This window comes from Pipra filicauda, unplaced genomic scaffold (assembly GCF_003945595.2).
Source record: "Pipra filicauda isolate LSUMZ 115617 unplaced genomic scaffold, ASM394559v2 scaffold13_size5146498_pilon, whole genome shotgun sequence".
NCBI lineage: Eukaryota > Metazoa > Chordata > Aves > Passeriformes > Pipridae > Pipra > Pipra filicauda.
The window spans coordinates 802,866-874,281 of NW_024103874.1; the positions used below are offsets into that span (position 1 = coordinate 802,866).

General features: G+C 43.7%; 1 protein-coding gene across 2 annotated transcripts; it reads left to right on the top strand.

Annotated features, from left to right (window-relative positions):
- The first annotated feature begins 2,327 nt into the window (after window positions 1–2,327).
- Window positions 2,328–44,822, top strand: DOK5 (docking protein 5). 2 transcript variants are annotated; one of them, XM_027710667.2, is made up of 9 exons: window positions 2,328–2,473; window positions 21,745–21,852; window positions 32,515–32,629; window positions 32,730–32,849; window positions 33,560–33,749; window positions 35,068–35,203; window positions 40,975–41,037; window positions 41,290–41,410; window positions 44,174–44,822. In XM_027710667.2, exons 1-9 carry the CDS (start codon window positions 2,408–2,410, stop codon window positions 44,239–44,241), a joined length of 987 nt encoding a protein of 328 aa, XP_027566468.1. In that variant the 5' UTR covers window positions 2,328–2,407; the 3' UTR covers window positions 44,242–44,822. The 2 variants fall into 2 exon arrangements, with proteins under 2 accessions (XP_027566468.1, XP_027566470.1); XM_027710669.2 differs by lacking the exon at window positions 40,975–41,037.
- Window positions 44,823–71,416: the final 26,594 nt, after the last annotated feature.

The window sequence follows — 71,416 nt, forward strand, 5'->3', positions numbered from 1 at the left end:
CAGTCTAAACTTGTTGAAAAGACATCTAAAGTGGCTCTGTAATTTCTTTCCTGCTACAAATGTCTTTGAAACCAAAATAAGCCTCTCTGTTTTTTTTTTTTTTTAATAATCCTGAGTTTAGAACATACTTGATGCTTCCAGCATTAGTAGTTTTATGGTGCTTAAGACAGTGAAACACGTCTCTGCACTGAACACACGCTTCCATAAGAGATGAAGCAGGCTGGGGGGCTGAACTTTTCTAGCTTTGGACCAGCAATGAAAACTAACACGTGGCACCGTGGAATTGGCACTGCCACTGTTTTTGGGGCTCTACAATATATTCAACAAAGGTACATTTTTGTTATTGGGGGTTTTGTCCTATGCAACTTGTGTGTTGATTTCATAGAATCATGGAATGCTTGGGTTGGAAGAGACCTTAAAGATCATCTCATGCAGGGACACCTTCCACTAGCCAAGGTTGCTCCAAGCCCCGTCCAACCTGGCCTTGGACACTTCCAGGGATGGGGCAGCCACAGCTTCTCTGGGCACCCTGTGCCAGGGCCTCTCCACCCTCACAGGGAACAATTTCTTCCTAATATCCAATCTAACCCAATTCTCTGTCAGTTTGAAGCCATTCCCCCTTGTCCTATCCCTCTAGGCCCTTGGAAATAGGCCCTCTCCATCTTTGTTGTAGCTCCTTCAGGTCCTGGAAGGCCACGGTTAGGTCACTCTGAAACTTCTTTCTCCAGGCTGATCAATCCCAATTGTCTCAGCCTTTCCTCCCAGCAGAGCTGCTCCATCCCTCTCATCACCTTGGTGGCCTTAAGATCATATTACCCAACAGACAGATTTGCCTCAGAATATTCTAATTTCTGGTGTATTTTCGTTCATGGGTGTGGAAGGTTCCACATGGCTGAAGCTGTTCCATTTTATGCATTCTGTACAACAGCTCAGTGAAAAGCAACAGGAAGTGTAAAATACCAAAGTAAGGACTGCAGGCTTTTCTCCTTTATCCTGAGTGAATTAGCCCTTCAGCTGGAGAGTCCTACACTCCGTAATCCACTCCATCAATTAATATTTCGCAAAGCCTTGCAAAATAATCACCTCTTCAAGCAAGAACTGAGAGCACCACACTGTTACTGCAGCACAGCAACCACCACTATTTCTGGCTGCTCCTAAATCGGAGGAGCTACATATTTAAACCAGGAAGGGGCCAGTTTTATCAGAGGTGACTCTTGTGGTCACTGAACAACTAAATAAACATGGGCATCACTTCCCCGTGGCCCTGTGCTCCTTGTGTGCTCCATGGTGCTTTTCTGCTCTGCTTTCCTCCTCACTGCCCTGTTTATAATTTCCATGGCAGGATAATTCCCAAAGTCAAAGTCATCCATCTAGCTGACCTCCTCGGAGGGCCTATATTTGTGATGCTATTAAAAGATGTTATGAAGAGACGAGCAGTCCCTCTTTCCAGGACATAGTATTTATAGCATGCCACTAACAGGTAACCCATGTAGAGTCACCAGAGCCCCTCTCTGCTGGATTGCTGGTGTACTTGGCAATATTTGCACGTTCCTGGAAAAGGAGAACTTGGGAGCTGCAGAAGGCAACCCCAGGGCCCAGTGCCAGCCAAAGTCAGCCCTCACTGCAACTGCACATTGCCTAGAAAACAGGCTGGTGTGGCATTCCCATGACACGAGGCACGGCCACGGGGCAGCAGCTCAGGTTGCCTGTCTTCAGGAGTGGATTCTGGAGAGTCTTGGCAGAATTTCAAGCAGGGTTTCTGGGAAACCCGCTTTCCTGGGGAAAACCAGGGGTCTGAGTCACGGTGGGGCAGGTCGGGTTATTCTGTGCTGAGCCACCTGCAGCTGGAGGGGACATCCCTGGGCAGTGGGGTGTGGGTGCAGGAGGGCGGGCGGGCGCTGCCACAGCGCTTCCCACAGCCCGGGGCGCTCCCGGGCGGTGCGGGGTGGATGCGGGGTGGATGCGGGGTGGATGCGGGGTGTGCTCAGCGCTGGTGCGGTGCGGTGCGCTCCGAGGGGACGGGCGGGGCGGAGCGGAGCGCTCCGGGGTGGAGCAGTGCGGGGCACTCCAGAGGCGGTGCGGGGCGCTCCGCTGAGCGGTGTGAAGCGGTGCGGTCGCTCCGGGGGTGGAGCGGTGCGGAGCGCTCCGAGGGGCGTGCGGGGCGGGGCGGGTCGCTCCAGGGCTGGTGCGGGGCTCTCTAGGAAGGGGTGCGGGCCGGTGCGGGTCACTCCGGCGTTGGTGCGGGTTTGTCCGGGGGGCGGTGCGGGGCGGTGCGGGGCGGTGCGAAGCTCCCCGGGAGGCGGTGCGGTGCTCGGGGGGCGGTGCGGGGCGCGGCTCCGGCGGCTGCTCTCGCCATGCGGGCGAGCTGAGGGGCTGAGCGGCGCGGCCGCCGCTGTCCCGGGGAAGGATGGCCTCCAATTTCAACGACATCGTGAAGCAGGGCTATGTCCGCATCCGGAGCCGGCGGCTCGGGGTGAGTGCCGCCACCTGCCTCGGGGCTTTGCGTGTGGTTCTTTTATTTTATTTTATTTATTTATTTTTTTTTTATCCCCTGCCACTCCTTTGTCCTCCTTTTGCAAACTGAGCTCAGCGCGGAGAGAGGAAACAAAAAGATCGGGGTGGGTGGGTGGGTGGGGAGAATAAAGGCACCTAAATGTATCATAATATATAATGTAGATTATTTATATGTAGATATATATATTTTTCCCCCTCTCTCCCGTCGGGAGTCGGGGATGCTGCCTGCCCGCAAGGCTGGGCTGCGCTGCCTCCGCCTCCCGGCGCTCCCTTCGCTCCGAGCGCCCCGGGCTGCGGGGGCCGTGCGGGGCTGGGGGTGCCCGGGGGGCACACGGGGCTGGGGTGGCTGTGCCGCCGGGACTGAGGGTGCGAGGCAGCTCTGGGCAGGGGTGAGGGCTCAGAGCTGCTCAGGTGCTGCTGCTCCTGCTGCAAATTAGGGCTTTAAGGTCTTGCGTGAGGCAGGTGAAGACCTTGCGATGTCTTCAAGGCTTTTAAGTTCGTTCGAGTTGCGCAAAATGGAAATCCACAAAGCCCGCTTTAGCTCCGTATTTAATTTTAAACTTATTTTGAAGGTTGTTCTTTGATTTTCACGGCGTGTCCCTAGTTTGGGTTGTAGGTAGTGGATATGTCGGTAGTGGCAGGGCAGTTCCCCACTGTATCTGAGATGGGATGTGCTCTGAAATCCTGCTCTGTTCCTCCGGTCCATGAGCTGCTGCTCCCTGAGCGAGCTACCGGAGCCGCTCAGGTGATGGGACTGGCTCCACACCTCCTGTCTCCCTTCGGGAGCCAGAGGGGCTTAAGAGGATGCACCTGGAGGGAAGTTTTGTGTATGCAAAAATCTTTTAATTAGTATATCTGCCTCTGAGAACTGGAAAGGAATTAATTTCTTGTGTTTGCTGAGAAGTGATGGGTTGGCAGTTCTGAATTGTCAGTAGTGTGAGTTTTGCATCAGGGTTTGTTACGGAGAAGTGTGTCATCCTCTGAAAGCTTTTGCTGGCTCATTGCAATTACAGTTCCATTCTCTTGCTGTATCCACGGTCAGTGACTTCTCTGCAGTTTTGCTAACTTGTGTCTCCCTGGCTTTTTTTGAAACAGGAAGGCATTTAAAAGTATCCCATCAGGCTGGTTTTCTCATATGTGGACTTGCAGGCACAGTTCATTCTGTAGGAACTGTGTGATTCTGTGGCAGATGGAGGACAAGTCATTAGGAGAGGACTTGTAGTAAATTTGGCAGAATTAGTGTATCATGATTACCTTTTCATTACTGGATATATATCAGTGTTCAGTTTGCTCCAGCATAAACGATGAGTAAGATTAAACTATGATACATCTTTCCATACTGTAACAGAGAAACTCAATGGACATGTGAATAAGGTGCATCAAACTCAGAGACAGTTGTAAATTCTGTTAATGTCTGTGCCTTTCCTTTTCTAAGGCTTTTCAGACCACTCTGAGGGTGGAGGTGGTTCAATGCCCTCTCAGTAGATGTGCATGTGACAGCTGAACACAAAAATAGGGGAGAAATGGATAATGACAGAGAGTGCATGGAAATGGAACAAATGTTAAATGTTTTCTTTGAAAAGACAATTTCTTTATTTCATCTCTTTCCTTCTAATTCCAAAGGTCTGTGTCATTATCAGTGGCTGGAAAGTGCAAAAGGCGTGATGAAAAGTGGTTTTGTGAAGGAATCCAAGAGAAATCCCGGAGAGTTCCTTTGACTGTGGATGTGTTAAAATGAAGAGCCCTGAGCTGCTGCCCTTGGCTCTGGGTGTTGTGTCCTGACAGCTTTCCCGTGCTGTGGAGGGCCTTAGGAGGGCAGGTGGTTGGTGCTGTCACTGCTTTAGATCTGGTACGGGATGCCTGTGCTATGAGGGAGCGGTGACCTGTTCCAATCCTGCTCCATTTCTTTGGAAATACATTGTTGGATAATGCTTTTCTCTCCTGGTAGTTTCCAGCCTGGGGTGTTGGCCCATGACTCAAGAACAGACAGTTGAAATGTGGGTGCAGATTTCTTCCTATAACATTTTCTGTGAGCTGCTTAAAAGCCCAGTGCCCTGATTTACAATGCCCAGTTAGAAATGGGGAGTTGTGATTAACCCAAGAAAAATAGTTCAGACATTAAAATACTAACTTTCAAAAAACTTCCCCATGCTGTGAAAACATTAGGAAGAACAATCTGCTCCAGCCTCATGCAGGACTTGTGTTTAATTGAGAAGGATTTCAGTACACCATGTGTGGTGAGGTGTAAGTGGGAGTTGTTAAAATACATTCCCATTTTGTGGTGGCAGAGCTGTAATCAGTGCATTGTCTGTTCAGACTGAATCCAGCTCTGGGTTAGTCTCTGTAATACTGTGTAATTCCATCACCAAGGGAACTGGGAGCAGAGCTTGTGTCTGGAAATTATCTCAAGAAAATGACTTTTCTGAATAACTGGGGTGCAGGTGCTTCATTTGGAAAGGAAGGGGTGCCGAGAAGCAGCTTGTTCAAATCCAAAGCTCTTTTAAAAGAAACATGACAATTCTGGCAGGCCCTACTTTGTAATTTCAAGATTGAAATTAGGCTAATTAGTTTTGTACCTGAACTCTTTCTGCGCATTTTAAATATGTAAATTTAATTTAATATTATTTAATAGAATAGTTTCCATAGCAACATTTGTATCACATGTGTCTTCTGCAGAGCCAAATATATTCAGGAGAAAGCTCACTCTTTCTGATTCTTTCCATCCTTATAGGGAGAAAAATAATTCCCTCAGCCAATGGTCTCTGTGTGTTATGTCATTAGCAGTGACACAGAGGAGGTTGTGTGCTGGAAAACTGCTGACAGTGGAAAAGCACAACCTTCCAGAGTTCTTTAAAACAGAAAAAATCAGCTTTGCTTTGTGAGAAGTGCTTCTGTCAGTGACCAGCAGCCACTGGACCTGTGTTTTGGGAAAGAAGACACTTGTGCTTTTGCAGTCACATCTCAGCTGATTAAGTGCTTTATATCTATATATGAAGCAGGGGCTTTGTTTTGTGGCTTCTGGATCTAAAAAGGCTTTTTTTTTTAGCTTATGATTTTCAGATCATGTCTCTCTGTGGTACAGATGTGACCTTCCTGAGAGGGAGTAAGTTATGGAGATGTTTCCTTAATGAAAAAAGTAGTTCTTGTCTTTCCATTTTTAGGGTGGGTGGATGTGCACTGCTTGTTAACATGCTTGAGCTTTCATTTTAGGTTGGACTGGCTCAACAAAGTGTACAAATAACAATTAAAAATCGAAAGAGGAACAAATCTGTGAAACAGATGCTCTTTATAACACTGGTGAGCCTGAAGAGCTTTACAAGGAAAAATGCACTTGATAGTCTTCATTGAGATGCCACCAGCCCACCTCCCTCATGGGCTGGGAGGGTCCCACTGGTGTGTGCTGGTTCCAGTCTCACACTTTTACTGAACTCCCTGTTGTTAAGGCTTAGTTTTATTCCTGTGTCCACACCTAAACTCAGCTTTGCTGGAAGCCACCTGTCAACTGGAGCAAGACTGTGGAGCACAGAAACTGCTCTGCTCTGCTGCTGTTATTGAGGTGTGGGCAGGAGGAGGTGCTGGAGGCTCCAAGGGATGGCAGGTGACATTCCCAAAGCCCCTTCCTCGGGATGCAGGCAGCACTGCTGGGATGGTGGTGTGGCACCAGGAGGGTGCTGGCTGTTCTGTGTGCAGGGCATTTGAAGATGGTGCCATTCCCCTTGGAAGACCCTGTGGAGTTTGCAAGCATTTGTCCTGTCCCTGCCTCTTGATGTATGGGGCGCTGCTGGAGCAAGATGCCGTGGGCTTGGCTGTCAGCTCCGAGTTTCTGGAATGCCAGCAGCACACCCTGAGTGTCTCATTGCATTAAGTGATGAGGTTCTGTTGGTGTCAGAGGGAAACAATCTCCTGGAGGAGCAGCAACTGCCCTGAGCTGTGTCTGCAGCTGAGAGCAAAATAGTGCTGATCAAACAGAAGGGCCTCAGAACCAGCTGAGATGGGCTGGTGGCCAGCAGAGATGTCTCTGTTAAGGACTTGTTCATGTTCACAGCTATGCCAAGCCTTGTAGAGTCTGGTTTGGCTCTGCACAATTCTCAACTGACTAGAAAATATTGGCTTCCAGAAACATTCTCTCTGACTTGCTTGGAAAGTAGGTGTCTTTATAGAGTTTGGCTGTGGTGACGTACGTGTTGCTGCTTTCCAGGTGGGAGAGAGCACCTTTCTGAGCATTCCTTAAGACAAGACCAATGGGACAGTATTTTTTTCTCCCAAGCTTGCATGCAAGTATTTCCATTGTATCCCCATTTCTCAGAGACCATCACTTTTAAACCCATCAGTACAACCAGTTTATCAGAATGTGATCTCTGTTCTGTGTGCTGTGGTGTTTGAGCTGACGTGGTACAAGGTGGCTCAAAGCTCTGTGTGTGCACTGAGTTACTGAACAATCTGCCAGAAGAAATCCCACTGCAAGGATGGGCAGCATCTTTTAAATTTTTGAGGTTTAAAAATAGTTGTGGAGCCATCTACAGTAGTTTGTGCTCTTGTGCTCTTCCCTCTTGTCACAAACTTCTCAGTGCTGAAGCAATGTTTATCTATCTTGCTAATAACTCTTAAAATATCTTTATTCTGGAAGGCTTTTGATATATTCTGGAAGACTTTTCATATAAGAGGTCCCATATAAATCCAGGTTGAAATAAGGAATGAATTACGGTTAAAAATTTGAATGTGCAGTTGTTAGTATATATATTTCTTTATAAAACAAAACAAGTGCAACAGTTGTGATGCTTTCTGCCCTTCTCTTTAACACTGAAACTATTTCTGCTCCCTGGCTATTTTTAACACGTTTCTTCAGCTTGTCTTTCTCTTCGTTTCATGGTGGAATTGCAAGAATTGGGGCTGTAAAACAACTTTGGCTCTCACAGATGTAGCAGGAGCCTTCCCAAGCCTCACAGGTCTATAAAAGCAGAATAGGAAATGCTGAAATAATTGGAAAATTAAGGTGACCTGTATTCTGGAAGAGGACAAAAGTTTCTCCCTTTACAGAAAGCAGAGTTATTAAAATTAGACAAGTCCAGGACAACATGTGCTGCTGCATCAATATACATAGATTAGTGCTGCTGCCTGACAGAAGTGCTTAAAACAAACAGTCCTGGGAATTTGTTGTTGGTTAGAAAAGCCTTACAAAATATTTATCTGTCTAAAACATATACTGTCACTAACTAGACACACTGGATGTTTACAACCCAGAGAAACAATCTGAACACTAAGACTAATGTGCAGAACTCTCAAAATTGGACATTATTAACAGGCAGCCTGATTTATTACATTACTGCCAGGATTTTATGAAGGTATTTCCTGCACATGGAGTTCTGGGAATGTGCACCACAAGTTTGCATTACTATCAAGTTATTGCAGGCTATTAAAACGACTCATTTGGGAGGATCCATTGACTTTTATGGAGCTGTGCAAAGAGCTAAATGTCTGTTCGTAAAAACGCAGGTCTGCAGAGACTCCTTGATCTGTTTGTCAGAGAATAAGGAAGGACAGAGGGGTAAAGTGGGATTTTTTTTTTATACCTAGCAATCTGCTTCTTGTACCTCTGTCTGGAGAAGGAAGTGCTGTAATAGATTTTTGCAGAATCCTGTCCCATGGGGCACCTTCCACTTTGCACTTGGGAGATGAGGCACAGAGCTGTTCTCGCAGCCCTATCTGTTTAACAACACTTCTAATTAAATCCACAGCCTGTGCTGGGGTTGGCTGGAACCCCATCTGCTGGAGGCACCTCCTTGTTATGCAAGGAATGATCAGCCTCATCTGTCTGTTAGAGAGGGTCCTCCTCGGGAATTTGGGCTGGATCCAGGAAAAGGGATCTGAGCACCCCACGTGAGGGTTAGTGGGGCTTGAGCAGCTGAAGCCCAAAAGTGCAGTTCTGCCACGGCTGGTGTTTGTCCATGGGTGTTTCCTGAGGACATGGAGATCAGCCATTGTCCTCCAGGATGTCAGTCATGGCACACACCAGGTTGTCCAGCCCCTGGTGTGTCCCTGCAGTCCTGCCTGGGAGGGATTCTGTCATAATCCTCTGATGGGGCCAGATTTCCTGGGATCAAATATGTAGAAGAAAGTTTTAATTGATGGCTTTCACCACCTTTGCTAAAGGTTGACAAACTTCTGCCCGGACATCTGGCAACAGGGCAGTTTGGAGAGCTGAAGATAAGCTGAGCTCAGCCCAGACCCTCCTCCTTCCAACTGCTCCTGCAGGGCCCTTTCCTGCCTGTGCTGGGACCCTGTGGGACAGGGATACAGCCTGTCCTCAGTGCCCTCACTGATGGGGCAGCATCAGTTGGTTTTTTGCAGCTCTCCAATCAATCTCCAGGTGGAGGGAAGGAGAGAAATCAGCAGTTGTGCTTCTGGAAGCAACTGCATTGGTGTTGTTGATCTCAGTAGTACAAGGATCACTTTAACATACAGTAGATACAGTTTGTGTGGGTGCCTGTGTTCTGGACACAGTTTAACACTGATCTGAACCACCTGAACCAAATTCAGGTAAGTCCTGAGCCTAGTGAAGTTTGGGAAGTCAAAATTAATACTGATTGGGTCTCTGGTGAATGATGTGGCTGCTGGAAGTGCATCAGTGGAATTGTTCCCTCTTTAGGATGAACCTTCGTGAGGACAGAAACTGGATCTGTGCGTGTCCAGTTTCTTTGCTCGATGGGTCTGACTGGCCCAAAATGTCTTAATCGCATCAGAGGGAAGGAATGTGGTGTTAGAGGTGTCCTCCAACACAGAAATAGGGCACTCTGGCCAATCCCTGGTAGGAATTTGTAAGGGTTTAGACTTCAGCTTGTGACAGGAGGGAGCTGATACTGCCACAGCTTTGTAGCCCATTGCATATTCCTAGGAAATATTTAAGTGGAGTAACGTGAGCAGTGCTCAAATATTTCTGGATTAATTAAAAAACTCAGGGAAAAAAACATTTCTTGGTTTTCTAGACTGCCTGCTTCTTACTTTGATTAATACTTTACTGGCAATATTAAACTTCTACCTGAAATGAGGAGGATGTTAATCTTTATGTATTTGAGTATGGGGTGAGAAGTTACATGTTGGACAGTGGCCATATGAAAGATTGAAGTGGGAAAATCCAAGAGTTTTGTGCTATGGACTGTTCCTCAGGAAGCATATAATTTAATCTTATTGCATATATTTGTTTTAGTACTAGATGGGAAAAACCTCTGCTTCGTGCTTAGAAGTTTGGAAAAACTTCTGTGTAAAGTTTAGGACTTGTCCACTTCAGCAGAAGCTTTCGATTGTCAATAGCTGAAAAGAGATGAAGCTTTCATGGTTTTCTATTCCTGGTTTTAATTAAACTGACTTCTGTGGAAACTTCATTGAGAAGATTGGTGTGGAACGTTCCAAATGACATATACTTTTTACAAGTTCTGCATAGCACTGTTGCTGTGAAACCCTGTGGGAGGAGAGGTAAAGTGGGGGAGAGACAATCTGCAGGACTAGAACCATATGGTTGGAGAGATTGGTGCTTGAAAAAGCGTGCCAGGAAGTTAATATGAGGATTTTGGAGCATGAGCTGTGAAAACTGGAAAGAAGAATGATGTAAGGCTGGGGGAGGGGGTGAGGAGAAGGAAAACTTGTCTGCCTGTATCTCAGTTTGAAGCAGCTTTATTAATAAAACTCTGGTGTTTTATTAACACCTATGCAGCTCCTTTCAATCTGGAAGCCTCGAGACAGGGAAAAACTGAACAGATTTCTCGTGCACCAACTTGAACCTGCAAGATATTAAACCCACTGGAAATTCATAGTTTTAGCAAACTGTTAAATAAGGTGTTAGAACATATTCACAGATATTAAGATTTCTTACTGCTTGGAACTTGTCAGAGGCAGCAGGGAAAGGATCCAGAACATTGCTTAGAAAGTTTGAGCTTTATCCTTGAGCTGACAAGGGGAAGAATAAGCAGTAAATGTTATTCAAGACTAATGCAGCTCCATCTGGTTACTGCCACAGGGTCTGTGGGCAAGTCCCCTTTGGATCCCCTCTGTTAGTGGGATTTGAGTCCAAGGCAACAGGAATATTTATGGGGTTACCTCTGGAATTGAAGCAAAGAGGTTGGGTTGGAGAAAGGTGAGCAGGGCTTGTCATTTGGGCACGTTGCAGGACCAGGGTGCTCAGCACTGTTCTGGATGAGTTACAAGGAGATTTGGCAACTCACATGGTGCAATTACATTTTGTTTTTCTCCTAAGGTATCCTGATTTTTGCCTTGTGGAAACAGGATGGAGAAGCAAGGGTCCTAATTTGGTTCCAAAAAACCCCCTCCAAAATCTAAAAACCTAAGAACTATTCCTCTTTTTCTGCAAGAGATTATGCAGATCATGATTTGGAGTATGAAATTCCTGGTTTGATGGTGGCCCATTTAAGGAGCAGGAGCAGCTTTTCTGGTGCTTTCCAGCATGTGTTTTCTGATAAATTACCTTCCACATTCTTCTTTGGAAGATGGGCTTAGTTTGTGAAGCAAAACTAGTAAACAAGTGGTTCTTATCCACTTGCTATCTTGTTCTAAAGATGTTTTATTTTAAGAAGTTGAATGCAAACCTGATCAGAACACCCGTTTTTCTTCTGCTTTTATCTCAAACACTTCCCTGATCTGCCAGTTGTGGGTCCCAGTTCTCCTTTTCCCTCTTTGCTGTTCCTTTGGTAGATGAAAGCCTCTGGTTCCTGGGGGTGACTGCGTCAGCTCCACACAGAGAAGGGTATGTCAGGAATGATTGTAAAGGCAGTGAAAGAAAAAGAAAACCCAATTATAAACAGGTGAAATTTAGTCTTTGGTGATTTGGATGCCTTTTCATCATCAAATCATTTCACAGTGTGAAGGTAATTCTCCTGCTGGTGCATGTGGCCATTGCCCTGAAGTTGCATCAGTGATAAATTAACATTTTGCAGTGTTTGTGGAAACACTTGAAAGAAAGCAACAGATGCAAGGTCTGCTCCTGAGACTGACATCTTAATTTGAGACTGACATCTTAATTCGATGTTTGTGTAGTTTTAGGTATACCATGGAAAATGATGGACTGTTTCTATTATCTTTTTGTCTGACTTCATCAAGTGCTGTCAGAAATACCAGTGGAAGTTCAAGCTATTGCAATAAGTAGTGCTTTTCTTTCCTTTACTGAAAGTAATGTAACTTGTTTCAATTCAGAGGATCAATAGGGCAAAATCAGTGGTATTTTTCCCCAGTAAAGATAATGTAGGAGGTTAAATTGCCCCTTTACTTGCCAAGTAATGTTTGTCTGGGGAACTATCAATGCCCTGTGGTTGGCAAAGGAAAATGTCCTCTTAATGCTCTCACTAATGTCTCCACACGGTGAGGATGGATGTTAACTGATTGTTCTGAATTAATGCATCCCATTGAGTGGCAGACTCTTGGCACGGTGCTTATGGTCAAATATAAGTGGCTATTCTCTGTTAAATGAAGTAGTGCAAATTAAGGCAGTGCTTTTATAGGCACTTTTAATGTAGCTTTCTTGAGGATGGTGTCTGCCTAAATGTGAGTGAACTCTTGAACTCTTTCTTTAATTCGTGCTGCACAGCTGGGACATGAGAAATTAATTCGAGTTGGGTTTGTCCGTTTGAACTAATGTGGAGATTGGCCTGAGCAAATGTAAGAGGACTGCAAGAGCCAGTGGAAAGCTGAAGTCTACAGGGAAATATTGGCTCTGGAATCCCCGTTTTAATCTGTGGGTTTTTAAAGTCAATATTATTCTGTCCCTCCCAAACTCAAAACAAAATGAAAAAAACCCCAACAATAAACAACCAACCCCCTCCCCCCAGCCTCAGCTGCACCTTTCCTAGAGAACTGACTGAATTTTGGTTTTAAAATATTGGGCAAACTGGTGACGTTTCATCTGGTTGGTAGCTTTAAAACTTGTGGCAGATCCTGCAGGATTGTCAGTTCATGCCCAGGATGGACTCTAGCTGCTGATGCCAGGCCCTGTGGGATCTGCTCTCAGATCCCTCTGTGCACCTGCCAGCAGGAATTCAGGATACAGAATCCCAGGATGGGTCAGGCTGGAAGGTCCCACAGATGGTCACCCGGTCCCACCTCCTGCTCCAGCAGGGCCATCCCAGAGCACATGGCACAGGATTGTGTCCAGATGGTTCTGGAACATCCCCAGTGAGGAGACTCCACACCCTCTCTGGTCTCTGTTCAGTGCTCGGTCACTGCACAGGGAAGAAATTCTTTCTCATGTCCAGGTGGAACTTCCTGGGCATCAGTCCCTGCCCGTCCCTCGTGTCCCATTGCTGGGCCCCCCGAGCAGAGCCTGGTCCATGCTCTGCCCCCTCCCTGCAGACCCTGACACACATGGATGGGGTCCCCCCTCAGTGTCTCCCCTCGAGGCTGCACAGCCCCAGCTCCTCAGGCTTCCCTGGTCACAGAGATGCTCCAGTCCCTTCATCATCTTCGGTGAGGAATCCAGGAGCTCCACGTCTCTCACCCTGAGGAGCCCAGGGCTGGACACAGCACTCCAGATGTGGCTCACAGGGCTGAGCGGAGGGTCAGGATGCCCTCCCTGACCTGCTGGCAGCCGGAGCACTGAAGTGCTTCTAAAAGGAAATACATTTTGGCTGCCGGGAACTTGTCCCCGGAGCAGCTTTGGCCGCAGGATCAGCCCGGTGAGCAGTTTAGGCAAATGACTTCAATCATTCTCTGCAATCCTGTAAGACAGCGCTGAAGTGCTTGTTACCATGATTTAATGGGCTGTAAATCTGTCACTCTTAACAAAGCGCTGTGTTTTGGTGAAGTCCAGCTCGAAGTGACTCACACGGGAGCATTATTTGCTCTTTCATGCAGATTCACTTTGATTTTAAAGCTTATCCAGCTGGGGGAATGACCTGTGACTGCATGGCTTTGATGTCAGGATTGAAAGGAAAGTGTGGAAGGAATGAGATAAGTTTACCTTGTGCTGAGACAATACCTCGAGACTTGAGGTGTCTGTAGGGATTGCAGATACTCTGTTACAGAAAAACCTGTGCTGCTTTCTGAAGCTTGCAGGTGAATTAATTGGTGAGCAAAGAATGACAGCAGGCCAGAACTGGGCAGTTCTCCCCATCTGTCGATCGGGGGACTTGCAGGGCATTTGTCACCCTTGGCCCTCCAAGCAGCACATAACAGGCATCATTAACCCAATTTTGCAGGTGGGCAAATGGCAACAGGTACAGCTGAACTGTTCGAGGATGGAGAAACTAAAGCCCTTTTCCCACGTCTAGCTTTGGATGTTGGCAGCTTACTGCTGAAGGAATTACACTGCAGAGATAAAGGCTTGATTCATGTGCATTTTCTGCCTTTTTTTGGTCTGCTTATGTGTAAAGTTACAAGTCCCACTCTGAAATACAAGTCCAAGTCTGGAATACAGCTCCCACAAATGAGTGTGTGCTCTGGAGTGCAGTGGAAGCCTGTTGCTGGGAGTTTGTGAGCAAGTACAGTTCGTCTCCAAATCCCATCTGTGCCTTCTGAGGAGACATCCCACTGCCATGGCTTTAGCAGGTGAGCTGTGTCCTTGTCAGAGCTGTGAGCTGCTGTTACCCAGGGTTACCGTGTGTGCTCCGCAGCCTCTTCCATCTGATGAGCTAATTAGTGAGCTCTGGAAGTGTTAATGAGCTGCATCAATGCCATTTTCCCCCTATAGCCCGTGTAATTAAAGTAACCAAGTCAGATGTTAGTGACAAAAAAAAGAAGAATCCCAAACCATAATTCATCGTGGTCATTGTAAGTTATTCTGCAGTTCCCTAATTCGGACAGGATATTAATGGTGTTAATTCCCAGGATTTGTGCTGATGGCCTGACCCAGCAGGACACATCCAGCTGCACATCCAGCTGCTGCCAGCATGAACTGGCTGCACAGAGTCAGCCTTTAGCCTGCAGTGGAGCCTTTACTATTTTTTTCTTCCTAGTTACAGTCCTAGGCTGATTTTCTCCTATCCAGTTTCATGCCTAGAATTAACTGTGCCCATATAAAGCTTAGCAAATGTTCAAGGAACCAAATCGGATACTTAGCTCCAGCCTGGCTTTTTTTTTAAGTTGTCACTGGCAAGAGAAGGTTTCTGCTGTAAATGCTTCTTGGCTCTTTTTTTGGAATGGCTTTTCTCTAATGGCCTTACAGAGCTCAGAATTATAACCTTTTCTGTGTATGATTTAAAAAAAAAAACAACAAACTGGCAGTCCTATACTTTAAAGGCTATAGGTCCATAAAAGAGGTCCTGGAAGTGGAAGGATACTTCAGCTAGTGCTTTCTCTAATGATACTGCATCCAACTCATCATTTTTGCAGGGAGAGCAGATGGAGGTTGAAGTCTCACTTTTAATGTCTTTTAGGTCCTGAAATTCTAGACAGTCAGAAACTGAGAAATGGAGTCAGGTTCTGTATTGCCCACATCAAACAGCACAACTGCTTATCCTTTTCATCTTCTGTCTAGTTTATTACACAGTGTCATTATTTACACATTAGTTTATCAACAAGTGAGTTGCATGTGAGGAGCACCTGCCAGTGCAGATTCAAGGCACTGAGCAGAGAAGGGAAAGAAATACTCCTGTGCAGAACACTCATGATACTTGGGGGATAAGCCAGGTCTAAATCCAAGCCCTGTTGTCCTAAAGACATAGTTCTTTAGCAGCTCTCAGTGCCCAGTTCCAGGTACCAACCTCCCAGATGTCTCGTGTTCCTGGAGCCCGTTCCCTGCCCCTGGAAGTCCACGGGGCTGTTTGCAGTTGTCTCCCCTGCCCTGTCTGGACTGAACCATAGAGTCCTTCCAAAGCACTTGAAAAAAGATTGTGTATCAGAGAGATTTCACTGGTAAAGTGATTCATCACCTGGCCAGGATCTGTAATTAAGATGTGTCTGAACTCCAGCCCTCCAGCTGCTGAGTGCATCAGAAATTTGAAGGGGTGCATTGCTTCTAAACTGCAGTATTGACAGTTGCACTGATTCACTCTAAAGGGCTCTCTTAAGCTCCCTTTAAAATTATTTTTTATAGTGAATAATCCTCCAGCAGGCTGGAATATATCAGCAAATTCCTTCTTGTCTTTCTTTTCCATTCTCAGATCTGCCCAAGATGCCAGCAGCAGTTTTGTTGAGCGTTTTTTCCCCTTTTGTCTGAACCAGTGACTAATGTGTACCAGTTACAAGCAAAACCTGTACAATGCTGCTTGTGTTTCCCTGTCACTGTCCCTTGTCACAGGGCACAGCATGGACACGAAATAAAGCCCAGGCTCCATTACTGAGCTGTCAGATAATCCCGGGTGAGCTGTTCTGCTCGCTGTGCTGAGATGCTGCTCCTCAGCACCCTGCGTGGCTTGGACAATGTGCCTCAGATCACAGCACACAGACTTCCCTCTCTTGAGGATATTTTGGCAGTAAATCTTGTCTGTGGAGTGAATCTCATGTAATCATGAAGGATTAAAAAAAAAATAAATAAGTGAAGATTTAGAACAAAGTTGCCTTCTAAGCAGTGTGCCAAGTGGGAATGCATCTATAGGCTCCCATCCAGCTGTTTGGTGTTTTAAACCAAGGTTGGTGGAATGGCTTTGAGTTCTAAGCCTTAAGCTTTTAACAAAAATCCCACTTCTGGTTGATGCAATTCCAGGTGGGAGGGCAGAGTTTTTGAAGAAGAAAGGCTGATTAAAATGCCTCGTATTTGAGAGCAGCAGGCATCTGTTTTGACCTGCATTAGCAAGAGTGAAAGGTGTATAGATTCATAAAGATCTGCCAGGCATTTTTTTTTGTACTCTGGGCTTATAGCAAGTTCTGGCCAGTCCCAAAGCTGGATTTTATAACTTGATGAGAAAACTTTGCAATACTAAGCAATATTGTGCATTGTGAACATTCTGAATGTAATCAGAGAGACAAGATTACAGCCTCATTCCCTATTAGCAGCTGTGGATGACTTCCTAGTGGAAAATATTGTTTGTGAAGACTGAATGAGGGGAAGGAGTGAGCTTTATCTCTCCACAAATGTGTTTCTTGGGGGAAGGAGAAATCTAGATGATTTTCTTTAGTGCCCTGGAGAAGAGAACAGCTTGATGTAAACCAACCTTGATTTATGTAGTCATTATAAGCTGATCACAATGAATAATGCAATATTGCTTACTCATAACACACATTAAATGGGTATTCAGGGAAAGGGAAATTGTCTTGTTGCCAAGTGCAGAGATATCTTTACAGACAACACTTGGACAATTTTGCTGCTGATTTTACAAAGCAAGTGATCCAGTCTACATGCATTGTGTAAGTCCTGCTGAACACAGCTCAGTACAAGGTAGGGATGTGATTCTTTCTAGTGATCTGTCTACTTGTAATAGTTTCAGTTTTAGACTTACATTGTGGTTTTGTCAGAATGAAATACAGCTGAACTCTGCTGTCAGTATGGGGATGAAGTGGGTATGGAGCAAAACTGGGCTGGAAAAACAGAGAAAAGTCATAATCTTATGGAAGAAATAGGTTCAGATTAAGTAGCTCTAGTTTGTGAACTCGTGGAAAGATTATGGGGTCTTCCCTAGGGCCACACAGTCCCATTCAGCATCATACCTGTTGATGCCTAGACCTCTTTACTAGAAAGCAGTACTCCAGCTTTTTGTGAGGAAACAGCTCCCTGATGGAGATCTGCTGCTTCAGACGTGTCTGAGGGGGGAATATAATTAAATATATGAGCTGCAATCTGCCTTTGTTGGCACTCTTTCATTTTTCTAGAAGCAAAGTAAAATTCCAGATCCAGTCTCCTCACAGATTTCCTTTGAATTGAAAGTTCTATTTCAGGACTTTTGACTCAGAAGTGAGATGTTAAGGCATTTTTAAAATAGAAGAATTAAGACCCAAACCTTTGGCATATGTTGGCTGGTTACCTGTGTGAACAACTCCCTGTTGGAAGGACCTTGTACCTGGAGCTCCAGCCCACTGGAGACTCCCTGAAGGTCCAACAAAACACTCAAATAATTTTGCATGTGCAACCGAGGTCCTTCAGTGTGTGAGCTTCCTACCAACCTTGGGTAAAGTGCAGTATTCTTTTACTACAAAAAAACCCCAAGTTCGGAAGAGACTGAGAAATTTCTTAAGCTGTTGTGCTGTGCCTTTACTGGATTATCTGTTTCTAGAACTCATCAGAGTCACAAAAAGGTTCCTGGCAGTAGCCCAGTGTTTCTGGAAGGAATCCCAAGCTGCATGAGAGAACTTGCAGCGACTGCTTTTAAAAAAGCAAAGTTTGTTTTTATTTGACAGCAAGTTCAGTGTCCCTGTAAATGCAGCTCATTGGAATTCTTTGTTTTAGGGCAAAGTGCAGAAAAACACAACACAGGAATAAAGCAGGGCAGCTTTCCCTGAAGGTTCGCTTGTTCACAGAGGACAAATTTGCCAGATGAGACTTTGTGCTGCTGTTTCTGACCTCTAGATCCCTCTTAAAAAACAAATAAAAGGGATTGTTTGGTTCTGAAGTAAAATAGGTTTGCTTTGCCCTAATGTGGTGGAAGCCACGTATCTTAGTTTTTAAAAACAGCCAGTTTTAAACCCCCTGCCTCAAAATCTGAAAAGTAGCCTCCCCCCATCCAATTTCTAAATATTTGGCTATTTCCAGATTCTTTTTTAGATTGGTTCTTAACAAAAGTACTGAGGGGTGGGGTAAACTTGCTTTGGGCTGAAATGCAGATTTTAGTCTTTAAATTCAAATGTTTTGTTTCTTGGCCGGAATAATTTGTGCTTCATGTAAAAAGAAATCCAGCTCTTGATGATCTTGCTCAGATGGGAGGTGGTGAGGACTGACAGGTCTCCCTCCCCACCCCAGTTTCCAGGACACTCCAGGGTTTGGGTCATCATGTAGGACAGCAAGACTTTGGTTTCAGTTTCCCTCTTTGCATGAGAATATTCTCAAACCCCAACTGAACCATGAAGCCCAGAAAGCCAGAAGAAATTTTCCCACTTTACTCAGCCAGATGCCACCCCTGGAAGTGTCCAAGGCCAGGCTGGGCAGAGCTCTGATCAACCTGGTCTAGTGGAAGGTGTCCCTGCCCATGGTGGGGGTGGAACTGGATGGTCTTTAAGGCCCTTTCCAACCAAACCATTCCATGATTCCATGCTGACCAGTTCCAGCTGAGGTCAATAGCTCCTTTGCTGCACGGTGTCTTTCCAGCACCAGAAGGAACCTGGGAATGAGGGGCAGGAATCCAGATACTCAGGTTGCATCATTCCTTTGGAGTCACTCCTTTGACTTCAGTTGTGGTAATGATTTATAGCAGATGATCTTTAGAGCCAAAAATAGAACTGTCTTGGCCTGACCTCAGACATGGATATTGGATCACCTCCCTGGATTTGTGGTATTGCACTTCATAAACAGTCATATTATTTCCCTCAAGTTTTTCTTTGTAAGAATCTGGAATTTTCAGGAGAGGCCACAGGGAGTAGATGCTAATTTTTGATACCCAAATCCCAGAGTTAGACTTTTTCAGAAGATCTCAAGGGGAAAACTTGGTAAGTTTTAGGTGTTATGTAAATGACAGCTATTACTGTTCTCTCTCAGCACATCAGATCCTGAGTTGCTGTTTGAATTATCTAATCACTGTCAGCCCGAGTGGTTGCAGTGGAGGCAATTACAGCAGTACTTTCAACTAATTCCTATTCATGGAGTAGTAGTGAAAGTGTTGATTTGAGGGATAAGTGAGCTCCCTATTCATGATGGAAAAGGCACCTAAGAGCATTTGGGGCTGGTTCTTGTTGCTGCTGTCAAAACAGCATTAGCAACATAAACAGTTCACGTGCTGTCTTCAACTCAAGTCTCAGGCACGTGCTAGACCGTGGTGGCATCAAGGACCTAATTATTGGCTCTGTTTTGTAGCTCATAACGGGGTCATGATGAGCGCCCTGTCTTGGGCACAGCATCATCTCTCCTGTGCATTGACTGGAGGGCTTTCAGGGCTTCTGGGCAGATGCTGCCAAATTGGTTATTCACAGACTCATGGATTGGTTTGGATTGGAAGGGACCATTAAAGGCCACTCAGTCCAATCCCCTTTTTCGCTGTTTTATTTCTGGAGGTTTAAAGCATCATGTAGTTTATGCTCTGTTGAGATGGTGCTGGCTGTTCACCTGTGGGAGCACAGAAATGGGACTGTGCTAATAGCACCCATTCTTGAGGGCTCCACTGCTTCATTTTTGAGGGTGCTAAGTGGGTTTCCAGTGAGGGGGTTTCTATTCTTTTAAGTTTGTTTATAGAAGCTCAGGAGAGAGGAGTTAACATCACCTCACAAACATTAATGGGATTCCTAACTGTGTGTTCAGACAAAAAAATCGTTAATTATCTCAAATCAAAACACGTTGTTCTACTTTAAACTGCTGTTGTGGTAGGATCTCTCTGCCCAGAGATTCCCTAAGAGGAGAGAGCTGACCAGCTCCTAGAGAGGGAGGAGGAAGCTCAGGGGAGGGACCTCCCTGACCTGCCTTTCTTCCAGTTTGCTCATTGGCATCACAAATGCCATTTGTCCTTTATAGGTTTAGTTACTTGGGTTGTGATGATGTTTTCCTCAGGCTCTGACATAATATTTCAACCCTGGGACTCTTCTCTTAGAGAATTGTTGCAGTGTGGGATTGGAACCAAAACTCAAAGACTGCTGTTTCTGTTGTGGACTGATTTGACTTTTGCATCCTTGGAAGTACTTACATATGCCAGGTTTTTTTTTTTTTTTTTGGGGGGGGATGCTTTGTTTTGCTTTTTTTTTTTTTTCTCAGCTGTGGGGAACAAAATCCTCTGAAGGCAAGTGCAGAAAGACTCTTTCAGGAGAAGTAGGTGCATTTCTAAATTGTGCTTTTGGTGTAAGCTGTCATTGTGGTCAGTGTCTAGTCATTTTTGAACAATTCAGTTCAGACCCTTGCATGAAAAATAACAGGTTGAGTGGCCAATAAGCTGGAAAACTGGAAGAAAAGCTTGATAGGTTCAGCTGGTGCCTGGCATGGGAGCAGCCTGTCCATATGTTAAATGTTGGTGCAGCCAAGTGGGCCAGGAGTGTGAGTGCCCACGTGTGAGGCAGGATGGAAAAGCTGGGGGAGAATGATACAGCTGGGAAAAAACAGCTAAAAACTGGTGAGAGAAGCACAGCTAGTCAGCTTTTTGGGCGCAGAAATGAAATTATAGCTACTTTTTATGAACATAATTGTGCTGAATACGTTGATTAGAACCCATCAGGGGTTCAGAGGATGAGCTGCCTTGTCTGTGAGTTACCTGTCAGGTGCTGGCTTAGCTGGGGCAGTGAGATGTGTTGATGGGTCTTCATCACTTATCACTGCAGTGGATTTGTGCTGTGAACTACTTGATAATGGCTGGTCTGATTTTTTTCTTTGAAATCACACTGATTTTTGGTGGCAGTTTTGATTTATTTCTAACTTACCAGGTGTTACTTTGGAATTACTGATTAAGTGTGGGCTGTGAACAGTTGGCAAGGCTTATAATTCTTTCCTTCTATACAGGCAGCATGTTAGCAGAGCTGAGAGCCATGGTTTGAATGTAAGAGGATGGTAGAAAGTGCACCACAGTTAAAGAATGGGTGGGAAGATTGCAAGAAATGGTGACAGAAGTTGGAGAGATGAAGTGACTTAATGCTGTAGATGGAAAGGTGTTTTTTCAACCACTCTGCACAGAGTCTGCCCCAAATGACTTGAATATAAATTCGGCCAGACCCTGGAAGCAAAATTCCAGGTGTCAGAATGGTCCTTGGTTCTGCAGATAAACGATCTGCTTCTTCATTACCAGTAATTCAGTTCCTTCTCCCTTTTGTATCCTCAGTTTCCCTTATACACAGAAGACACACAGTGTCACCTCTCATGCCTGTGTGATGGAAGGTCCATTCCTACCTGTCTGCTCAAGCTTTCCTCACATCTCCCTTAGGCATGCAAGACAGGAAGCAGGAGCAAATCCACGTGGAAAAATGTGCCACTGTTTCCTAGAAAGCCCTGCATTCATTTGCAAGCACAATTACAGCTCTTCCTTCCAAGCACCTTCCTAAGAATTTCTGGTTGTATTATAATTCCAAAGAAATAGGATGTAACTCCCCATTAGCTTAGTTTTATGTTTGCTCTAAGCTACTGAGTTATTAATTGTAGCTCCAGAGCAACAGCTGATTTATGAGTTTAACTCCTGTATGAATATTGGTGATATTCAAGCCATTGCAGATGCCAAGTGTACTCTCTTGTGTTTCCAGATTTACCAGAGATGCTGGTTAGTATTCAAAAAAGCTTCAAGCAAAGGGCCAAAGAGGCTGGAGAAGTTCTCAGATGAACGAGCTGCTTACTTCAGATGCTACCACAAGGTAAGACACGAGGTTGTTTCTCAGTTTGTTATTTGATGTAATATCAAGAATAAAACCTCAAGTTTACATGCATTAATTGGGCTGAAAATTGGAACTGTTTTTACTCTCAAGGTCCTAAACCCGTTTGTATGTTCCTTCACTCAGTGAACTAGAGGCAGAGTAAGTATTCTATTTTCTGCTTTGTACAAACATCTCGCTAAGTGGAAAATACCTGTATTTTTAAAGCAGCTGTCCTTTCCTCAGGCCTTTAAACTCAGATCTGAAATATTTTGCAATGGCTGCTGCTCTTCATATTTACAGTAACAATCATCCAGAGGAACATGTGAATTCAAAAAGCTGGGCACTTTAAGGTTGCCATTTTACTAGGATTTTGCATCTGTTGGAAGACAGTACCAGCTACAGACATGAAAGACAACATGCACATTTTTCTTGTAATAATGGTGTGAAAGCCTTTCTTAAATTAATTGGTGTTAAAAGAATGAAGTTTTTCCCTCCAGTCACTTCTCTAGAATTTTGTGCACCTTTCATATTTCATATTCGCCTGAGAATTTACATGTGTAACTCTCCTGGGCATGGAGATGAAAATAAGAAAGCCTTTAATTTATAATCATTGCTGGCAAAAGTTTAATATATTGGAAGATTAGGAATTATGTGCAAGCTCAGCTTGAGGGTGATCTGTGCTTCACTTTGACATACATTTAAGAGGAAATCTTGAGGGAATACTGAATCTGAATTCAGACTTGTCTGTCTACATGGAATGTGTAATTGATTGGTCATAAAACCTGTGGCTATTTCTAATAAGTCAGGCCCAGAAATAGTTCATTCACATTTACATTAAGCAACTTGCAGAAGTAATGAGTGGTGATTTTCCACTTGATGTGTGTGAGGGCTGCACAGTGTGTGAGAGAATTTCCAGCATTGACTCTGTCAATTATTGCTGCAAATCTCTGTTTCTTCCATTGTATTAATGCAATATTTTAGCAGCACACACTGACTTGGAGTTCACACTGGGTAATGGATATGAAATCCAAGAGGAATCTAAAAGAGGCTGAACTTTCTTCTCTTCTTTCAAAGAATTCTATAGGTTAACACATATTTGCATGTATATAACCCACCAGCAGCCTGGACCTGCAGACTAAAGCACCATGGAAAGTCTCATTGGCTTAGAGGGATTTTCAGTTATAAGTCAAGCTTAGTCTATATTTAACAGTTATTTAATTTGAGACTATTGCTTCTTCTATGAATTTAGTTTCTGGGTTTCTCAAGTAGCTTATTTGACAGGAGTAAACGATGGTCAAACTCCACAGTCAGTCATTGGGAATCGACTCTTTGCCTTAGTGGCTGCACAGATCATGGTTTCTTCCTCTGAAAACTGTAACAGTGTGTAATCACAGCTGGGATATTAATAGTTATAGACATTAAAGCAACCCCTAGTCTTGGCTGAAGTCTTGAGAAACACTGTCAGAGCAGTAAGACATCTTATGCACATATTGTGTCTGTTTTTTGTAGGAATTGTGTCAGTCACAGAATCATAGAATGGTTTGGGTTGGAAGGGACTTTGCAGATTGTAGCGGGGAAGGATGGCAAACCTGAAAAACCAGTGCACTGATGAAAGCTTAACACAAACAATATTTATTACAAAGAAGTGGCCAAGTAAACAGGAACCCGAGAGAGAGAGAGAAAAGGAGGGAAATAAGCCCTAAATACAACACCCCAGTCACTCAGGTGCTGTACTTATGAGTGCCTAGAATTCCCCTCGGAGTGTCGGCAGGCTCACACGATAGCGGCCGTCCCCGCGAAAGGCAACGTTGTCCTTCGTGTGAAGCTTGAGTCCCACTCCCAGCACCAGCCATCTGCTTTTTATACAATTAATTGGGGATGTCTGTCTGGGCAGGTGTGGCCAGCACTGCCCAGCCAGAGGCCTTCGGTCCCTCCCCCTGTTATGCAGGTGGCATCTCTTCTGCACACACGTGGGTACCCTGGAATGTCCCTGTGCCCACATGCTGCACCTCAAGGGGTCTTTCCTGAATGAGTCTGGGGGCTTACTTCATCCTCCTCCTCTTCACTTTCTCCTTCAAATGCCCTTGAAGGGCCATCAACCAATAGTGAGGTACTAATTAATTATAATGCTTACAAAATGCTTCCTTCAAGGACTAAGTTCTCGTTTATCAGTGCTTGTTTCCTTATAACTTGGCAGGAAAAGAACAGATTCTCACAGGTGGCTGTGCCAAACACAGACCAAAAAACAGCAGCATGTAATTAAGCCCAAATACACAGATCATCCAGTGCCACCCCCTGCCATGGGCAGAAACATCTTCCACTATCCCAGGTTGCTCCAAGCCCCATCCAACCTGGCCTTGGACACTTCCAGGGATGGGGCTTCTCTGGGTAAACCTGTGGCAGTGACTCACCAAAATCTAGGGGTTATTTCAGGCAGGAAGAAGATCTGAACCCAAATGTCTCGAGGGGAAGTGGGCAGAGAAATGTTTACCTTTTGGAGGAGTAAAGCACAGCATGGAGCGAGTGTTCCCGACAGCGCTGGTTCCAGCAGGGGGAACTGGTAGATTTTATCCTAAATCTCCTTTGGGGGCTCATGTGAAGCAACTGGGGTCTGAGTCTAAAGCTGGATACACCCCAGATGATCAGTCTGAGCTTTGATGTTTTTTTGGTGTCTGGCTGAGCTGCCAACTCCAATCACTCCTTCCCCTGAACCTCTCTCTGCTTCAGGGCCCAGGTACATAGACCCAAATTACAGGGTAATTGCTGAGGTTTCTGCCAGGGGAGCCTGTAATCCTGCTGTGTAATCCAGAGGGATCTCTCTTCCTGGCATCCAGGCGACCTGGATGCTGTGGATGTGCTTGAGAGGCTGGACAGCGATCTCTGCCCTGGGAATGTTGCCACTGGCATTTGTTCTCCATGTTTATTGCCCCTCTTGGCCACACTGGAATGATGCCTCAGTGCTGTGGGGAGGTTGAGATGGGATTTCCCGGGGCAGTGGGGTGTCCCTTCTGCAGTGACTCTGGGGCTCTGCAGTGTCCCCATTTGTTCCCTGTGATGGAAAGGCTGCTTTCTAGTTGTAAAATCATCAGCTCTCCAAGCAGACAGGTCCCCGTTTATTTTTAACAAACCTCGCTGAAAGGCAGCTAATGAATATTAAACAGCATTTTCTGGGCAAAATATGTTCACTTACAAAGAGCACAGGTGGATAAAAATGAGTTTCTTTTTTAAATAAGCCTTGTAAACGTGTGAAATTCTAAGGTGGTGAATGATACAGCTTCTAACAGTGTTAAATATGAGCTGCTGAAAAAAGAGAACATGTCAGTGCTGCTCTGTACCCCTCTGTGGATGAACTGATCCTGATAAAAACCATAGTTAATTATTAATAAAACCTCCAACAAATAACTGAATATGGCAGAGCCTTCAACTATCACTACTTGTCACCTGCTTTTGATGGTATCAAGGCATCATCCACAGGTCTGGGATAGTCACTGCTCTTTTGATACACGTTTTGTCAGCAAGAGCAGCTGTTGTGATAACAGCTCCATGGTGTGGAGAGGCTTTGCTGTGACAACTCTCATTCTGTCACTCCTGGACAGAGACTGCTGTCAGTGTCTGTGACGATGAAGTTAATCCTGCAAATGAGAAGCCCAGCCAGTCCTGTTAACGTGTCAAGTGTCACTGTGCCATAAACTTGTGCTAATGAAACTGAGGGCGAATGTGGTTCAGTTCTGAAAGATGATGCTGTAGGAGGAAAACCTCACCTACAGATTACCAGTGTTTCAGAAATAATGGTCATTAACTTCCTACCTGGGTTCTGAAGTGATTCTCAAATGCTGTTGAAAGCAGCATCAAATCTGGAAGACTGAGGAGCCCCTGCTCACCCCATCGATCTCGGGAGAGGTTTAATCCATCATAAAACTGTAAAGGGTAGAAAAAGGAAAATGATGAATGGAGCTAATTTTTCAGTAGCACCTGCCTCCTTCACTGAAATGTTTCATTCTGTTACTATTTTTTTTTTTTCTTATGATGGATTAAAGTGCAAATGTTCCTTTGATTTATCAGTAGAAAGAGGCTGACTGGAGCACTGGGGCTGGTGGCACCCTGGTGGTACCAGTCACTGGGCTAAGATTATCCAGCAGCTCCTTGGCACCTTGGTCCATCAAGGTCTTGTCTTTATCCATCTGAATTCTGGATCCCCAGAAGTGTTTCTGAGGCATCTCAGTGGTATTTTGGAGAGTCCAGTTGGTTTGCATTTGATGGATGTATCCTTGTCTGCAGCCCTGCACCAGGACCTGAACTTGGACATCCTCACCACCAGAAGAGTTAAAACAGAAACAGAAAAAAAGTACCTTTTTTTTTTTTTTGTGTAATATTGACCTTTAAATACTTTCTAATTTTGTTCTGTTTTTTTTTAAAAGTGGGAAGATTGCCGTGTCCTAAAATACAGGCTGTCTGAGAACAGTCATCTGTAGCTTATGAGGAGAACTGGGAATTTGCATACACAAAGTAAATTGCCCACTTAATTCATTGGGTCCCACAAGGGAGAGAAAATAATTAGAACCCAGGCTACAAAATCTATGCAGAGAGTTGCCTTTCAGGTAACTCTCTAGTTTTCACTTGTTAAATGTAAATAAGCAACCATAAATTGCCACATGCTTTAACAATACTGGAGAAAGGAAGAAATTTTAATGTCTCCAGGTTACTTTTTTGACTTTGCAATGTACCAGAAGAATCCTTAATATTCCAATACAAACCCAACTAATTGCGTAGTGCTGACAGGAATACACCAGTTCCTTGAGGGGATCTAAGTTTTAATCCGATTGTATTAATCTTGCCTTGAAACAGCAGAAGTAATTTAACCAGTCTTTCTGTCTAGTTATGGAATAATCCATTTGGAAAATTGAATTCTGTAATTTGTAACTGTTTTCCAGGCAAAACTGTATCAGTAGCAAATGAAGTGTTTAAAGTATGACCACTCTGCTAATAACTGGCTGTTAAACATTTCTTTTAATGAATACCACAGCTTAGCTATGAATGAAGTGTCAAGTTCAAGGCTTTAAAAGAATTAAAGTAACTTGTCAGGATATTTTGGTGTCTTCACTCTAATGCCATGAGGTTCATGGCGAGGCTGTGGGGCAGGTTCATGTCCTTCCATATGGAAGGACAAATCTTGTGCCTGTGAGGGAAGGAGCAGCCTCTGAGGGTGGTGGAAAAACTGAATCTCTAAATCTGGTGGTTGTTCCTGGCATTGATTTCTTGGAGTTTTCTTTCATTTCCAAGCCAGTGTTGGGGTTCTGGGCAGTGTGTGCAGTTCTGTGTGTGAGCAAGGGAGAACTCACAGCTGATGGCTTTTCCCACTGAAAAAATGGAGATATAGGTATGGCTGTACATTTTATTTATATATATATACAAATACACACACATATATATGTTTTAATAAATATATTAAAGCCAACAGGTCAAGGGAGGTGACTGAGCCCCTCTGCCTCGCTCAGGTGAGACCCCTCCTGCAGAGCTGCCTCCAGCTCTGGGAAAGGATGTGGAGCTGTTGGAGCGAGTGCAGAGGAGGCACCAAGATGATCAGAGGGATGGAGCATCTCTGCTGGGAGGGAAGGCTGAGAGAATTGGGATTGTTCAGCCTGGAGAGGAGAAGCTTTGGGGTGACCTAATGGTGGCCTTCCAGTGCCTGAGGGAGCTCCAGGAAAGATGGAGAGGGACTATTTACAAGGGTCTGGAGTGACAGGACAAGAGGGAATGGCTTCACACTGCCAGAGAGTAGGGTTAGATGGGATATTGGGAAGGAATTCTTGGCTGTGAGGGTGGTGAGGCCCTGGCACAGGTTGCCCAGAGAAGCTGTGGCTGCCCCATCCCTGGAAGTGTCCAAGGCCAGGTTGGACGGGGCTTGGAGCAACCTGGGCTAGTGGAAGGTGTCCCTGCCCATGGGAGGGGGTGGAATGAGATGATCTTTAAGATCACTTCCACAAACCATTCTGTGATTCAATATAAAATTTTAGCATGGTATTTATATTAGTAAGTTAGATATGTGCAGGCAAATCTTATAAGCAGAACTGAGCAGTAGCATTTTGCATTAAATGTTCCCCTGGGGTGTCCAGGGAAATGTTAGATGTATACTCATCATGGGGGCAATTTTCAGTAAGCCAAGACAGAACCAGAGTCCTTAATTAAGATTAAAACCCAGGGTACGTGAGAACCAGTAGTATGACAGGTGTGTAGGCAATAAATATACTCCCTTGTGTTGTGTTCTGAAAGGCTCCCCATATTTGAGAATTATGCACTAATTCAAACAATAGCTTGAATGCTAAAGATCGTTTTTAGTAAACTGTGTGTTTGGCATGTTTTTGAAGGGAATGGGAGAGATGGAAGAATTTTGTCTGAGTGCATCTGTCAGGGTGAAGCTCTGTCTGCTTGTTCTGTCAGCTGGGAAGAGAATGATGAATCCCTGTTCCTGGTTCAGAACTCTCTTACCACACATCTCTGCAAGCATTTTAGTTTTTAATCTAATGAAATGTATTTCAATTATATGGATTGTCATCCTAATGTAAAGGAGGCTTGAGAGTAAAGAGGAGGGGGCAAGTATGCAAAGGGAGGTCTTTAACCCCTTATAAAACATTCTTCTTGTGATTTCTCTGTTAACACTGTCTTAGATCTGATATTTGTGGTTTAGAATTTTAGAATTATGTTGATAAATATACGTTATTTGCTAATCTCTTATAAACAAAACCTACGTGAATTGAACTAATCATGAAAACACTTCTTTTGCGAGAGCCTGACAGGAGGAGAGTTATTTAAAAATGCAAAAAAAAAAAAAAAAAAAAGAAAACTCGAGCCTGAGATATTTGCAGGTGTTTGATGCCTGCTCCTGACTCCTTTCCAAGAGCTGGTGAGGGGGTGTTTGCAGCCTGTCACTTCCTCGGTGTGAATTGGGTGCGAATGTGCCAGACAATTGGAACCATCTGTTGCTCAAGGGTGAGCAACAGGGAGGCTGTTTAGTCATCTGGGATAACAAGGGTGTTTTGGAGTCCCTTGTGGGTGACACAGCAGGTCAAATATTGTGATCTTTAGGTGACATCTCCCTCAGGGGTGCAGGTGTGATGTGGAGCCCTCCTGCAGGAATTACTTCTTGGCTAAAGCTGGATCTTGCCAGAAGAGCCATTAACAAAGTGGAGAGCATCTCTGGGCCTCTGAGAGGTGAAGGCAACTTCAGCCCCCAAAGGAAGAGAGGGCAGGTGCTTATTGAGTGTTGTTTTGCCAGACATAAAAATCAGGTGCCACAAGGTTGTGCCCAGGACAGAAGTTCTGGGCTTCTGGGTTCTGGGGACTCTTGTGCAGGGTACCGCTTGTGCCACCGGCCTCAGAGAGAGCCCCAGAGTGACAGGTTTTGTCCATCTATGCCTGGTAGTGAAGGAAACCTTAGTCTGGAACTCTCTGGGAGGAGCCCAGAGCATGTGCATTTTGCTGCAGACGTTTGGACCTGGGTCAGGGGTCAGAACAGGGGCTGTCTGGCTGTCACCCTCCAAAGGGAGATGCTTTGGTGGCATCTTGTGCAGCTCAACAGAAGCCACCAGGAAGCCTTGAGATGCATGTGAAGGCTTTGAGGCTGTGCCCTGTGAAATGCCATTATACAGAGCTCTCAGGCAGTCAGTGCAGCACAAAATAACTCAGGAGCTGCCAAATGGTGTAGCTAGATTTCTCCAAATATAAATACCCTTTCTTTTTCTCCCCCAGTTCACAGCTAAAACATGAATTGCAAAGGATTTGATGATCAGTGACATTAATGACATAATACTGTTGATTTCAGACGTCACTCAGGGGGTGAAATCATGTGCCCTTTCCTTTGACCAGGCTGTAAGCCAGGGCTTTTGCTCTCTTGGAGGGAGATCCTGGTATCTGAGGTATGGCAAGAGCAAATCTCATTCCCCATGGCTGGATTCAGAGCTGACACAGTCCTGGGAGAGCTGCAAGGTGGATGTGACACGTGCAGTGTGCAAGGCTGGGAGCCTCTGGGTGGGCAGGGATGAGCTGGAGGTTGGAGTGCAGAGACTGGAAAGTCCAGAATCTCTCCAGTGGTACAGAAATGAGAGAAAATGGGTGGTGGATGCTCTGTGCCAGGGCTCATGTAAGGAGATAGGGCAGGAATTGCAGCTCACAGCCCTAGGGAGAATAAAACACACGTCAACTTGGGGGTTGTGATCTTAGGGATGCTGGGAGTGGTGAAGGGAAAAGGTATGAGGCTGGAGTCACAGTAAGAGAAACAGTGATCAGGAGTGTCTGTAGTACAGGGCAGACAAAGCAAATGCTTTAATCTTGTCCTTCTCTCACTCCCAGCGGGATGAATGTGCTCCCATGTGGGCTGGAGGTGCCTGACTCAGGCTGCACACAGGGGCAACAGTGATTCTGTTTGGGTGGGTTATTTTCCTTTCCCACCCCTGTGCAGGAGCCTCTTTGTGAATTATTTTATTTAATGTGTTTTTAAAGCTCTGTCCTAAGTCCCTTCATTATCCCACCTCCCTCACCGGGGATGTGGGATATCTCCCAGCCCAGGGCTGATGGGGTTCACTTGGTGCCTCTGACACTGCTGAAAGTGCTTTTGGCTCCTGAGCCAGCACAGAGAGGCAATTCCCTATTTTCTGACCAGTGCAAACCTTTCCTGATCACACCGAGCCCTGTCAGCATCCTCAGGATTCATCGTGCTGGAGACAGTGGGATATCCAGCAGTAGGAGTGTGATGTGCCTAATTTTCAGAATGGAGCTTTCCATTAGCTCAAATCCAAGGTAGGTAAATGATTCATTTCCAAAATGTAAGACTACATTCTGCTGACTTTGATAGTCGAAGGTACAAAGCTTCATTAGCACATTCCCTTGCAGGAAATGTAAATGTGCTCAGTCTAAATGTCAAGGTAGTTGCTGTCCTGAATGAAAAAGTCTGGTTCTTTATTTCCTCTTGCATTTGAATCCTTTCTTGACATCTGAGAAAAATATATTGGAGCTTGGCAGCTGGCAATTTGTGCTTGACCTGTCATGTACTGAGCACGGTGGGAATAGGTTATGACAGATTTATCATATTTAGCAAGGAGTTTGTTGGTGTCTGGTTAGCACTGGGGGATGTGCTCCCATCACAGGATTTTCTGGAAGAGCAAAAAATCCTCTTGCAAAATTAAGCACAATTAGGAAGCCTCCGTTTTGACACTTCTCAAAATCTTCAACCTGGAGGCTATAAAAACCTGAGTTCTAAATTTGGCAGCTCTGCAGAAGGTTTGGTGTGTTCCCATGGGCTGTTCCTTCCATTATGTCCTTCTACTTCTGCCCATAAAATGAGTTTCCTGCCATTGGATCTGTCATTTATTTTTATTTTGGAGAAATGTTCCCCATGAGCTGCTCTTTGTTCCTTCCATTCCCAGTAAGAACCCCTTTTTCAGGGGTCTTGCTTGGAAGTGTGATTTTTGGCTGTCAGTTCTCTGCTGCTCGAAGGGGCTGGGCATATAAATTGACTCCAAGAAGAAAGTGCCTTAGGATGAAATGCTGATTGACCCCAGCATGCTCTAGAGGAGGGGTTTTTGTTGCCGAAACCTTCAGCACTGATAACTCTTTATAATTCCTGTGTCTTATTTATAAGACAATTGCTGTGGTTTCTTTGTTTAGAGTTACAGCTGGATATGAAACTAGTCCACAGAACCAACAAACCAAAGGAGTGAAGTTGTTGGGTTGCACAGCTCTGCTAAATTATCCCCCTTTCTCTCTCTCCCCCCAACCCTTACTGTGTAAAAGAATCAGTGAAATATTTTCTGATAATGACTATTTAAATGAAACTTCCTGATTCCCTTGTTGAGAGTTAGCCTTTACATTAAAATTATTTTAAATAATGAGGAATTCCTCCTCAGTCAAATTTAAGAGCATTGTTTGTGGGTTGGGAGGGTGAAAAGTGCATGTTACAAATATAAAGGCACCTGGTGTGTATTTACCAAAGCTGTATATAAGGTAACAGATCCATGTTTGTTTATTTGAGGTATGAAAGCTGTTTTTCCAAACAGTATTTGGCAACAGAAATCTTTGTTTACAAGTCCGAAACTTTAAATCTGAACCACTTTCTAATAACTAAAACTGTTTTTTTTTTTTGTTTTAAATGGACCATTCTAACAAATCCTCAACTTTCCATCAAACAATAATTTAGTGAGCAGCTTTCACCATTCTACAGCTTTGTCCTCCACGATGAAAGCTGTACTAGAACTTGCTCCTCCAAATGGGTGAATCCTTTAGACTTTCATCTTCACCTCTCTTTGCTTCTGCTGCATCAGGCTGGTCTTTCTCATGCCCTTCATGTCAATATTTCTCAGACTGGAGGGAGCTTTGATTCCACCTCTTGGCTAAAATTCTGCTGGGATGGTGTCACACTGAAGCTCATGTGCAGACAGGAGAGGCTGCAGGATGTGGCTGCTTCATATTCCAGTGTCTTCAGGGGGAATGTCTGAGGTGATTCCTGCCAAGGCTGCCTTTCTTTGAGAGCAATCACAGGCCTCTTCGTGCTGTCTCACCTTTTCTCTCTCCTTTCCATCATGATATAATTCTCTCCTCTCCTTGCCCAGTCAATAATGGATATATCTCTTTTCAAGCTCCTAATTAAAATTCCGAATTGTGCTTTTTCAGGTCACGGAGCTCAACAATGTGAAGAATATATTAAGGATGCCAAAAAGCACTAAGAAACACGCTGTGGGGATTTATTTCAGTGATGACACCTCCAAAACCTTTGCTTGTGAGTCAGGTGGGTGAAATGGTAACACACATTAGAAAACATAAGAGCATTAATCGTGGAATTATAAATTATTATATACCTACACGCAGATTTTTGGGCATTTATACAGAACTTGAGGCAGATGAGTGGTGCAAGGTGCTGCAGATGGAGTGTCTTGGAACACGGATTAATGACATTAGCCTTGGAGAGCCTGACTTGTTGGCATCTGGAGTAGAGAGGGAGCAGAGTGGTAGGTACATAAATGTTGACCTTTTCACCTTTTAATGGCATTGTTTTAAAGTTTTGAACTGTACATATGGATATTAGAAATAAATAGGAGCAAATTGCTTTTCCAAGCCCTCCTTCCGGTTTTGTGGGGGTTGGTTTTGTTTGTTTGAGGGGTTATTTTTTGACTACTGTTTTTAATTGCTGCCAGAGATAATAAGTAAGGTAACTAGAATTATTTTGGAGCAGCACTTTTCTTTCTCAGACAAGTTAGTTGCTCTTGGAGATGGGAACTGTCTTTTGTTGTGTGTTTTCTTGTATGATGTCAGTGATGGAGGCACTTTGGCAGCATTGTAAAGAAAATAATAAATAATAGTAATTGCATGCAAAACTTGAGCCCATGGCTACTTCACTTTCCTATGCAAATTAACTAATTACCTGCACAAGCAATGTATTTATTATTGCACACAATTTTAGTAGTTGTTTGCAAATATCAGGATTGTGCTGGTGCAGATCTCTTCAGGCTCTGAAAGCACAAATGTTTGAGTGCAGCATTCTGACTGCCCCAAGCCTGGAGTTCATTGAGTACTGGAAGGAACTGAGTCTTTGTTTCTGAATTAGTTGTTCTAAGTGGAAATAATATCATGTATTAGAGCTGGAAAATAGGAAATTCCTTGAATGACTTGCACATGTAACGGGCAGGGATTTTAGACTAACCTTTTGTTTTTCTCCCAGAGAGATTCAATGTGTATTTGATGCCATCCCCTAATTTAGATGTGCATGGGGAATGTACCTTGCAGATAACATTTGAGAATATCTGTCTTTGGGACATCCAGAATCCCAGAGTTAAACTCGTCTCTTGGCCATTAAGTGCCCTCCGACGCTACGGGCGGGACCCCTCGTGGTTCACCTTTGAAGCAGGGAGGTAGGTCTGGGTTTATTTTATTATTATATATTGCTTTTATTTCCTGGTGCTGCTGGGTGGTGCTCTGGGCCACTTCTGAAAGGTGTTGACCTTCAGCCAGACGCCAGTCTGGACCCGATCCTAAAAAAGTAAAAATATATTGAAACAAATATAAAACCAAACAAAAACCATCTTAATCCCGGTTGGATGGAAGCAGCTGCCAAATAAATGTGCCTGAGGGTGGGTGTGGGAGAGCTGAGGTATCCCAGGGGATGGCAGGCTGGAGGGGGACAGTGTTGGATGTTACTGTATAGAGTTATACTTAAATAAAGCAGTATATGAGCCAGAGAACTGGAGGGACAGATCTGGGAAGAAGAGGTGAACATCATTCCAGAATTTGTACAATGTGGACCTTTGGGCAGAGAGTTATGGGGTCTGTATCAGGAGAAGTGGAGTTTGGTCTTGAGGGCAGTGAGTGCCAAGTTGTTTACCAAAAGCAAACTAAAGGAGAAGGGACTCCTGTCTTCCACTGATTTTTTGTTTGTTTGTTTGTTTTTCAACAAATGGATTTATATGAAATGTGAAATGCAATTCCTTGGTTTAGAGATGTTCTGTATTGCTCCTGCAGCTCTGTTGTAATGAACTGAAGACTTTGGCTGGAGCTGAAGCACTGGAGTTGTTGAACTCAACTATCAAATAATTCTCAGGGGATATGGATGCTTTATTTTAGATCAGCACATTAAAGAATTACAATAGTAAAAGAGAAACAGATCATACAATTAACTTATCTGGGCAGAGAAAAGGCATTTGGATTTCCATCCTCCATATTATGCAGGATTTAGCCCTCTTGGGGAGGGGAAGGAATACATTTTCATTTAGCTGATAACGCATCAAGACAATGCAATTGGGACGCAGAGGATTTGTATTTATTGTTTCAAGTGGAAGATAAAGCTGTGCAAAACTCATTACTGGCAGTGTTAAAAGTCTGAAGGGGAAAGACAAATTAATCTTACCTGGCACAGATTCTAGATGGAGTCTAAATATAAAAAATCTGGGTCTGGTGTGTGAACTCTCCAGAGCCTGTGATAGATCAGCAGTGCTGAGCTGAGTCCCTGGCTGGGACAACACAAATATGGCCTGAAACAGTGAGGTTGGACCAGGGCTGCTAAGAACCAGGGGCAAAGACTTTCAAATAACTTTGTTCCCTATTTCAACCACCGTTGTTTCTCACTGCCTGTGCAGTGACACTTCTAGAGCAGCACGGGAAAGTTTTGCTTGTTCGTGGCGACCTGTGAACTTCCATCTCACACCTGGATCCCTTCTGCTCTTGCTTTGGCAGGATGTGTGACACAGGAGAAGGACTGTTCATCTTTCAGACCAGGGATGGGGAAGCAATCTATCAGAAGGTTCACTCAGCTGCTTTGGCCATAGCAGAACAACACGAGCGTTTGCTGCAGAGTGTGAAAAATTCCATGGTATGGCTGCTTGTTAGGCCTGGTGTTCCAGGCTGGAATATCCAACCACCAATATGTGTCTTTGGTGGAATTTTAAGTTTTGATTTAAGGATTCTGGTTATTGCTCTTATTAAATTCTGTTTGATTATAAACTGTAGGGTAATATGTATAACTGCAATTCCTTTTCAAGGATCAAAACAAGAGGGAAACTTTCAGTCCTCGATCGTCGTGTTTGCAAAGCTGTCAATAAGTGTGAATTGATACAGAGATAAATGCACATTCTCATTAGTTTCCTTTGATGAATCAGCATCATGAGTTTGGTTGGAAGCATTTCTTATCAGTCCATTTGCAAAAAGTTGTGGCTCGTGCTCAATTTTCCATTTCCTACTGAAGATTTGGGAAGAGTCATATGGTTCACATTAAACCATGGAGAGGACTAGGTGTTTGCCTGATCTCTCAGTGAATATCTGTTTTCCACAAGTGCTTTTTGTATCTAAAACTTGGTTTATGACACACATGACTGGTAGGAAATATAGAAGTGGAAGATGCAAAACTAACAAAAAAAATAGTGAAGGATCTCCAAAAGCTTTATGTCTAAGGAAGGCAGTTTTGTGGCACTTGCACCTAATGTGTTTCAGGGTCTTATTAACTTCTAATTTAATTTTGTGTTTGCTTATGAAGCCTGTAGAGTGAGAAGGAGTGTTTTGTTTATCTCATTTCTCAATTGGTCTCTGCACTGCAGGACTCACAGGGTGACTCTGGCAGCAAAATTAGTATCCTGAAGATAAGAGGTTTTCTGGAATATATAGAATGCACAGAAAGGACAACTGTGGAAGAACTTGGCTATAAACAACATCTCTATTCCAAGCAGTAGTAATCTGCAACAAGTCTTTCTTCTTTCCTTTGCTGTAAACATAAGCACTGCTGTTATCCATGTCTAATCCTTTCAGTAATTCTACTGTCTTAGTTTCAGGGATAAGTTGTAGTAATGAATTATCCCAGTATTAACTGGATGAACCAGCTGGGATGAAACAGAAAATGCCATTATTACTGTGAAAATTTTAGTAAAGATGAGTGTGGATGTGGAGGGGATGGAGAAGGGAACAAACTGTTTTAAGTACTTGGTGTCCTTTTGTTCTTCCACAATCTTTGCTGGGTTTGGCTTTTGTTTAAAACCAAGAACCTTTTAGTTCTAATTAACTAAAGGAGTTCTAGTCGAAAAATATCCAAAACTGAGATAGATTGTTAGATAAGTGCTCAACAGTGACTAAATTAAGCAGATTAAAATTAACCTAGGCTAGGTCAGTGTAACTAACATTTGTATCCACCAGGATCAGAAGTGATCAAGTAACCTGTTGAGAGCACAACTTCATTTTCAAGCAGCAGGGATCAGTTCTGAAGCAACAGTGAATAGTTTTAAAGGCAATTTCATATTTGTTGGCTTTGCATTTATGAAATAGCATCTTTAATAGATGATGTCTGATGCTGCACTGTAAAGTTCCCATCTTACAAATGCCAACAGACTGCACAGATGCAGAGCTGCTGTAGATTTCAATAGGCAGCAGCTGCACAACCTCTCAAAGCTTTTTCAATGAATGACCACAATCCCTAAATCTAATTTTATAGATCCTAGATTCCTAAGTAGGGAATAACAACATATTCCTGATGAGCTGAAAGTCTTGTAATTTAGTAGCAGAATACAATTGTTTCAGAGGAGTCCATGTGCCCCTGAATATGAGTTTCCCAAGCCTGCCATAGGAATGTTGCCTGGTTCCAAAATACTCACTAAGGCTCAGTGGCTTCTCTCGGGTTCAAGATTCTAAATCTGGGATTCAGATTTAAAAATTTAGGCAGAGGGCTGTTATATCAGTGTAGAACTCCTGTGGCTTATTTTGCTGATTACAAAATATTTGTAAAGTACCTCTTTGTTCAAATTGATTGATTTCCCCTGTATTTTTCTTCTGCTTTTGAACACCTCGACGAGGAGTTTATTTCAGGGGCTTGCACCTCATCCTCAGCTTTCTATATTGTTTCTGTCTCCAAGACTTACTTACTCTGTGTGGATTCTTTGTATTAGTGAAGCTTGAGTTGTTATTTACAGAAAGGGTAAGTAAAAGAAGAAAGTAGGAGATGTGGTGGTGAGAAATGAAGTCTATGCTGAGTGTGTTCCGTTTGCTCCTGGAATCCTGACCACTGCCATATCACTGGAGTGATTATCCAAGGCTGAGGGGAAGGCTTTATTAATCTACCTGAGGGTTCCTGCAGCCTGTGCAAGGAAAAGGAAAAAAGAGAGTTGAATATCCCATGCTGACAGAGTGAAATAGAGCTGCCAAGTTCTGCTGAGAACGTGGGCTCTGATGTGTCTGTCACCTCCCTGGCAGTCACTCCTGCACACCCAGTACGTGGTTCAGAGCGTGACTGGAGCTGGCTCTGGCTCCTGAGATGGGAAGTGGGTGCAAAGCAGTTCCTGGGGTAGAACCTCACCCTCACACATGCTGCTGCTGCTGCTTCATGCCCGGGTCTGAGCACGTGCTCACCAGCCTGGGACACTTCCACAACTGGAGGTCGCTTGTTTTCCTTCTGGGTGTATCCACAGCTCTCTCCCTTTTCTCTCTTAAAGGCAAGAATGAGCTGGCTTTGCTTAGTGATGCATGAAACCATTCTGGTCATTTGGTAACCCATCCCATCCAAATGTTTCTTTCCTTTCACTTTGGCCTTGCCAGGCAATGGAAAGAAAATACCTCTTCAGGTTATATTTTCGTGAGGATTTGGTTACCATGAAAACTGATGGGAGCAAGTGCTGTGACTTCACTGCTCTCTCTTCAGGTTGCTTTAAAAAAGACATTAGAACCTGACACCTCACTAAGAAATAATAACTGTGAAGTTCCCAGTCTTGGCAGCTAAAGCTCAGTGCTTCATGGAAACGGATTATCAGCCAGTTTCCTGCAGCCTTCCCTGACTCTTCTTCCCTCTTGAAGTGGGCACTTTGCACTTGTTCCATCTGATGTGTCCCTGTCCAGGCTGGAGCTTCTGTTAGCTCTGGCCACTTCCACAGAAATTCAGAATTAACTCAGAATTAACTCAGAGTTAACTTCTAGAATATTTACCATTAGTGCAAGACAGAGAGTAGCCAAAACAGCAGCAATATGTTGATGCCCCTTAATGCCTGAAGTTGTTGCTATTACTTGACCAGTCTGTAGTTTTCCTATAATGAAGTTGCAAATGTTTCTTAAACAATTATTGTTCAAATTGATTTTGATCGATTTGCTGGGAAGAAAATCCCCCCCAAAACCACAGCAAGTGCAGTCTTCTCCAGGGGGAGGTTTCAAGAGGAAGGTTTGCCTCAAGTGCTAGTTGTCCTGCAAAACCTTTGAAAATTAGGTTGTCCAGCCTGAGGAAACCAACCAAACCTAACAAACTTTAAATCATCTTTATTTTCTTTCCCTTTGGAGCCATGTTTACGGCTAACCTGAGAGAACACTGGTGTGCAGAGGCTTTTTATTAGTTTTTTTTTTTTCTTTGTTTGCTTTTGGGGTTTTTTTGTTTGTTTGGGTTTTTTTCCTGATTTTGTGGTTTGTTTGTTTTTTTTTTCAGTACTTTTTCTAAATTTTTGTAATTTTTAATGCAATTTTGCTGATTTGTTAAGGTGGGATCTAAGAAAGAAAATACTTAATCTTTCCTCTGCGAGCCCCAGGACTTCTGAGACCCAGCACCCTGTGTTTGGCCCAGAGCTGGTGTCACCATCCAGGTGACAAGAAGTCAAGAGGTGGGGCAGCAGCTCCCCAGCTGCTCCTGACAGTGGCTGGGAGCTGCTCCATCCCCTTCCTCCATGGGTCTCTTGCAGCATCCAGAGCTGTGGGGTGGCTTTGGGTTGTCCCTCGCAGCTCCTCCCGTCTTTGCTGTGTGGGTTTAAGCGTGACCGAGCATCACTTGCTGCCTGCTTTATGTGCAGGGTGCTGTGTTTGAGTCTCTCTGGGGATCCTGATCCCTGCTCAGCTTCGTTCTCCTCCTCCTCTGAGCAGAAATGGGTGAGGGTGGAGATTTGGTGCCCTCTGGTTATCAGTTTATTAACTGTGTTAATGATGTGTGGAACCGCACGTCCCGCCTGGCTCCAGCCTGTGCCCTGACGTGCTCCAGCATGTCAATGCTGGCTGTGGGACCTGCTCCCAGCTCTGGGTGCTCCTGTGGCACAGAGCCAGGGCGTTAGCAACTTATCCCTCCTCGTTGTGTTGCCACAGAGATGCAGTAGGTTAATTGTGGGAATGGAATCGATCACCATTAAAGCCGCCAGTGCTCGCAGGCCGAGGTGGTTTGATGAGACGCTGTGTATTCAGCACAGAACACAGTAATTCTTATCTTCAGCTCTGGACTTTTTAACTTCTTCCCCTGCTGATTGAGTTCAGGCCCTTTTCTGTGTCATTATTTAGTCTTTCTCTGGCTGTGTCTCTGGTTTTTTGTCTCCCAAGCCAGCCTGTTGGTTTTTGTACTCCTGCTGACAGCTGAACTATTGCTTGAACTGCCTTAGCTTGCTGTCCAACTCACCAGTAAATAAAACCTCCACAAGAGATACCTACAGCTGAGAAATGCCATCATCCCTGATTGGTATTCCCTGTACAAGATCCCTGGTTGGTTGTTTCCATGGTGCCAAGGTGTGTGTGTGGTGACACTGCAAGGGAACTGTGATGAACATGGTGTAGGTGGGTCCTGGTGCAGTGACTCACATCCAGCTGATGTGGAGGTGGGTGTTTTCAGAGCTGGGCTTGATTTGGTTTAGTTTTACCTTCACATCACAGGTGTCCACTGCACAGAGAGGAGGTTGAAGGTAGAAAGCACTTCGGAATAACTTGGAAATTGGTCTCTTTGGATACACTCAGCCCTCACCCCTTTTCTGTGCTTGCTTTACCTGTTTGCTTTTGCTCCAAAATATACTAATTTTCTTGTAAAAAGTGCTGTCACCTCTGGTTTTGTGAAACTAAAATGTAAAACTTACTCTTTTGTAAAAAACTGTCTTCATAAATTAGAAAAGTCTAGTTGAGCCTTGGTATGTTTGAATGGTGTTTCCCTGAGCTTTGGGAGGAGAATTTTACCTGTATTTTCAGAGAGTTCACATATTTTCTGAGTTGGAAGGGGCCCACAAGGATCATCAAGTCCAACTCTTAAGTGAATGGCTCACACAGGGATTGAACCCACAACCTTGGCTTTATTTGCACCAGGCTTTAACTGAGCTTCTCTTAGGGTTATTCTGAAGCTTATGATAAAATCCAAATATTTTTATCAGCTTGCACATATATCTTATTGAATTCATATAAGAATGCCTTGAAGTAGTCAGTTCTCATGTATTTTTGTGTTAGATCCAGTATAAATAACAGGGGGCTGTGATTATGTAAGACAATGTAGCTGAAGGCCCTGTATGCAGGGGAAGTGTGGGATGGGGCTCCCAGCAGTGCACTGCAGCCCACGTGCCCTCCTGAGCACACTTGGATGTGCTGTTCATTTGAGGAATCTTGGTGAAGGATGCAGTTATCCATCTCCTGTTGGACTCCTGTGCCATCCAGCTGGCAAGGTCCTCAGCTGTAGGAGAGGGGAGATGAATAGAAAATGCCTCAAAACAAACGAGAACAACTTGTCCTCACACATGGGACATATCCAGTCAGGTTCTCAGTGTGCTGGGGCTGTATTTAGCTTTGGGAAGTTGCTTGTGTAGCTGGGAAGACCCTCTGCTGGCTGTGCTGCCAAAGGGGGAGCACACCAGCACTGCCCTGCCTTCTGCTGATCCCCAGTTTCTCTTTCAGCTGCTTGGGTTAGGACTCCCCTCGGGGGAAGCAGGGCTTGCCCAGGACCAGGGGAGCACCAAGGTGAGCTGTGGTGTGAAACAGCAGCGTGGCCTCCTAACCCATGGTGTGTTAGAGACTAACCAGTTAGTCCTTGCTGCCGTGGAGACTAACCAGTTAGTCATCGCTGCTGTGGAGACTAACCAGTTAGTCATTGCTGCTGTGCAGGGGGCAGAGGGAGGGAGGGAGTGAGAGGCTGTGCTGGTTGTTTTGTTAGAACTTCTTGCAGGCAGAGGTGGTGCTGTTTCAGACCGTGTCCTTCGTGTCCCTTTGCAGCTGCAGCTGAAGCTGAGCGAGCGCGCCGTGTCCCTCAGTGCCATGGTGCCCCTGCCTCGCAGCGCCTACTGGCACCACATCACCCGGCAGCACAGCACGGGGCAGCTCTACGGCCTGCAAGGTAAGGGGGGGTCAGGGCACAGCTCCTGGCACTGCTGGGGCACTGCCCTGTCTGTCCATCCCACTGCAGGGTGATGTCCAGGCTGAGCCGCTGCCGTCGGGCTGAGGGAGAGAAGGCACGTTCCCTCAGCTCGAGGTCAGAAAGGCTCTGCTGAAACCTGGGCAGGACAGGACAGGGCAGACAGGGGGTGTAAACTCAAGGGATTGTGCTCAGAGGCTCTGTGATGCTGCTCTGAGCTGGGGCACGAGGCTCAGTGCTGTGGGAAGTCACACTGTACCCCCCACCCTGTCCCCCTGCAAGTGCTTCCATTTTCCCCTCAAAGAGAGAAATACCAACAACTAGGCTGATGTGAGAGTTTTACATATATAGAGAACTCAGAGGACCTTGTTGGGATGGACAGTTTGGCACAGGGGTTGTCATCAGTATGTTCTCCTCTTCTTACTTCCTGTTGGAGTGGGATCCTTCATTTGGCAGGTTTTCTGACCATTTCTACAGGATGGCCAGTTACCAAATGTGCCTAATCCTTTCTGCTACCAAACCCTTAGCTGCACCTGATTTTTTGCCAGACTTAAACCCATTTGGCTCCCCTCCCGTTTGGGTGGCTGCCTCATGCTAAGAGTGATGCAGCCATATCCTCAAAAATAGCTGGAATAGGGAAAGTAAAAGGAAATGGCCATGATAAGTAATTCTAGAAAACTTTTTTGAGCAGCTGCAGTGCTGCCACTGTGCAGTGCAGTGTGGCCCAGAAGTGGGCAGGTGTCTTCTCCAAATCCCCTCCTTGCTGCCAGTCCAAGGGGCAGCACAGTTCAGTCCCCTCATGCCTGAGCACCTCCTGGGTCTGCAGAGAGGGAGAGATGCTCCCAGTGGTCCCTCTGCTGTCACCAAGGGACATCTAGTGGTTCCTGAGTGCCTGGATCGGGTGGGAGGGACCCCACTGCTCCTGCAGGCAGGAAGGCTGTCAGGGAAGCATCTCTGCCCTCCAAGTGTTTCAGAGAGTGTTTAGAATCTGAACTTCAGTCTCCTGAGAGAGTGGAAACCACAGCATCTCACGTGTGTAACTGATACTTTGTGCTGGTTTCCCCAGAGGCACCTGGAGTAGGAGCTGCTGGTGCTCAGACCAAAGTCAGCATTGTGTAGTTCTGTGTGTTTTCAGAATTAAAAACTCCAACCAAAACCCCATTTGTATTTCAAGCATGCTCTTCCACTGTCAGCTCCATGGATTGGCTGAGTTTGTGTTGGTGCAGCAAGTTGGTATCAGTGAGTTGTGGGTCAGGATCAGGGTGTTGGAAAAGCCAGCAGAAAACAGGCTAAACACTTAATTGAATGCAGCAGCCTGGAGTATTGAGTGGAGGGAGCAAGAACCTGCCAGAACTTTCTTTTTTCCCCTCCTCTCATATTCCAGGAATTTCTCAAGGAATAATGGGTGATAAATACTTATTTTATTTTTTTAAATAAATCCTGTGGAGTTTAACACCTCCACGACATGGAATGTCACCATCTGTGATTAAAAATTACAGCCCTGACACATGTAGCCATATTCTAGTCTGGTCCTCTGGCTTTCAGGAAAAAAAAACTAAAAAAAACCCCCCAAAAACAAAACAACAAACAAAAAACCCCTAAAAGGCAATATTTTTCCTTGTTCCTTTTTTCCAACACTAGAGGGGGCAGGCAGCACGTGGAAAGGCTCGGTTAACCAGAGGGATGAATAAAAACGCAGCATTTAACGTGGCTGTTCAATAAATCAGGGTATGGGAAGATGAGCTGCTGGTGGCAGCCTGTGGCACACAGGCAGTGCACTGGGCTTGCCATGCCTTACTGTGGAGACCTTTATTAAAACATTAATTCAGAGTTGACACAAGACAAATAGACTGTATGGGCACAAACTACTTGGTTTATATTTAGAAAAATAGCTTCCTTGCTAAACTGGGAAAAAAGGATCCTTAGGAGAGTGTGTTGTCATGAGAAGGGGGTCAAAGTCTTTGTGGAATAAGTCAGTCAGGCAGCTAATGTTGGAATTAAGAGAGACACTAAAGGCCTCATGTTACTCAGCAGTCAGGGCTCCTTCTTCAGTGGTATGTAATTAGATCAGGTTCCCAAATTCTGGGCCACCAAGTTGATCAGAGGGATGGAGCACCTCTGCTATGGGGAAAGGCTGAGGGAATTGGGATTGTTCAGTCTACAGAAGAGAAGGCTCTGGGGTGACCTGATTGTGGCCTTCCAGTGCCTGAAGGAGCTACAAGAAAGATGGAGACCTGGAGTGACAGGACAAGGGGGAATGGCTTCACACTGACAGAGGGCAGGGTTAGATGGGATATGGGGAAGCAATTCTTCCCTGTGAGGATGGAGAGGCCCTGGCACAGGTTGCCCAGAGAAGCTGTGGCTGCCCCATCCCTGGAAGTGTCCAAGGCCAGGTTGGATGGGGCTCTGAACAACCTGGGCTAGTGATTTCTGAATTGGTTCTTGTCCTCTTTTCTAATGTATGGGAAAGATCTGCTGCTCATATTGGGAGCTAAAGTGCATTTTTCATTTAAAATGCAAATTCAGAGCTTTAAAAAACTTAATTTGCTTTGTACAAATTTCTGTTCTGAAGGAAATGGTAAAGAAAATCCGGGTGCAGATGTTTCTGAGATGGAGCAGCAGATGAAGCAGGGATAGGTTTAATTAAAATTCTGTGAAGTTCACATAGTCCTGTGTAAAACACTGACTGAGGTGCCTGTGTCTTACTGAGGGTTCTTCTGTTTTTTCACATCTGACTTGGCGAAGATGTTTCCAGCCCAGTGAAGCTTCATCGCACGGACACTTTTCCAACCTACAGGTCAGACCATCGATAAAAGACTGTAAAGAACTTCACAAACTCTTGTCTCCTGACCAACTGCCCCAGTGGATGACAGTGATGATGATGATGATAAGGATGGAAATGTGGAGAAGTCCAGGCTGGATGAGAGATTTGCAATACCAAGGATTTTCTAAACTTTGACAAAAGCGGAAACTATTACTGGGGAGAGGAACAAACCCAACAAACCCTCTGGTGTATCTTTTATATCTTACAGTTGGACAGAGAAGAAACCACTCCCTAAATACTTCCAAATGATTTTGTATGATAGGTATGTTGTAAATATATGAGACTCTCCTGTGGTAGTGTGGTCCCATTTTTGTCTCTTACAGCTGTGTGTTCACTGCTGTGTCACCCTTGTTTGTGGCAATGCTTATCTTTAGTTATTTACATTATTGTTAACCTAATCCCTGCCCTTTGGAATGGTGGCCAGTTTTAAGCAGCTCTCGGATACAATTTTTCCTGTTTGAAGCCTGATGAAGGCTTGATTGATTTCTTTTAAAAGCACCCTCTCTATCTTCTCTTTCCTGTATTTATTTCCATCTCTGTAAACGTTTAAAATAAAAAAGTCCCACTGAATTTGCAGTGCAGTGCTTTTTGTCATCACTGGCAGTATCACAAACAGCTCTTGTGGAGGCATTAGGGCACTAGAAGGAAGGACAGTGGTTTCCTTGACATCCAGAGCCACACAACCACTTGTTGGGATTTCTGGGGAAGCAGAGCAGGAGATTCAACAGGAATCTCACAATGCCACAAATGTTTTGTGGCAGAAAGATGATTTTTTCTGTTTTGTGACAGCATCCATGTTAGACACTGCTTTCATAGCTTCATTTCAGTTTAACAGCAAACAGACTTTCAGAAATAGCACATTTGATTGCTGTTGCTGTGCCAAATGGTCAGAATTGGAAAACAGCTGTGGACAGAAAATTGTGATTATCTTAAATGCTACTGAATGAGTGAGGTGTAGGTAAATCAGCTCGTTAACAAGCTCTGGGTAAGAAGGCCTGATCAGGTTAGATCAGACTGATCATCTCTAACCCCCTCATTCTTGCTCACCTAACAAGCTTAAGGACTAAGGGGGAGTATGGGCTCTGCATATTTTTAATTGTTAAAATATGGGATACCAAAAAACCTAATGGTAATTGCATTTATCCAGGCATGTGTAATGTCAGCAGCTCATTTTTCAGCAGATATCCCAGAAGAGAAGTAAAAGAACGCAGTGGCCAGAGTAGGTTTGTAGAGAATGAGCCTCATTTGTTCACGTTTATGGAGAATGAGTTGGCACAGGCTAATTTTCTCAGAGGACAGAGGTAATGGTCTTGGAGTGAAAATAACAAATATCTTGGCTTTTAATAGGAATATGAAGTTTTAGAGCAGACTGGGAGGATGTGGTGTTGATCGTGACCCACATGATGACTAAAAGTAGACTTCCAAACTCTGCTTCCACAGTGGGCTGTGCTCAGAGGTGATGTCAGTGTTCCTACTGGATTAGGGTAACCAGTGTCTGCTCCCAGCTGTGGTTACTGTGGGAGGGAGCAGTGGGCAGTGTGCTTATTAAAACTGCAGATCTATAACATGGGAAGGAAAGACATGGGACCACAAGATTAGAATACCAAATTAACTGCGTAAATTCAAAGAAATTCAATAGGGACAAGTGGTTCTAAGCAAGGCTTAACTGACTACCCAAATACCTGATGGGAAGGGGAACAAGAGAGCAGCTCTTTGGAAGGGATGTAGGGGCTGTAGCAGTTTGCAAGTGGAACATGAGGCAACAAGGCTGTGTTGCTGCTAAACAACTAAGTGTCATAAGGGAAGGTAAAAGGGTTTGGCTTTCAAGGCAGCTGATACAATTCTGCTCTGCTTTAGGCTGGCAAGGTCTCGGCTGGAGTCAGGATGTGCTTGGAGCTGTGCCTGGTCACAGCTGACACCGTGGGATATTCCAGCTCCTGAAGTGCCCTGTGTGCTCTCTCATGTCTTTACCTTCCTCTACTAAACAGAATTCCTCTCCAGGAATAGGGAAGAAGCAGATGTTTCCAAGCCAATCCAGCCTTTCTGTTTGTTACAGCGTCCTGAAGTAACCAGTCACTCCAGGAAGATCTGGTTTTAGGCTTAGGATCTACCAGTTTAATAAACATATTATCAATTGTGGAGTAAAACACTGGAAAAAAGGTAAGATGTTGGGTTTCTACATCCAGGAGGGTTGTAGTAACAAAACTAGAGGTGAGGGAGGCTCTCAGGAAAGCAAACCCTGAGTGTGGTGAAGGTAAATGTGTTTCTGAAGGAAAAAAATCAGTGTGCCATTATTGTTTAAGGAACACCATAGTGGAAAGTTAAACTTAATTTATTGTAAGTAAGCACTATGTTCACTTTATTTCCAAGCTGAACTGCTAACATAAATAAGTGATTGAAAGACATGTTATGACTAATAGGCCTTTATCTTTCAGGCTTACTTCTGCTAGTGTGTTCCCTTTGGAGCTGGCAGCATCTGCTGTTTTATCATGGATATGACAGTTCAGTAAATGCTTTTATTCACCTTTCACTCATGCAGTGATTGATATAACAGGACTATCTGTGCTTGAACAGTTCAATTACAAAGAGGACAAAAAAAGCCACCCCAACCTTGTCCTTTAAATGAAGGGTCATTAAATCAGCTAGCTCTGATATTATTTTTTCTAGTGAAACTGTCGGTGAAAGATGGAAAAACGGCCTAAAAGTAACTTTGCTTTGAATTACTTTGTGTATGACACGATATCAAGAAGCTGCTTTGTTTTAATTTTTGATACTAATAGATTTAATTTCTCTTTGTGTCACTACTGGCTCAGTTATCAAGGTCACTGGCTGAAGGAAGTGAGAGAGTTTGGAGAGTTTGCTACTCCTGTAGTTAATGGATTTAGGGCAAAGGAAAGGGCTTCCCCAGTTTGGAGCCAGAGTGTTCAGACTGCACAGCAGACTGTGGATAAGTGATGATGATGCTGTTTGTGCCAGTTGATTTATTGTGGTACCTGATACACTGGTGAAGAGAGATGCTGGACTGAGTGGAAATCCCTCAGGTACCTGAGCTGTGCTCTGTCTGAAGAGATACACTTCAGAAAGTGTGAGGAAAAACCCATTTGTAGGGCTGGGGGGTTCAGGGTTACTGGGGATTCAAGGATCAGTGTGTGACAAATCCTTGAGAGCTAATTTTCCTCAGTGTCTGCCCTGCAGCCCCTCCACATTTACAGACCTTCACAAAGGTTTTTTTGAGCTTGTGCTGTGTGTGAAAAGGACAATAACAGTTTTGCAGCCTGGTTTCATTTGCTCCACGTAATTCCAGCACAGCCTTTTATGTCCTTCAACCTTGTTCTTCCTTGAACATCCACAGAGCTTCCCAGATAACTTCTTCAAAGGCACAGAAGTGTTGTGCAGAGCCATCCCAGCGAGCGGGCCCTTGGCTCTGGGTAACCTCTCCCATTCACACGGCTCTTGGTAGCACTGTGCTGTTCCTCAGGCACAAGATCCAACAGAAATGCCAGACCCCTGCTCCCTTTCATCCCACAAAAGACCATTGGCCAACCTGCAGCTCATAATAGTGGAGATGGAAGGATATGTTTTAGGGTTAAAGAGAAGAAAGGATCAGATAGAAAGCGTGGAGCTGCTTACCCCGCTTTCAAATACAGGCTAAGAAAAGTTATTCTGTCTTTTGAGCAGGAATGAACCAGCAAACTGGTAACAGCACAGTGGGGAGAGGGTCCAGCAGAACTCTGGATAACAATCCCAAAAGGCTAATCTTGCAATCAAGTGCTTTATGGGGAAAAAAAAAATCTAATATTAAGACTTCAAATTACATTTCTTTTTCGTAGTTGTTTTTATTACAGGTAACAGAATGTAAATGTCATTATCTAAAATAGCACTGAGGGGAATGGAACTGCTGTAAATTATGGTGCTGCTGCGAGGAATAGCACGGGGCACATCCTCTCTGTTTCCATTTTATATTCCCATGGAATCGTACAAGGACTTGCCAAAAGTCACTCAAGACCTCAAGGTATTTTCATCACAGTTCAAAACTTTTTTTAATCTTTTTTTCTTTAATAAAGGAGATCTTCCATTTTTCGCTGGACCAAGATCTAACAGCACAGGTTTTTGCCTCTTTGAGGGAGGGCAGTGATTTAGGTGGGTTGTTTCAGCATTTGTCTGAGTGAAACAGTTTTTATTTTTCATACTTGTAGTGCTGTTCATGCTTATTCCTGAAATTGTTAGTGTTTAGTTTTCCTTTCCCTTCTCACACCTTACAGCAGAAAAGCATCATTAATATTTAAGCAGATGAACATCTCTTGAAGTTTGTGACTTGCAGCCAGAATGCCATTAATTTAAGTAATCACACAGATAGAATTAATTCAATCAGAGTTGTATCTGAGTCCTGTTGCTGAGCAATTCCAGTGAGTGCATAATAATCCTGCTGCCTCAGGCATTGGGATCAGGGGTCAGGATGTGATATTTCTGTGTATTCATTAACTTTCACAAGGGCAGATTGATCTTCTCTTTCCATGAAGGCTAATGAACCATTTTCTTATTTTTAGGGAATATTCCATCACTACCAGTGGTCCCGTAGTGTTTAAAGAAAGGCTGTTTTCAAACAGAAGGCTCTAATTAGAACCCAGGCTCTATTCATTGCTTGACGCTTCCTCCATGGATTTACAAATGCCAGCAAATAAACTTGCCAGGAAAAAGTTTATTTAGGGGCTTTCTCTGTAGTATTTAGCCTGTGGATTGTTCTACCTCCTGACAAGCCAAACCCACGGAATTAGGTGCTGAGACGATCAGCCTGGTTGCGTTTGTTTAGGAGTGTTTTCCCAGCCATCCCTTTTTTAAACACTCTGAGAGATAAAAGCAGTGAGGTGTTGATTTGCTCCAAGCCATCAAAAAAAAAAAAAAAAAAGTTGTAGTCTCTATGATGAAATGAATTCCTGGCTTTCTAGCCACAGAAGGTGGGAAAATATAGAAAGGATTAACACAAGTAGCTGGGACTGTGTTTGGCTCCCGGAGCCGCTGGAGCGGCGCGATGCCGGTCCCTGCCACGGGATGCCAGCCTTGGCCTGGGAATGGGAATGCCAGCCTTGGCCTGGGGATGGGAACAGCAGCTGCTCCTTTACCTGTATCTGCTCGGTGCTCCCGACCCTCTGAAACTGGGGTTAGACCTGATAACCTCAAAATATCTCACACTGGTTTTTGTCTGCGTTGTGGTGCCTTCCCTCGCTTTTGTATCACTGGGAACAAGGAAAACGTGTGGGTTATTCCAAAAGGGATCTCTGGCAAAAAGAAGGGGTTTATATGCTCAGGTGAGGGAACTGGCAATGTCTACATGAGCCCATTGTTTGGCCCAGGCTCTATTCCCAGTCCAAGCTGGGTTTCCTAAGCACTGTTTGCCCAGAGAAGCCGTGGCTGCCCCATCCCTGCAAGTGTCCAGGGCCAGGTTGGGTGGGGCAGCCTGGGCTAGTGGAAGGTGTCCCTGCCCATGGCAGGGGTTGGAATAAGATGATCTTTAAGGTCCTTTCCAACCCAAACCGTTCTGGGATCCTGTGACACTTGATTTTCCGCATCCTAACAATGAGAATGGCACATCTGCAGCCAGGAGTTCCCAGGATAATCGTGTAGTAACAGTGCTGCCATTTTCAGAAACAATGGGATAAAGACCACATAAAACAGTGTGGAGAAGACCTCTGGTCCTACTGGACAAATTATCTTTTAAAGGACACATAAAACGAGACTCTAATTACCTGTGCTCGTTAAGATGCTCTTGGTTTGGTTTTTTTTTTGTGTGTGTGGAATTACACCCCAGCCACAGTTAAACCCTGGCAACTACCTGAATTTTGTCTCTCAGATTTCCAGGGTGACTTTTCCTAACCTTCTGTCCTATACTTTTCTATTCTGCTGTGAACTTCCCAAGTGTGGCATCTCCACCACAGAGGTGGACACACTCTTTGTGTAGTATATGAAATCATGCCTTTATCAAATTATAGCTTCTAATCAGATATTGTCTGTACTTTGAGACCACTGGGTAAAAGCTGTTTAAAAAATGACTAAGAGAAATTCACTTGCTAATATAATTTATTGTATCTTTTTGACTGAATCAAGATTATTTTACATAATGAAAGGACAAATTATATAGAAAACCTGTAGTGCTGAAGGCAGTGCACCCTTTTGGGATATATTGTCCATAAAACTGAAGTAAATAGTTGCATAAATATTTATTTCTCCATAAGGTGGAATGACTCAGCTGAAAGCCAGACAGCATTAATGAGGTGTGATCTCTGTTTTTGGCACATCCAGTAAAATGAAAGTGTACCTACAATCATAAATGAAACACAAAAATGCTGTTCTGCAGTGTAGGAAGGAAAAAGGTGGCAAAATTAGATTTATAGCTCCTCTGCCAGCTGTGAAAGGTAAGGTGTTGGAGGGACCTGTCACAGCTGAAGCTGTTCAGGAGCTCTGCTCTGAAGTCCCCAGGGTTACTCATGAGTAACCCGCCCTTTTCTTCATGTATTTGTCACAAAATGAAGACCAGGCCAGACTTTCATGGGCCTTTTAATTGTAGTGGGTGTAGACTTAGAGGAATTCCATGTATTGGGACCCTGGAATGCCCCTGGATACAGGCAGCAAGGAGGAGCAAGAGTGGCTCTGATGGAGGGATGTCCATGGAAAGCCCTGGAAAAATGATGTCCTTCCTTAAGCCAAATGAAGAAATGGATTGAAAAAACAAATCTGTGGTCTCTCCAGGTGGCACCACACCTTGGAGCCGTGGCAGCCCCCAAAAAGGAGGATGTGACCCAGCCCTGCCCTGTGAGAGGAGCTGCAGTGACTGTCCAGGCTCCCCCATCACTGCTCACAGCCCCCACTTGTCCGCTCTCCTGTCCAGACCCTGCAGCTCCCACCACAAGTGGAAGGGATTCCAGCAGAGCCTGATCCTTCCCAAGAGAGAACCAGATCACTCATGTGGGGTTGGAAAGCCACTGGGGTACCTGATTCCTCTTTGGATACAGGCTGCCCGTGGAAATTCTCGAGACAAAACCTCTGTTTTATCCAAAGTCACCCATCAGAGGGTGGTTCACACTCACAGGTGTGACATTCCCGGGTTTGGGAAGGAAGGCTGGTTTGGTGCAGGACCCAGGCACAGATGCTCTATGAGAAATATATGAGGTGACCTGTCTCGACCCAGGCTAACTGCACATTCTTAATGTTTTCTTCCCTTTCTTCTCGAGGCATTTGGAGTTTTACCAAAGGCATTTCCAGTATCAAACCAAACCTTGAGAGGCCTTGAGTAATTTTCCTTCCTGGAATCCATGGTGGGTCTCTAGCACAGTCTATCCTTTTCTCTACTCCAGAAAAGTAGCAAATATTTGCAAGAAAAATGCGTGGCAGACCTTTGCTGACCTTTTGCAGTGAGCCAGAAAGGATCAATCCAAGACCAGGGTCTACCTGGAGTAGCACATATAAAATAAGAATTCCATTTATCTTTGTTTGGGAAGGATCTGTTATTTCTAGCATTTGTTTATCACATGTATTATTCAATTTACGTACTTACAGAGTGAAACAAAATCGATTAGAAATTGCTTTTTCTTTGCCACACATGACTGTCAAATCCTGCAGGAAAATCGCTTAAATTGTGTGATCTATGGTTCAAAGTGAGAACAGAATGCTTAATTAGAGTTTAATTATCTGGGAAGGTTTGATACACTCTGATTGCCTTTGTTTTATTTCTTTGCTTGCTCAGTGGTCTCTTTTGAAGTGTGTCCTCATTTGCAGCAGAACCAGGTGCACAGGCTGAACCAGCCTGTGAGAACAGATTTTCTCTTCAGTCTCATGTTTATCTATCCCACTGACCTGTTAGTAAGTACAATACACCTGTCAACATGGGCCTGTTCCTTAGAACTGGTACCTAAAAAATTAGTTTACGTAGATGAGTTTACGTAGATCCAGGTGTTATGTCCTCATTCAGTCGATGTTTTCAAGGGTTGAAATCGGGTTTACTAAAGAATTATGATTTTTGACACTGAAATCTGCCACTTCCCCACCACCTGGTCTACTGGCACCAACTGAACTGGGTCTTATTGGTACCTGGCAGGGTCCTGCTGAAATGCTCTTTTTAGCTGTCTGTTGGTGATCAATCAGTAATGAACAGCCACGGAGGCATCTGAAGTGAATAATGAGATAAACAATACACAAAGGCATCAGGATGGGTATTCCCACCTGAAATACCATAATTTTCATCAGTCTTTCCAGTTTTTCTGTATATTTTCTGCAGAAGAAAGTGATAGATGCATGTATTAAAAGAAATTTTAGAGCACAAAGAAATGTGTTGGTGCCCACCGAGTGAAGCAAAGAGTATTTGATGTGTTGGTACTGACTCAGGGATTCAAAATTCCATGGAATCAGACACTTTTGTCACTGTAGTAAGCTGGGACCTTAACCCTTTGGAGAGTGCTCTTTTCATAATGACTTTGTTTTACAAATTACACTGAATTTCCAAGAACCTATTGAAGTTCTTACATTATAAATACAGCAGATTAAAGTGCAGTTTAAGTGATGTAGAAGTAGCTCAGGGGAGCACCCCAGATCTTAATTTCATTCGGCTGGTAGTGATGAAGAAAGCAGAGTTGATTGCTGATTTATATGCCTTGTCTTTCATGATATTCTATTTCTGCTGTTCAGGGGGTCACAACAGAGTAGAGTTAAAAACAACCAAGGCAGAACCAGCTGATGCTCCTACAATCACATCAGATTCTCTTCAAAATTGCTCTTAGTTGCTTTTTCTCCCTTGTTGTCTTCAAAGTTTGCATTCTGCTCTCCCAGCCGTGACTGGAATTTTAATGGCCTTGCAGTCTGTTGTCTATTAGGCATTTTATTAGTATTAATATGGTCTATTTTTCTAGCTGTCTGTTTCCTTATATTTAATTTCAAAATGTTTCTGAAGTCCAGGCTAAAGGGGTGCTCCCAAGGTGCTGTTTGCTGAAAGTTCATTTGAAAGCCATTAATAAATGCCTCCAGCAAAGCCTCACGTTGGATTATGCAGCAAAGGCTCTGGGAACCAGCTTCTAAGGACTCATGTGATTGACTCCCAGCTGGGAAGACAGAGTTTAAACAGATCTCAGCACTCTTTTTATATCAAAATAAAAGATTTTCCAGGACAGCTCTGTTCAAACACACTGACTGTGATCTGCACTTGAGTTCACACAGTGGCCATGGATTCAGAGATCAGCTTCCACAAACTTGAAGAGGAACGGAGGTTTTCTGCAGAGGGAAGGACTGAGGCATGAATTACATTTTGCTAGACACCTGAGAGACCCATGTAGGCAAAGGTAGGTTCTGGGAAGCTCCTGTCAATAATTCACCTGCAGGACACAGACCCCTGGGAAGCTGCTCCCTACTATTTATGTGGTGTATAAAACTGTGTTCAACCTTCCTCACAACCTCTCCAGAAGATGATTTAAGGAATGAAGAGAAATACGATGCTGGAACCCATCTGGCTGCTGCAAGTAAGGATGTTTTTCTGTTGCCTTAATTAAATAACCATTTTCTTTAGAGCCCAGAGTGCTTCCATTGTCCTTGTCAGTGGCTGCCAGGAGGGCAGAATTACAGCTGCCACTCTTCTCTGAGCAGGATAAATCATGGAAAGCAGGAGCAGCACAGACACGACAGAAATGTGTAATTTCTGCAGTGCATCTTTTAGTGGGATGTGGAAGAAGGAAAAGAGCTCTGTCACAGTACCTCGGTTCTACCCGACACATCTTTTATACTGAGGTGTGCAGAAGTTCACAAGGTCAAAAAACATCCATTTCCCAAGCTGCTGGTGCAGGTGCCATGCTCAGGCAGCAATATCCTGCTTCCCTCCTTCCTGGCACCTGGAGAACTTTGAGTGAAACCTTGGCCTTGTCCTCCCCTTCCTGCTACCGCTTGAGCAACACATAACGCTGTGAACAGGAGCCTTCATTAATTTTATCTCAGAGCCCAAATTCTCCCTTTCTTAAACAACAGTTTCTTATCTCTGTTGTGTTTGAAACCAGAGCCTGAGATATAAACCTTTTACCCCAGCTCTGGATGATTCACTTGGATTAAAGCAAAGCCCCACAGACTGTGTGGCACGGAACCAACTCCAAACACTCTTGCTTTTGGAAATTACTGATGTTCTCTGGTGGAAAGCCTTAGTTGCTATCTCTATCTTTGTGATATTTGTCTTCTGCTTGTTATTTCTCCTTGTTAGCAAAGAATTTTTTTTGTCTGGCAGAAGCAAGGCAACACAAGAAGTCATCTTTTAAAATTTACACCCAGGGTGGAAAGCTTTATATCGTCCTGGCTTCTTCCAGCAGCCCACAGCAATCATTTATCTTCCGATTCCTGTAATAGGATGTGACTTCTTGTGACATCATATTTTGAAAGGCTGCGATTTAATGGGTGTATTTCATCCCCCTTCCCCAGCACTCCTACATTTTGCAGAGATTAATCATTTAAAAACTCAGTGCAGCCTCCTGGTGATGGGATTTTCTGCCAGAGGCTTCCTGCTCGGTGGTGACCTTGTACAAGTCTGTCACAGATAAACACCCAGACTTGCCCAGGCCCACTCCCAATTCCCTGGTCCTGTGAGAACTCTGGAACTATCTAGTGTGAAAATGTATAGAAAAAAACCAAAAAACAAAAAACAAAAAAAACCCCCAAATTATTTTAAAGATTATAAAGATATTGAATGTTTGGTGATATTGAAATACTCCATCATAAAAAGGGGCTTTTTTCCATTTTTTTTAAATTTAGTTTTGTCTCAAAGATCAAAACTTCCACAGAAAGACCAACACTGTAATGCAGGTGGGTGGTGGCAGGGTCTAAATTACAGAGAATTGGCTTTATTGCCCTGGCACAGGCACTGAAAGCTGCTGAAACAAGAACATCGAGCTCCTTCTATTATTTTACTGGTAGGAAGTGTAAAAGTCCACAGCAAAACACTGATAATTTAAATATCCATTTCCTCCCCTCACAGTATAGATTGCAGATAGGATTCATTCCATCAGGAAGGCACCCTAAGGAAATTCTGAGCTGTCAGCCCAGGCAGGGCTGTATATAAACCATATAAACCAGCTCTAGCTCTGTAAGTATTTGTGCCATTCCTGATGAGAGTCCCCACCATCCCCATCATCCCGACCTGATTCAGGGCAGATAGAAATTCACTGTATTTTCTTTCCCAAATGAACTCTGCAGATATCTGGGGTTTGCATTTTTGTTCATTATTTTGAATAAAGAGATTTGTAAGTCCTGGGAGGAGTGACTGAGGGAGCTGAGGGGGACTCAGAGAAAAGAAATGGAATAAGAGTTTGTAAATACCACACAGGAAATGTAATGTATTTGAATTAAATGCCACTGGGCTCTGCTGCAAACACAGCATGCACTTTGTTTTTGTACATGGGCAAACATGGAATGAAGCAATTTAACCAAAGGAATGATAAGCAGTGTAAGCAATGGCTACCCCATGGAAATCTGCAGAATGCCAATAATTTAATAACACATATACTGGCTGGATCAAACACTCCCAACTCTCTGTGCTCTGCAGTGAAACCACGAGATCCAAGCAGAAGGTGTGCTGAGATACTGTGCTCTCGAGTCAGTAAATTGCTGAGTACCTGAAATCATCAGCTACTTCAATTATTCCTGGTAGCAGGATGGAGCTGTGTTTAAAATTGATGTTAAGGTTTTGACTGTAAACGGGAAATGAAAATTAAAAATCCCCAATATGCTGGAACAGAAAAATAAAAGCAGATGATTTGTAACTAATGTGAGACAACATTTAAACTGAGGGTTTAAATGTAAAATGGAAGGATGATGCAAAGAACTGGCCTTGCTGGTGGCAGTGCTGGGGCTGGAGTCTGATTACAGGTAAATGGCTGGAGCACAACAAATACAGATGTGTGTTGTACATATGCATTATATACGTCAGTAGAAGCCTTTCCACAGGGAGTAAATGGTACAGTAAGTCAGGATGTGATACCAACACTTCTCAAATGATGTTTCCCCCAATATTGATGTATATTGGTTGCAGAACGAGTCCTTCCAAATTTAAATCCCCGTTATGGTGCAGGTGCCATGCTCAGGCAGCAACATCCTGCTTCCCTCCTTCCTGGCACCTGGAGAACTTTGAGTGAAACCTTGGCCTTGCTACAAAAGGTAGCAGATGGTTAAATTTACTGTATCATCTCAGAGAAGGTGCTGACTCTTCCATCCTTGCAGGAGAACCACGTGTGACCCCGAGGGCTGTGGCAGGGATGGAGCCCAGGCAGAGCCCATTCATTACAGGGATCTTTGTCATTCCCATGAGGAGGATTTTGCCCTTTCTTCCTCTGAATTTGCAGCCTTGGTTTCAGGGTATCCTGCTCCTTTCTGTGTGGGAAAGGTCTGGGGAGGATGGTCACTTGTCCTCCTGGTACACACCTGGTTTGGTGAAGTTCTTGAGAACTCATGATTTGTTTCTAACAGGTCCAGCCTAAGTTTTCCCATGACATTTTGAAACTGTTGCTCCCAGGAAGTGCCTCCTGCTCCTGTTCAACCCTAATGAAAAAAACCTGGTGGCCTTAGTGAGGTGGGTTGGGGAGGATGACTTCTGGAGACTTGCCAGGTAACAAAACTGTCCTGGCTGTCCTAAGAAATGTGCTGGGTATTTATGGCATCTCTTAGCAGTGGCAGACAGATGGGACTAAGATATGAGTTATTTGGATTAATGGAGTGGCTGTTTTCTTTTTCTAAAAGGAAAGCTTTCTACAGCCTTGTAAAATGAGTGTTGTCAGGATATTTTGTGGAAATGGATATTTTTTAAGAGAACTATCCAGTATGAAAAAGAAATTATTTGAAAGACAATAAAGGGAGTAAATATTTGAGGATATTGAAATGCTCTGCTTCATCATCAAAAAAAAAAAGAGCTTTCTTTAATTTTTTTTTTTTTTTTTTCAAATTAAAGGTCAAAACTTCCACAGACAGCCCAACACCAATCCTCTGCAGCTGAAGCCTTTATTGCCCTGACCAGGATCACCAGGTTCCCCACCCATATTTAGAGCCATATTTAGGGCACACCCTGGTCTGTGCATAAGGTTGTTTTGCCTGTTGTGAGCAGCTCTTTGGTCAGCCTTGTCTGCCCTGGATCCCATTTGCTGAAGCCCTTCCAGGTTGCTCCTGGATCTGCTCCTCACTTTGTGTCTCTGCTGGACCTTTGGGTCCCACTGTGCTGGTGAAGATGCTCCTGTGTTGTCCCTTTGGGCTCCCACCCCATCATCCTCTGCAGAGCTGTTCCACTTGTGCTGCTCCTGGATGGAGGTAAACTCTATTTTTTTTTAAAAAAATGTAGAGTTGAATTAATTAAACTTTAGCTCAGATATGGAAATATTTCCTCCTGAATCCAGCAGGAGCTGGGTACCTCAATGTCATCTGAATTTATCTGACTTTGCACCAGAAGTCTGCAGGAAGGCCAAGGTTTGAACAGAAGATTTTTCATTCTGAGCTCATTGCTGTGCTTTGCCCTGTAAAAGATCCTGGAGATTATCACGTGCACCAGGAAGAGGAAGGTGCTACCATGCTAAATTCATTTATCCTCTGAGCCACTAGAAAAAGATTGTTAGCATAGAAAAGATGGAAATTTGTGCGGAAAAGGGACAGAGAATCTTCAACAGCTGTTAATGGTGCTGCATGCTGCACCTTGCCTTAAGGAGATGATTTTTAAGGACAAATTCTCTATTTCTCTGTGTCAAACCACGGGCTTGCCAGTCTTCTGTTTGAGCTTGAGACTAAGCAGACTCCCAGGATACAGTAAGAATTAAAACCCATTAGTTCAAGGAATGTAGTGTGCTAATAATGAATAACATAGCAAATTTAATAGAAACAATAATGAATTAAACATTCCAATATTGCTGTTTATTAAAAAAGGTTCCCCCAACAACTTGGCTACAGCTCAGATTTGATGGTTTGGCTCCGATGTAAAGCTCAAGTTGGTTTTTGCTGGGTTTGCTTCTTGTAACGTTTCCCTTCTAGAAATCACTTGTGTAGTCACACACACACACAGGGAAACAGTTGTATGGGATGTGAGAACAGTCCTAGGAAAGAAAACCAGCTCCGTTTCCAGCCCCAGGGTGTTCCCAGCTTCTGCAGAGAACCCAGGGCCAGCACTCAGGCATGTGGGGGGATCTGCGGGTGGGTTTGAAGCCCCTCACGGTTTGGGAGGGCAGGAACAGTGGTGCTGGTTGATACCAGGTGTCTGAGTCCGTGAGGAGAAAGGAGCCTGTGAGGTATTTAAGGGGAAAATAAACCTGGAGCAGCAGATATGCTGTATTTCATGCCAGCACATTAAATCCTGGGAATGCTCTGCTTCATGCATAGGCAGAATTCAAGAGTTCCACAGACATATCCTGAAGGGGGACAAAAATGAAAAATGAATAGGTTGTATTGGTTGTTCAGATCTTTCTTAACTATTTTTCAGCTGGATTACAATACAGAGAGATGATACAATCAAAGGGAGGGCAGTATCCTGCCCCAAAGATGAATGGAGAAACTGCAGCCCAAAAAAAGGGATTATCCCTTGACAATTCCAATGGGCTGTGATAGTTCAGCACAGGAAACCAACTTCCTCTCCCCTCTGTTCCATTTGTACAGGCTGGTGCCTCTGACATAGAGATACAGTCGTGCTGTTTGGGTGCTGCTCACCCAAAAAATCCCTGGGGGGAGGAAGGTCCCTGCACCCCCAGAGCATCCATGGGCATCTCTGGCACAGCAGGGCTGTTCCTCTTCCTGAGCTTTGCTGCGGTGACCGAGGGCTCACTGGATCGTGTTCGCTGTGGAATTCCTCACAAATTGGAGGCACGCTTAACACATCATTGCTAAACTTAAAAAGAAACCTGCGGGGAGTCTGATGTGCTTGTGATGGCTCGTTGTTCGGAAATTTAATTGTCCTGCTGGAACTGTTTGTTACCCATCTGTTGCTTTTCCGCTCGCTTTCAGCCTTGGTATTATTTTTCCGAGTGTGATAATGTGTTTCAAGAGCATTTCTTGATTAAATAATTGTAAGTTGATAAGAGGAGTTGAGGTTTGTATCAAAACACCCAAGACTGATGCGCTGTAAAGATTCAGCAAAAAGACTCCATGTGCTGGAGTCAACAGAGATCTCAATTTACTGAACTTGAGGACTCCTGTTCCAATGCAAAGGCAACATATGTGATGCAGTGCTATAATCAGCTTGGGAGTGCTATACAAAGGACTGAAAAATAATTCATAATGAAGAACCTGGTGTTTGTTCTTGGGAAATGACTTTAAGCTCATTGCAATTGAAGATGTTGCTTTTCATTCTTGGATTTAATACAGATAATGTTAAAGCATAGTTCTTTTTATTAGGGATTGGTTGGGGTGGTTTGTGGTGAATCGTGGTACATTTTCTATTCCCTGAAAGATGGATATTACAAACATATAGGGTATATTTTTTTTCTCTTGCTCAATTCAAAATTAATGGGATGCTCAGTGCCAAAACGAAGAAAGAGTAATTATGTATCATGGGAAGATATTTTGTTGGGGTCAGGCAAAGCTTTTCTTTCAGTTTTGCTTTTGTAACTGGGTATTAGACTCAGCAATATGAGTTGCATTGAGAAATAACACCACCAGAGGGATGTGGGGTGTGTGGCAGGGACACTGTGCTGCTCTCAGGGACCGGGGCTCATTCCTGCACCCAGGAACTGCCTTTAGGCAGCAGAGATGGGTTCTCTGCAGTAAAGAAAATGCCATTTGCAGAACAGTAAGAAATCCCTTCTATGAACCTGATAACTGCGCCTGGGAGGATCAAATAGCTGGTTGAAGGATCAGGATGTTTCAGTGCACATGGAAAGGCAGGAGCCTGGTCTGGGGTGGAGGAACCAGTGCCACTTTTATACGCAGGCAGGCAGGCAGGTCTGCAAGATTGTGAATTCACCAGTTGCTCTCTATGAACAAAACTTCAGAGCCAGGTCAGGGCTAAATCAGCTGAAATATGTTCCTCAGTAAACTCCAAATGTTTTTATTTGTGCTCTGGGTGGGAAGATGCCACCACTTACAGTCGGTTTGAGTCTTGATCTGTGTCTCCACAGATCATATTTCTTCCTTGCTTTTTTATATCTTATTTCTGTTCTGTCAGTGAGATGATTCCCAAAACACCTGGGGGGTACCTTCCTCAGTCTGGATGTTCATTATCTGTAAATGCCCCGGGCCCCATATACTTATTTCCTGTAGACGTTGGTCTGGAAACAAAACAATAAACTGCAGTTTGTTGTGGCTGTGCAGGATTCTGCAATCTGACTTATTTATTAATTTGCTTGTTCTGAGGTTTTGATTTCATTGCTGTCTGCTGCAGTTCAAAGGAATCTTCTGTACTTCCTTTTCAATAGTTTCCCCTAAAAACTGAAATTGTGTTTTCCCAGAGGCAGATCACCTTTCATAGCATTCACCTTCCTTCAGCTCCTCTCCAACCCTAAATAACCCAACAACAAACTGACCAAACTCCAAGCATAAACAAATATCTCAATAGTTTTTGTAAAGCCATAATAATTTTTACCTATCTTGGTCTGCTACTGAATACTGAATAATAGGAAAGGACTTATTTGCAGCTGACAGATAGAAATAGTGGTTGGGCACACATCCTATAGCTATCAGGCATTAAGATTTATCTTTGCTGTAGGTTTTTAAATAATTTCTTCCCTGCATTTTGCCCAAAAACTTACCTACCATCACTACCTGGGCTTATGGGCAAGCCTGGAACCCAGGGCTGGTTTATGGAGGTGTAAATTATAGTCCTTCTCCTTTGCACTGGGGATGCAGAGCAGTCTTACTGTGCAGAGATTTGGGATGGTAACCTGGTCACCAGCACAGCTGGGCAGGCTCTGCCCTGGCACTGAGTTAGGAGCAAACACAGGCTCTGTGCAGAGTGGCCTGGGCACACCACGATGGGAAGGGTTTGAGGAGCTTGGAGAGATCCTGAGCAGCCTTGTGTGGCCTCAGGGAGCTGCTGGGCATGTCCTGTGGAGCTGGGATGAGCAGGAGACAGGGAGAAACCACAGCTGGGGGAGGCTCACCTGGGGTTGTGAACTGCTGTGGTGGCAGGGAAAGGAAAAGCAAGAGCTGTGTCAGTCACAGAGTAAAGAGGTGCAAGTTTCCTGAGGCCTCCCTGAGGAAGGAGAAAAGCAAGAGGCAAACTGTGAATTTGTTGCTCCTCATTTGGATCCAGTTCACATCCAATTCTTCTAGTCCTGGTGCCAGTTAGTTTTAAATGAGAAATACTAACTTCAAATAAGTAGCTCTTCCCTCACCAGTGCAGAAGAGAGTAAATTTTTGGTCCCAGACCACTCTCACTGTGACACTTTCCTGCACTGCACCTGAGTTTCCTAATTGCCAAATATGTGCTGCTCTTCAGGAAATCACTTGGGTGCAATTTGAACCACTTTAGGTGAGTCAAACAGACCAAAATCTCAGCGAGGGCAATGCTTCCCCAGATCAAGGGCACTGACAGCCTGAAATATCCTTGATGTTTTACTCTTCCAAGGAATATTTTTGATAGAAATGATTTTTGGTAATGATTAAATGGTGATGTGAAAGATGGAGCCTTCAAAAGAGCTGGGGAGGGTTATTTTGAACAGTTCCTTGGAAATAAGGGTCTTCCCAGCACTGGATTCTCAGTGTTGATTACAGAGATGTACCAACTTCAGGTATGTGCATTGCAGTTTAAAAAGCTTATATGTGCTCTCTACTCCCTTTGGTGGCTCAGGAAGGCTTTTAGTAAACATTCCTCCTCCTCCTTGCTTTTCATTAGAAGAGAATGTCCAACAAATTCGAGTCTCTCCTTTGAGTTCTACCCATCTCAGAAATTTCTGTTAACTCAGCCTGTATAAATACACCCAGTAACAGAATAATCTTAGAGTACTTGAAATGCTTCATTGTTATAAATTGAATAATCCAGAGTAACATAACTTGAATCCCCTCATAGTGTATGTTGCCTGAAATACAAAAAGAACCACCCTGCAGCCTTCAAATGAAGTAAACCTGAGAGTTTTTTATTTCTTAAGCGTGTGAAGACTCTTTTTTCTAATTTCCAGCTCTTTCTATGCTTCAAGGTCCCCATCAGTGGGACAATAGTGTGAGAAAAATAGCACTTTAAGACTTTTCAGGCAAATTTTATGGAGGCAGATGCTGGGAGATGGATGTATCCAAGTTAAGCTGATGGAGAGCTGTTGAACCCTGAGCAAAATGTGTACTGCTCTGTTTCAAAAGTCCTTTGTGGCTACATAACAGCAAAGAGGCATTAGAAATAGCAAAAAAGTTTAAAAAATCAAGCACCAAAGAGGAAGCACAATAGACTTTTATGAGTACTACCAGTGTTACTATTAACGTGAGGAAAGCACAGAGCATCCCCACACATCCTGGCAGTGACTTATTTTAGGGACAGCAGCAGAACACAGAGATGTTCAGAACTCTCTTAAATTCTTCTTGTTTAGGGTGGTTGGTAGCACTAAAGAAAATCATTGTCAAAACCCAGTAAAAAGGAGAAGCTATGAATTTTAGACTATATATGTGGTGATTGTATGGGAAATAAAACCCCCCAGAGTTTGAAGAAACTTGTGTTATAGGAGGGAAAATTCATCTGCAGTGAAGTCTGAGTGATTGATTGGGCTCCCATCCACTGAGGGGACAAACACACTCCATTTGTCATATATGCATTTAGATTTTGGTGGTAAATGACATTACATGGGTAAAGGTGTCTGTGCATAAGGAAGTTACTCTGGCAAAGCTGTCTTCAAGTTCATGAAAATGTTTGTATAGCAAACCCAACACATTTCTTACTCACCCTGTGTGTTATTTATTAGTGCAGTCAGTTTGTTATGGGAGGTATAATGGGTTAGCCCTGCTTAAAAAATTAGTTCTTGGGAATCTTAGCATGAAATTTGGCAAGAGACTGGAAAATCACACTTTCACATTGCCTGTGTGCTTTGAGGCATTAGAGAGAATTTAGCTGAGTGTTTATTAAAAGGCAAAATATTTACCATGACAACTCCATGATGCAGTCTGGCTGGCAAGTTTGATAACCCCAGCAGTTCCCTGGAAAAGGAGTGTATGTGGATAAAAATGAAGGCACTGCCTCATTCATGAAGAGTTCTTTGAAGCAGAAATGGAGCCTGTGGAGTGGACACACGTTTCTCGTTTGAGTAAAGCCAATTTGACTCTGACATTTATGAAAGTGAGACTAATGAGCACAGCCCAAGCTGTGTTCTCACTCAGCAGGGTGGCACCAGCTTGACCTGACCATGCATAAGTGAGAATGTAGCCCAGGTTGGTTATGGTCTGCACAACAGACAGGTGGCACATGCAGATCTGTGTGTTGATTTTTCCACAACTGAGTTTTGTTGCCATAAATACAAATCCCACCTGCTTGTGTTTGACAGAACTGTTTGGGTGCACAAGCAAAACTACCTGTGTGAGGTGTTTCTGATTTGTCTGATCCTCCCCAGAAATTTGAAAGAGAAGGAGAATGTGATCCTCAGGCTGCTTGGTAGAATTTCCTAAATGTTCCTTGGGGTATTCCATTTGATTTCAGGCCTCCTAAAGAACCCATTAACAAATGGTTCAGTGCCAGGACCTGATGTCTGGTCACGTTCAACATGGCTGGAAGGAGACAGCATGGTCCTGTCGGATTTTAATTTGGCTAAATTAAGAAAATGAACTGAATGTCAGGTTGAAGCTGTGGAAATGAGCAGAGAGAGAGCCAAAGCTGCTAAAGATGGCAGGATGTGACACCAGGAAAATGTGATCAGGAATGGGCGTGAAAGGCAGTGATAGAAATTAAAGGGTTTAATTTCATTTATTGATGTCTTTGCCACAGAAATGTTAAACTGAAGCAATGTGTGAGCTGTAATACCTACCATGTAATAGAGGTGGCTGCTCTAATAGTTTCCTTTGATCACATCTGCTCTCTAAGTGCTACACAAGGTGCAGGAATGGGCATCAGTTAAGGTTCCTGTGACAGGTATTGATTCAGGGCTCCATGGAGGCAGTGACAAGTGCAGGCTGAGGGGGACGTTCCAGGTGTTTATTGGGACATTATTAAGACAAAGTGTTGATGGATTCTGATGGACCTAATCTATTTTTTTGAGATGACAGAAGGTGTTCAGTACGCAGAGACACGTGAACCCATTCAAGTTACAGTAATTTCAGATATTATCCCTCTACTCACCTGGACAAAATGTTGTGTGAACCAGCCCACTGTAAATAATTCCATAATTTCAAAAATATCACAGTTAAAGCGGTTTTGGACAACTGTGTACCTGAGTTGTTAAACCTGGGGTAATCTGGTCCTTCTTAACCAGTTCCACAGTGAAGCCATTGCTGCCACTTCAGTGCAACTTCTGCTCTCCTCTAAATGTGCACCATGGAAAGGGCAGGTGATTGCAATGTTTCACCATGAAGCTGAAAATGTTTACCCTTTTTTATTAAATTTTCTTGCTGCAACCAAGAGAAAATTACTCACTTTGTGATTCAATTAGCTCTGTAAAGATAGTGATGAGATGTAGTCATTTCATTAAGTTTTTGGGTTTTAATGTAATTAAATGTTAATATAGCAAGGTAATTCCTCATACATGAGACACCTAATCAGAGAAGGAGCCCTGTATCTTATCTTCTGCCAGCCCTGGAAAATAGCCAGGAAGACACAATTTAGCACTGCACCTGGGCTGGTTTTGCACTGCCTGGAATACCTTACTCAAAGCCATTTTTGTCATCCTCAGACTATCAAAATTCAGTTTACCAGCCCAATACCCCACCACTGTTTTCCTATCCTGATAAGGAGTTGTTTATCCCAGGAAAGGAAGGAGGCTTTGGAGCAAAGGCAAGTGGAGATGTCAGTATTACACAGGAGACTTAGCCCAAGACATGAGTTTGAAGTACAGGGATGTTACTGGCTTTTAATCCATGTGTAACTTTTTGTCTCCATTTCAACCAGCTTGAATCTGAAGGTCTGTAGATGTTCTCTCACACTCCACTTCTTGCTGACTGGGAATTTCGTGTCCCTGAGAACATGAGTCTTCTCCAAGCTTAATGACTCTGTAGTATGATTGCTCCTTACAGATGCAATCTAGAAGGGAGTAGTTGTCCCAGGGGAGCTCAGACTACTGGTAGAGTTAAGTTTTGACTGGTAGAGCTCTGTTTCAACTGGTGTCTGCCTCACAAAATGGCTCAGGTTGGAAGGCACCTCTGGAGCTCAATCATCTTGTCCCAACCTCTGTTCAAGCAGAGCCACCTAATTCCAGTGTCCCAGGATGGTGTCCCAGTGGTTTTTGACTATTTCTAAGGAAGGAGATCCTGGGCCCCCTATCCCAGTGCTCAGACACCTTCACAATAAATGGTATTTGTTCAGGTGGAACCTCCTCAGCTTGAGTTTGTGTTCATTGCCTCTGGTCCTGTCCCTGGTCACCACTGAAAGCAGCCTGTTTCTCCTCTTTGCCCCTTCCCTTCAGGTATTTCTGCCCGTTAATAGGATCCCCCTGAGCCTTCTCTTCTCTAGGTTAAGCAGTCCCAGCTCCATCAGCCTTTCCTCACATGTGGAATCCTCCAGTCCCTTCATCATCCCTTTGTTGAACTTACCCTGTTTCTTGCTGCGATTGCATTGACAGCTTTAACCACACCAGTACCACAGCAGGGAATCCCTTCGGAGGGATCAGAAGGTTTTAACCATTGTAGTTAAAGAATAAGCCAGCAGTGATTTTTGGGAGGTGAGCCAGAACCTGCTGCTGGGGTCAATTCCTACTGAAAAGCAAAGTTCTCACAGAGAGATTGGTGGCAATTGTGTGATTGGAAATGGTCTGTCTCCAGTGGTGCTGCTGATATAAAATTTATCTGCCTGTATTTTTTTTAACTTAGAAAAGAAGCTATTTTGGGTCTTTGGGAGTGAACTCATATCAGGGAAGTTGGTGCTGTAGCAACCATTCATCTGACCAAATGGCCTCCTGGGAATATTCAGGGGATGGCTCCTGTCATTTATTTTCCTGTTGCAGTTTAGGTCCATCTCCTGCAGCTTTCAGTTTCTGAGGAAACTGGTGTTTGCCTTTAGGGAATTGTCATATTCATTGCTCCTGCCTTCCCAGTTTTCTTTGAAGTGTCTCTGTGTTATTAAGGAGCATATTAATAGCTGGTTAACAAATCTGGTCTTTAAAAGGAGAAAAGCCCTATAAATTGTGCAACTACTCACAAAAGTACGACATCCTTTTTCCCTCCATAGCAGCTTCTTTACTAGAAATCAAATCATATGTGGGCAGCTCAGCAGGGATTTGATCCCAAATCACCAGATAAGTTTAAAGCAGTGGGGTTATTAATACATTTGAAGCAGTGGACCAAAAGTATAGCTGTTTTCTTCCTTTTTTTACTTCAAAAGTCCATGGCTCTTTCAACACTTAAGGAACAATTTTCCTAATATTGTTTGTGAATGTTAGGATTGATTCCAGATAAAAGATTTTGTTTACAGTACTCCTATAAAGGACAGCTGGGGTAAAAAAAAATAGGTGTAGGCTGTTTATAGTGACATGAGAAAAATGGAAGCTCCTCTTTTGGCATGAAGATGGAGGAGGCTGAACAACAACCAGGAAATCTTGAGTGTCTGCAAATGTGCATCAGAGTAACTCTTGATTTAGAATTTATCAAGAAGGTGTTAATGTTGCAGAGGTGGCCAAAATGTTCCTTTGCCAGAAGCTGCTCTCCTAATGAAGCTCAAGTCTTGTACTTCCCACACCTGTGGCTTTCCTGGCCACTCCAAGGCTGGAAGTTGCTTAATGAGGTGTCCAATTGTGCAGGGTTTGATATGCAAATGTCATCTTTCCTTTTATTCACTTCAGCTTTCTGAGGACGAGGTTGGCAGCTGCAAAACAGAGTGAACTCCAGTATAATGGCTTTCTGAACACAGAATTTTCCTCATGTTTAACAATCAGAAGCACATACATGTTGTTTTATGTGCTGTACGCACCTCCAGTTTTAACTTGCTGAGTTAATTCCCACACCAGTCAGTTGTTCTGAGAGCTCCACAAGTTCTGGCTGCTTTGAAGAGGGATTGATAATGAAGCCCTGAAATGAATAAAATATCTCCTATCATGTCTGGTAGCATGTCAGGGATGGTTTGTACTTTGAAAATGATCATCATTCTTTAATGGGGACTTGTTAACATTTAGATTAGCCCCCTGTGTTGCTGGGTGCCACCATGCCTTGCTCCTACAGACACAGCAGAGGGTTAAGGGCACAGACAACCTGCCCTATTTTGAATTACTGACTGACTTCCATTTAACAATGTGAGGGTAAAAAGCAAACCTGCCTCTCCTATATTTTTACTAATACATGGCTGGGAGATGCAAAACTAATGAAGAAATAACTTTTCATACATATTTTCATCTCAAAGGTCAAGGGTGAAGCAAAGTGACCAGCAATAAGTTCAAGGGAGCTGCCTGTTTCTATAGAGACCTTTTTCTCTATGTTCTATTTAAGAGCCTGAACAGAAGAGCTGAATAGACTTCAAAACACTTGGTTCTAGGAGCCTTAAATCTTCAAAGTGCAGTGGCTTTATTTCAGTCATGTTTAAAGTCCTTAATAGGCAGAATGAAAATAATGTATCTTTGTACATGCCTTAGAAATAAATATTAAAAGTGGATAGAAGTGCTTTAATGAAAGGCAATGTTGGAGCTGGAATATTTCACAATATAAGAAGTGAAGGCAGAGACTTGCTTTTTGAAACTTTTATTCACTAAATATGGAGAGTTAATCTGTCCTAGCAGTCCAGGTTCCAGAACTGGGGTATTGCTGAGCAAAATACATAATTCCCTTTGGAAAAGCTACAGAAAAACTATTCTTTCAGGATTGCTGGAGATCCTAGGTAACTTATTTTATGGTATGGAGGAGAGTAGCTGACAGACAATGACAACTCCTAGAAGAACAGATGAGCAGCACCAAATTTCTCCTCTATAATGCAGAATTTATAGCTTTAGGGCCAAGAGTGATGTTCCTGGCTCGTGGATCATATTAAGCCTGAGCCATCCAGCAGCAGGATGACCTTAAAGTGGGGATGAGATGCAAATCTTACCTGGGAGAGGTCTGAGCTGACTGTATATCTCAGTGGCTTTTGGGAAAGCCTGACTCATTCCTCAAACTTCTGGCTGATATTTCTGGTTGTTGGATGATTTGCCCAGAATATTCCCCCCTTTCCTGGTAAGGAGACTTTGAACTTTCCTGACATAACTGGTGAAGTGAATAAATGCTTTATTGAATAGCACAGCTGATTTATCTCGGATACAGTTCCCACTCATCTCTATTTTCTAATTCTTTGAGGTGAGGTTCTACTCCGGATTGCACAACCGAAGTTATATTGAAATATTTTATCCAGTCTGCAATGATTTGTATTTTTATTCTAAAAGCAGAAAGGGGTTACAATATTTTCCCAAAATTTCTAGGAAAACGGGGGTGGGATTCTGGAGTTACCAGGTCTTAGGTGTCCTTGGCAAAAGGAGGGTTGAGAAGGGCATAACTGCTTTCTAAATATACAGGAGATGGTTAAAACAGTGAAAGAAGAAGAGCTGTTTGCACTAAAGGTGATTATGAGAATAAATAGCTGTAAATTGCTCATGAGTTTAGCCTGTAAATGATTTTTTAAATCATCAAATGTATAGGCGAAAATGGAAGTAGCTTTTTCAGCAAACTGCCTCCCTGTGTGAATACAGAGTAATAACTGTTGTCTTCAGAAAAATACTATTTGTGAAATGTTTGAAAGAAAAAAAAGCCCCTTTTGTTGCACTGAGCAACTAGTTAATGTTTCAGTTTTTAAATAAGGAAGGCAAAAATTAAAGCTCCAAACCAACCAATCCTCCAAAGGACTTGGGGTTTTATGTTCTTTAATCTGTGAAAACGGCAAAAAAGTATTTTTTTATTAGGAATCAATGAAGGGTGATTCTTATGAAAATTATGACCAACATTATCTTGGGAAATAGAGGCCAGAACTTGAGCAGGGTGTTTTTCAACTGGTAATTAAAATATGGAAGAAAACCTATGGCTTAACCTTTGGATCCCAATTCATGAAGCCTTAGGAACAAAGTGACACTGCTGGTGCCACTCGATGTGAAGGTGTTTTCCAATGGGTTTATCCTGCATTAATACTTTGAGAGTTAGGGAATAGAACATCAAATCAATGCTTTGGCAAATTCCAAAGCTTCATCTGCTCATCAGGACCTATTAATGCATTTGATTCCAATAATTATGCAAGGTGTTTAAAATTTTGTGTAAACCTGGCACTTACAGGAGTGGAAAGATCAATTTGTTCTCTTTGGTGTCCATCATATACATTAAAGATGCTCTTGTCCTTTTAATGAGGGTAATTTTATGGGCAAGCACTTGCTAATTCTAAATATTTGGTAAACTGTCTAGTTGTTGGAGTGCCAAAGATTTGGTAACTATTAATAGGAAAATGAAATGGGTGCTTTGCCTTTCTGGGTTCAGTGTTTGAAGAGAAACTATCAGAAGAATCAACATGGCACATTAATAACCAGGCTGTGGAATTAAGGAAAAGGAGGAATACTCAGCTGGCTTCCCTAGAGGTTGAATATACTGCATAGCAGCTCTGTCTGCTTCTCCTGCTGCCTCTGTGTGACCTCAGTGGTTATTTATCATTCCTCACAGCTGAAATGCTGCTTTCTCCATTAACTTCTATCACTTCAACTGTCACATTTGAATTTATTCATTCCTAGAAAAAAAATTAATATTTATTTTGCTTTCCTCTGAAGTGGGAATGATTAGCCAGACAATCAGGAGATGTTGATCTTCATAGAAATTCTCTACTTTCTGACATGAATAGGAATTATGCGCCCTTAAACTGTATTAGTTCCACTCCTCAGGCAGACACTGCAGAGGTTCAGGCTGTTTTTGCAGCCTAATCTGAAGCCAGAGGAAAGGCTTGCACTAATTTCAGAGTGCTTTGAATCAGGCCAGAAGTCTGAAGTAATTATATCTTCAGGATTACAGCAATGAAAGAGCAAAGGAAGGTCCCTTATCTCCAAGCTCTCTCACTCTGAAAACACTTGGGAATGACATTACTTAAAGCAGGCAAACAAGCTGCTCTACCTTTTGGAAAGTAGATTAAAATAATGGATCTTATTCATCTCTATTTTATTACTGAATACCTTCATTACTGAAGGCAGGATTGTTCCTGGAGCTCCCAAAGGATACCACGTTTTTTCTGTTTTATTTCTCAGTATCAGGATGTCCAACTCTGTGTACATTGTTATTTTTGCACTGAAAAAAAGCCACTCAGATGTTTTTGACTGAGAAATTATCCTCACAAAGTATAAATTATTCCAGAGGGTCCACCTACATAAGTACACATTAATCTGCTCCTTAAATATATAGTAGAGTCTTTCCCCTGAGGAGACTGTGGAGCAGTGGAAATATGTAACAGTAATTAATTACTATCCAAGAATGGATTAATATTGCATGTGAGGAATAATAGAACAAAACATATATAACTAAGTGGTGTCTGTAGGGTGATGTGAGCAGGAAAGGGATATCAGACAGTGATAGTGCTATGTTTAATATCCCATCAGAAGGAAAGTGCAGGTTTTTATTGGAATGACATTTTCTATGTAGCACTGCTGTTTATTTTCACAGCTCATATTTTAGACAAACGAAAACATTTGATTTCCCATTGCCTAGGAGAGCTGGCTTTATTGTTGATGCAAAAAAAGCCATTTCTTCTTTTAGGAATTGCTGTTGGACATATTACTGAGGTCTGAGCCATGGTATTAAATATCATTGCCCTGTCTGTGCTTGTGTGTGAGCTGCAGATGAGAACTTGCTCCAGAAAATGCCTTCCATGCCCTCTTCTCTGCCTTTTACCATTTAAAGGTTTTCCCCAAGTTCTGCTGCACCTCAGCCATTCTCTGCTGCTGTTTGTTTTATAGTTGATGCAGGAAAGATCTCTAAATGATTTATAGATGGAGAAGCTCTAAGTTTTTTAACTCAAACATAAAACCCCATTAACAATTTCAAATATGATTTGCCACGTGTCCTGTATGAAGTTGAACTCCCAGGAGTGAGGAGCCTGAGTTCAACCACAGTGTAGGGGAGGAGCCACAGCCAGGCTTGGGACCATT

Coding starts and splice junctions, on each gene's coding strand:
- DOK5 (XM_027710667.2), top strand. CDS start 2,408: ATGGCCTCCAATTTCAACGACATCGTGAAGCAGGGCTATGTCCGCATC. Junction 21,853..32,514: donor ACTTCAGATGCTACCACAAG/GTAAGACACGAG, acceptor GTGCTTTTTCAG/GTCACGGAGCTCAACAATGT. Junction 41,038..41,289: donor AGGACCAGGGGAGCACCAAG/GTGAGCTGTGGT, acceptor GTCCCTTTGCAG/CTGCAGCTGAAGCTGAGCGA.